This window comes from Rattus norvegicus, chromosome X, assembly GCF_021556685.1.
Source record: "Rattus norvegicus strain SHRSP/BbbUtx chromosome X, alternate assembly SHRSP_T2T, whole genome shotgun sequence".
NCBI lineage: Eukaryota > Metazoa > Chordata > Mammalia > Rodentia > Muridae > Rattus > Rattus norvegicus.
The window spans coordinates 87,141,882-87,213,970 of NC_141554.1; the positions used below are offsets into that span (position 1 = coordinate 87,141,882).

Sequence of the window (72,089 nt, forward strand, 5' to 3'; positions counted from 1 at the left end):
CATCTTGAATTTATGATATAATAGTCTTTTGATTACTTAGTCAACATATAAACCAAGCAGAAACATATTACAGGGCTAGAGCTAGCATCTTCTAAAGCTCTGTAGTTTGTGCATTAGTGTTAATCTTATGATCTTGTTTCTTCCGTAACAATATCATGGGTTTCAAAATTAAGAAACTAATAATAGTTATCATTATATAAATTCAACCACTAGCAAATATTTTCTTCATCATTCTTCAGATTCATACTTGGCTTAACTAGTCACCTTAAGAACAAAGAGAGGAAGTTGTCCATCAGGACACAACACACTACTGCATTGAACATGAAGTTAAATTTTTATTTAGCTACTTTGAATTAGTCTAACCTCTGTGCATGAGCATCAAACAAAGAAGAGAGTGATATTCTGACCAAGGTGTTTGATCCTTACAACAACATTGAAGTTGATTTACTACTTCAAAATGGAGAAGAAAAATATTATGCCTGTAATATAGAAAATTAGAAATAGACTTACCTAAGGACCCAGAAAGACCGCTCTTGAGAATATATCCCAAAGATGCCCCACCATGCCACAGGGTCATATGTTGAACAATGTTCATAGTGGCCTTATTTATGATAGCCAGAAGCTGGAAACAACCCAGATGTCCCATGACAGAAGAATGAATACAGAAAATGTAGTTCATTTACACAATGGAATACTACTCACCTATTAAGAACAAGAACATCCTGAGTTTTGCAGGCAAATGAATGGAACTAGAAAATGGCATCCTGAGAGAGATAACTCGGACACAAAAGGACATGCACTCACTAATAAGTGGTTATGAGCCAATGGAACAAAATACAGAATACCCAAGATACAGTCCACAGAACTCAAAAAGTTCAACAAGCTAAAGAGCCAAAATGAGGATGCCCCAGTTCCACTTGGGAGGGGGAAGAAAACAACCACAAGTGAGGAGGGAGGGACAGGGGAGGGAAAGAGGAAGGGGGTTAGGGAAGAGGGGAACATGATCTGGTATTGGGTAGGGGAAAAGGATTGAAGCCCTGTGGGCCAGCAGGAAGAAGGGAAACAGGTGACCTCAGGAGGAATGTTGGGAGGACCATATAGAATGTACCAGAGACCTGGGAAGTGAGAGACTCTTAGGACTCAAAGGGGGACCCTAGTTGATATGCTATATGGTGGGGAGAAGGAACTTATTGAACCTACCTCCAAGGGCATCAAGTGAGAGATGGGGTTGCTATCCCACAGTCAAAACTGTGACCCATAATTCTTCCTGTTTGAAAGAAATGCAGGGATGGAAATGGAGAAGAGGCTGAGGAAAAGATGTCCAGCAACAGGCGCAAAGTGGGGTCCAACTCAAAGGGACACCATTACTGAGACTAAGGGGCATTCACAAAAAGGGGCCTGTCATGACTGCCTTCCGAAAGACCCAAGAAGCAGCTGAAAGAGTCAAATATAAATATTTGCACCGAACCAATGAACAGAAGCTGCTGACCCCTCTGGTTGAATTAGGGAAAGCTGGAGGAAGATGAGGAATAGGGCAACCATGCAGGAGGACCAGCAGTCTCTATTAACCTGGACTCCCAAGATCTCTCAGACACTAGATCACCAACCAGGCAGCATTAACGAGCTGATATGAGGCCTCCAACACATATAAAGCAGAAGACTCCTGGGTCTGGGTTCAGTCAGAGAAGATGCACCTAACCCTCAAAAGACTGGAGGCCCCAGGAAGTTTAGAGGTCTGGTAGGGTGGGAACATTCTTGCAGAGATGGGGTGGGGAGTGTGGGGGGAAGCAGGGATAAGGTATTGGATGTGGAATTCTCAGGGTGTGGACCAGGAGGGGAATAAAATCTGGAGTGTAAAAACAAACAAACAAATAATAGAAAATACATTAGAACAACTCTTTTAAGATCAAGTCCTAAGATTAATGTAGATCAAAAACTATGACAAATCAAATCCTGTCTTAATCAGTGTTCCATTGGTGTGAAGAGACACCATGACCACTGAGTTGTGAATTTCCTGGGTGTTTTGGGTTAGGATATTTTTGCATTTTTCATTTTCTTTGACCATCGTGTCAATGTTTTCTATGTATCTTCTACACCTGAGATTACTTCTGTCTCTCATACTCTGTTGGTGATGCTTGCATCTATGACTCCTGATCTCTTCCCTAGGTTTTCTATCTCCAGGGTTGTCTCCCTGTGTGATTTCTTTATTGTGTGTATTTCAATTTTTTAGATCCTGGATGGTTTTTTTCAATTCCTTCACCTGTTTGGTTTTATTTTTCTGTAATTCATTAAGGGATTTTTGTCTTTCCTCTTTAAGGGCTTCTACTTGTTTACCTTTGTTGTCCTGTATTTCTTTAAGGCAGTTATTTCTGTCTTTCTTAAAGTCCTCTATCATTATGAGATGTGATTTTAAATCCAAATCTTGCTTTTCATGTGTGTTTGGGTCTCCATTACTTGCTTTGGTGGGAGAACTGGGCTCTGATGATGCCAAGTAGTCTTGGTTTCTGTTCTTTAAGTTCCTGTGCTTGCCTCTTGCCATAGGGTTCTCTGGTGTTAGCTTGTCTTGCTGTTTCTGTCAGTGGCTTGACTGTCCTGTAAGCCTGTGTGTCAGCACTCCTCTAGACTTGTTTGCTTTCAGCTGGATCTGGGAACAGAGAGCTGCTCCTGGGTTTGTGTGACCTGAAGCCTCCATATGTGTCTCTTGGAGCAGAAGAATTGGTCTTACCTCTGCTCTCAGGTGTGTCAGTGCTCCTCTCGACTGGCTTTCAGCTCTGAGCACAGGCAGAAACCAGAAGAGTCCTGCCGGGGTGTGCTCGTAGGTTCCTGTGTCCAGAGGACACTGAATAGGTTCCTCTCAGGCCAGGAATGTAAACAGAAGTGGTGGTCATCCCTCAGCTCTCAGAATTATCCACACTTCTGAGAGTCCAGTTCTCTCCCCAACAGGGATTTTGGTACAATGCTGTCTTCATTTTAAATTGTTGAATAGAACTCCATTCCGGAAACCACATTTTCTATATCCATTCTTCAGTTCAGGGACATCTGGTTTGCTTTCACTTTCTGACTATTATGAGTATGGCTATTATGGACATAGTGGAGCATGTGTCGTTTTGGTATGGTGAAGCATCTTTTGGGTATATGCCCAGAGAGTGGTAAAGCTGGGTATTCAGGTAAAACTATTTCCAGTTTTCTGAGCAACCACCAGATTGATTTCCAAAGAGGTTGTACAGTTTTGCAATCCAACCAGAAATGGAGGGTTAACATAATGAAATTGTCTATCTTACCAAAGGCAATCTACAGATTCAATGCAATTCCCATTCAGATTACAATTCTTCACAGGCATGGAAAGAGCAATTCTCAAACTCATATGGAAAAACAAGAAACCCAGGACAGCCAAAATAATTCTGAACAATAAAAGAACTTCTGGAGAATTATCATCCCTGACCTCAACGTATGTAACAGAGCAATAGTGATAAAACTGCATGGTATTGGTACAGAGAGAGGCAGGTTCAGCAATCAAATAGAATCAAAGGCCCAGAAATAGACCCACACACTTCGGAACATTTAAACTTTGACAAAGAAAGCAAAACCATACTGTGGGGGAAAAAAAGCATCTTCAATAAATGTTGCTGGTTTAACTGGTAGTGTGCATGTAGAAGAATGCAAATTGATCCATATTCATCACCCTTCAGAAAACCTCAACTTCAAGGAGATCAAGGACCTTAGCATAAAACTATATACATTAAATCTAATAGAAGAGCAAATGGGAAATAGCCCCAAACACATTGGCACAGGGGAAAATTTCCTGATCAGAATACCAATGACTCAGGCACTAAAATCAACAATTCATAAATGGGACATCTTTAAGGCAAAGGACACTATCAGTAGGACAAAATATCAACTTACAGACTGTGAAATGATCTTCATTAGCCCTACATCCTATAAAGGACTAATATCCAAAATATATAAAGAACTCAGGAAGTTAGACTCCAAAAGGCAAATAACCCAATTAACAAATGGGGTACTGAGCTAAAAAGAGAGTTCTCAACAGAGGAATCCAGGATAGCTGAGAAGCACTTAAAGAGATGTTCATCATCCTTAGTCATAAGGGAAATACAAATCAACGTATCCTGAGAATCCACCTAATACCAGTCAGAAGGGCTAAGATCAAAAATTCAAGCAGCAACACATGCTGGAGAGAATGTGGAGAAAGGGAAACACTCCTCCTTAGCTGGTGGGATTGGAGGTGCTGTAAAGAAATTCATGACTTAAACATATAAAATATTCAGGTTGTTATAGTTATTTTTTATGTCAACATGTTTGAACAATGAGATAATTAGATATCTATTTACTCATCTTCTCTGTGTGTTCTACTAGCCAAATATCTATCTTGGGACATTCATCTGCACCCCCTTGTAAAAGATCCTTGACTCTTGGTTTGTCAATTGTTTATACATCCTCATGGAGGACTGGAAAGTATCAGTTGACCCTAGCATGAACATTGAGTTGCTCTTTGTAACATTTTGTTACACTTAACTGTACTGGTGTGCTATAACTGTACTGGCCTCAGGGAGGAGATAAAATAATTTTTCCAGGAGAAGACTAGGGGAGAAACATTCTCTCTACATGGCTAGAGAGAAAGCCTTTAGTCTTTCTGCGTAAATTTTTAGGTGTATCCTTTTTGAGGGGGATTACATATACCCCTGGAAATTATCCCTGATGTATGATGTATAAGGGACTCTGTGGTTTCCCAGAGTGAACATTAGCAGAATCATGTCTAAGTTTGTCATTCATACCTTGGCTAAAGGGGAAAACATTGTACTTTCTACCCTTGTGATGGAACTTTAGCAGTACTTGGCATAATTAGGAGGATTTGATAAAACTGCAGATGAGTTGGAAAGAGCACTGATATACATGATGTGGGGAAGGAGATAAGCAAATGCAAAGAAGTTTGTTGAGATGGGGTGGTATTTTCACAAGAAATTTGACCTCATGTTTTGTTCTATTAAGGCTTATGTAGGGGCAGTGGCCGAGGCATGGACAGTCCAGACAGTAGTGTGACATGTAACTAAAATGTGGCCACTGAGATAGAAAATATTGGAGAATTCCCAGGTGGTATGGAGTATCATGCTTGATGCAGGGTCTGGTTCAGTAATATGTAGCTCCTTTGAGAACTACCAATGGCCTTCATCAGATATTACAGACAGTGGGAGTAACACATTAGGGATTTGGGCATCAGTAAGCATGTTCAGAGGCAGCCTGGTTGCTGCTGTGTGTCATAAGAAATCTCTCTGAGGATGATGAAAGAGTCCAGTGGGAATACATTTGCCTATGACTTGCCAGGTAAACTATATAAAAGTTTGAGAATAGACATGGTGGCCTGTCATGTTTTTTTTTTCTTAAATCTAGGGGGTCAAAAGGAGAAGAGGTCCCAGATTGTACCAGTAATACAGAGCCCTTCCCAGGACCCCCAAATCTGGAACCTTCTGTGGAGAATCAGAGAGGTAGGAGGAAGCATATAACGTAAAAGCTACTGCATACATCTTTCTTGTCTAACTGTAGTAAAGAGAAAGCCTATGATCCAGCATACTGGTGGGGGCCTCAATAATATTCTGGTTCAGAAAACCATGGTTGTAAGAGAATATTCAAATTGTAACTGTGGGCTAGTGTAGGAAACCATGGCAACTAAATAATGTTGAAAATCATAACTGTTAGAGCTAGGGAAGATGTTCAAACAAGCAACAAAGGAGTCCCTTGCTACCTGAATAGGGGGTTTATGAGACGTGGCAGCAGATGGAATAAGCCTCAATAAGACTTCTGCTGAAGGAGCAGAAAAAATGAGAATCCCTTCTTGAGACAAAGACTTTATAATATAAGGCAGAAAAAAAAATGATGGATTGGCTCATGTAAAGTTTGTTATCTCCAGCTGAAGTACCTCCGAATATTAAGGAATGGAAAACAATAGAAGGGTAGGTCCTTCTTAGGGAACTGAGGATGTGAGAAGCTATATTTAATGCTCAGTTCTCAGGTCCAGACTGCATTGTGATAACAGGAGAACTAAGAAAGAAACTGATTCAGTAAGAACCACAGGACTTAACACCCATTCAGAGGCTGCCCTACATGTGGCCAATGCATATATAGCCATCCAATTAGACAAGGTGGATGAAGCAAAGAAGAGCAGGCCGACAGGAGCCGGATGTAGATCTCTCCCGAGAGACACAGCCAGAATACAGTAAATACATAGGCGAATGCCAGCAGCAAACCACTGAATTGAGAATAGGACCCCCGCTGAAGGAATCAGAGAAAGAACTGGAAGAGCTTGAAGGGGCTTGAGACCCCATATGTACAACAATGCCAAGCAACTAGAGCTTCCAGGGACTAAGCCACTACTCAAAGACTATACATGGACTGATCCTGGACTCTGACCTCATAGGTAGCAATGAATATCCTAGTAAGAGCACCAGTGGAAGGGGAAGACCTGGGTCCTGCTAAGACTGAACCCCCAGTGAACTAGATTGTTGGGGGGAGGGCAGCAAGGGGGGGAGTATGGGGAGGGGAACACCCATAAAGAAGGGGAGGGGGAGGGGGATGTTTGCCCGGAAACCGGGAAAGGGAATAACACTCGAAATGTATATAAGAAATACTCAGCTCTCTGCTCCCAGACCCCGTGGGAAAGAGACCTCACCGCCTGGTCAGGTGGGCACTCCTGAGGCTGCAGAGCGTAAGAGAACACCAACACTGCCCACCCCTGCCCACATCCCTGGCCCAAGAGGAAACTGTATGAGGCCTCTGGGCTCCCGTGGGGGAGGGCCCAAGAGCGGCAGGACCCCTGCCTGAGACACCGCAGGAACCTGAAGGAAACAGACCAGAAAAACAGTTCTCTGCACCCAAATACCGTGGGAGGGAGAGCTAAACCTTCAGAGAGGCAGACAAGCCTGGGAAACCAGAAGAGACTGCTCTCTGCACACACATCTCGGACGCCAGAGGAAAACACCAAAGGCCATCTGGAACCCTGGTGCACTGAAGCTCCCGGAAGGGGCGGTGCCTATCTTCCTGTTTGCTGCCACTGCAGAGAGTCCGTGGGCAGCACCCCACAAGCGAACTTGAGCCTCGGGACCACAGGTAAGACCAACTTTTCTGCTGCAAGAAAGCTGCCTGGTGAACTCAAGACACAGGCCCACAGAAACAGCTGAAGACCTGTAGAGAAAAAAAACTACACGCCCGAAAGCAGAACACTCTTTCCCCATAACTGACTGAAAGAGAGGAAAACAGGTCTACAGCACTCCTGACACACAGGCTTATAGGACAGTCTAGCCACTGTCAGAAATAGCAGAACAAAGTAACACTAGAGATAATCTGATGGCGAGAGGCAAGCGCAGGAACCCAAGCAACAGAAAACAAGACTACATGGCATCATCGGAGCCCAATTCTCCCACCAAAACAAACATGGAATATCCAAACACACCAGAAAAACAAGATCTAGTTTCAAAATCATATTTGATCATGATGCTGGAGGACTTCAAGAAAGACGTGAAGAACTCCCTTAGGGAAACAAAGGAAAACATTAATAAACAAGTAGAAGCCTACAGAGAGGAATCGCAAAAATCCCTGAAAGAATCGCAAAAATACCTGAAAGAATTCCAGGAAAACACAATCAAACAGTTGAAGGAATTAAAAATGGAAATAGAAGCAATCAAGAAAGAACACATGGAAACAACCCTGGATATAGAAAAGCAAAAGAAGAGACAAGGAGCTGTAGATACAAGCTTCACCAACAGAATACAAGAGATGGAAGAGAGAATCTCAGGAGCAGAAGATTCCATAGAAATCATTGACTCAACTGTCAAAGATAATGTAAAGCAGAAAAAGCTACTGGTCCAAAACATACAGGAAATCCAGGACTCAATGAGAAAATCAAACCTAAGGATAATAGGTATAGAAGAGAGTGAAGACTCCCAGCTCAAAGGACCAGTAAATATCTTCAACAAAATCATAGAAGAAAACTTCCCTAACCTAAAAAAAGAGATACCCATAGGCATACAAGAAGCCTACAGAACTATAAATAGATTGGACCAGAAAAGAAACACCTCCCGTCACATAATTGTCAAAACACCAAACGCACAAAATAAAGAAAGAATATTAAAAGCAGTAAGGGAAAAAGGTCAAGTAACATATAAAGGCAGACCTATCAGAATCACACCAGATTTCTCGCCAGAAATTATGAAGGCTAGAAGATCCTGGACTGATGTCATACAGACCCTAAGAGAACACAAATGCCAGCCCAGGTTACTATATCCTGCAAAATTCTCAATTAACATAGATGGAGAAACCAAGATATTCCATGACAAAACCAAATTTACACAATATCTTTCTACAAATCCAGCACTACAAAGGATAATAAATGGTAAAGCCCAACATAAGGAGGCAAGCTATACCCTAGAAGAAGCAAGAAACTAATCGTCTTGGCAAAGAGAGTGAAAGCACACAAACATAACCTCACATCCAAATATGAATATAACGGGAAGCAATAATCACTATTCCTTAATATCTCTCAACATCAATGGCCTTAACTCCCCAATAAAAAGACATAAATTAACAAACTGGATACGCAACGGGGACCCTGCATTCTGCTGCCTACAGGAAACACACCTTAGAGACAAAGACAGACATTACCTCAGAGTGAAAGGCTGGAAAACAATTTTCCAAGCAAATGGTCAGAAGAAGCAAGCTGGAGTAGCCATTCTAATATCAAATAAAATCAATTTTCAATTAAAAGTCATCAAAAAAGATAAGGAAGGACACTTCATACTCATCAAAGGAAAAATCCGCAAAGATGAACTCTCAATCCTAAATATCTATGCCCCAAATACAAGGGCACCTACATATGTAAAAGAAACCTTACTAAAGCTCAAAACACACATTGCAGCTCACACAATAATAGTGGGAGATTTCAACACCCCACTCTCATCAATGGACAGATCATGGAAACAGAAATTAAACAGAGATGTAGACAGACTAAGAGAAGTCATGAGCCAAATGGACTTAACGGATATTTATAGAACATTCTATCCAAAAGCAAAAGGATATACCTTCTTCTCAGCTCCTCATGGTACTTTCTCCAAAATTGACCATATAATTGGTCAAAAAACGGGCCTCAACAGGTACAGAAAGATAGAAATAATCCCATGCGTGCTATCGGACCACCACGGCCTAAAACTGGTCTTCAATAACAGTCAATGAAGAATGCCCACATATACTTGGAAATTGAACAATGCTCTACTCAATGATAACCTGGTCAGGAAGAAATAAAGAAAGAAATTAAAAACTTTTTAGAATTTAATGAAAATGAAGGTACAACATACCCAAACTTATGGGACACAATGAAAGCTGTGCTAAGAGGAAAACTCATAGCGCTGAGTGCCTGCAGAAAGAAACAGGAGAGAGCATATGTCAGCAGCTTGACAGCACACCTAAAAGCTCTAGAACAAAAAGAAGCAAATACACCCAGGAGGAGTAGAAGGCAGGAAATAATCAAACTCAGAGCTGAAATTAACCAAGTAGAAACAAAAAGGACCATAGAAAGAATCAACAGAACCAAAAGTTGGTTCTTTGAGAAAATCAACAAGATAGATAAACCCTTAGCCAGACTAACGAGAGGACACAGAGAGTGTGTCCAAATTAACGAAATCAGAAATGAAAAGGGAGACCTAACAACAGATTCAGAGGAAATTCAAAAAATCATCAGATCTTACTATAAAAACCTATATTCAACAAAACTTGAAAATCTTCAGGAAATGGACAATTTCCTAGACAGATACCAGGTACCGAAGTTAAATCAGGAACAGATAAACCAGTTAAACAACCCCATAACTCCTAAGGAAATAGAAGCAGTCATTAAAGGTCTCCCAACAAAAAGAGCCCAGGTCCAGACGGGTTTAGTGCAGAATTCTATCAAACCTTCATAGAAGACCTCACACCAATATTATCCAAACTATTCCACAAAATTGAAACAGATGGAACACTACCGAATACCTTCTACGAAGCCACAATTACTCTTATACCTAAACCACACAAAGACACAACAAAGAAAGAGAACTTCAGACCAATTTCCCTTATGAATATCGACGCAAAAATACTCAACAAAATTCTGGCAAACCAAATCCAAGAGCACATCTAAACAATCATCCACCATGACCAAGTAGGCTTCATCCCAGGCATGCAGGGATGGTTTAATATACGGAAAAGCATCAACGTGATCCATTATATAAACAAACTGAAAGTACAAAACCACATGATCATTTCATTAGACGCCGAGAAAGCATTTGACAAAATTCAACACCCCTTCATGATAAAAGTCCTGGAAAGAATAGGAATTCAAGGCCCATACCTGAACATAGTAAAAGCCATATACAGCAAACCAGTTGCTAACATTAAACTAAATGGAGAGAAACTTGAAGCAATCCCACTAAAATCAGGGACTAGACAAGGCTGCCCACTCTCTCCCTACTTATTCAATATAGTTCTTGAAGTTCTAGCCAGAGCAATCAGACAACAAAAGGAGGACAAGGGGATACAGATCGGAAAAGAAGAAGTCAAAATATCCCTATTTGCAGATGATATGATAGTATATTTAAGTGATCCCAAAAGTTCCACCAGAGAACTACTAAAGCTGATAAACAACTTCAGCAAAGTGGCTGGGTATAAAATTAACTCAAATAAATCATTTGCCTTCGTCTATACAAAAGAGAAACAAGCCGAGAAAGAAATTAGGGAAACGACACCCTTCATAATAGACCCAAATAATATAAAGTACATCGGTGTGACTTTAACAAAGCAAGTAAAAGATCTGTACAATAAGAACTTCAAGACACTGAAGAAGGAAATTGAAGAAGACCTCAGAAGATGGAAAGATCTCCCATGCTCATGGATTGGCAGGATTAATATAGTAAAAATGGCCATTTTACCAAAAGCAATATACAGATTCAATGCAATCCCCATCAAAATACCAATCCAATTCTTCAAAGAGTTAGACAGAACAATTTGCAAATTCATCTGGAATAACAAAAAACCCAGGATAGCTAAAGCTATCCTCAACAATAAAAGGACTTCAGGGGGAATCACTATCCCTCAACTCAAGCAGTATTACAGAGCAATAGTGATAAAAACTGCATGGTATTGGTACAGAGACAGAGAGATAGACCAATGGAATAGAATTGAAGACCTAGAAATGAACCCACACACCTATGGTCACTTGATTTTTGACAAAGGAGCCAAAACCATCCAATGGAAAAAAGATAGCATTTTCAGCAAATGGTGCTGGTTCAACTGGAGGTCAACATGTAGAAGAATGCAGATCGATCCATGCTTTTCACCCTGTACAAAGCTTAAGTCCAAGTGGATCAAGGACCTCCACATCAAACCAGATACACTCAAACTAATAGAAGAAAAACTAGGGAAGCATCTGGAACACATGGGCATTGGAAACAATTTCCTGAACAAAGTACCAATGGCTTACGCTCTAAGATCAAGAATCGACAAATGGGATCTCATAAAACTGCAAAGCTTCTGTAAGGCAAAGGACACTGTGGTTAGGACAAGTCGGCAACCAACAGATTTGGAAAAGATCTTTACCAATCCTACAACAGATAGAGGCCTTATATCCAAAATATACAAAGAACTCAAGAAGTTAGACCGCAGGGAAACAAATAACCCTATTAAAAAATGGGGTTCAGACTAAACAAAGATTTCACAGCTGAGGAATGCCGAATGGTTGAGAAACACCTAAAGTAATGTTCAACATCTTTAGTCATAAGGGAAATGCAAATCAAAACAACCCTGAGATTTCACCTCACACCAGTGAGAATGGCTAAGATCAAAAACTCAGGGGACAGCAGATGCTGGCGAGGATGTGGAGAAAGAGGAACACTCCTCCATTGTTGGTGGGATTGCAAACTGGTACAACCATTCTGGAAATCAGTCTGGAGGTTCCTCAGAAAATTGGACATTGAACTGCCTGAGGATCCAGCTATACCTCTCTTGGGCATATACCCCAAGATATAATGCCCCAACATATAAAAAAGACACGTGCTCTACTATGTTCATTGCAGCCTTATTTATAATAGCCAGAAGCTGGAAAGAACCCAGATGCCCTTCAACAGAAGAATGGATACAGAAAATGTGGTACATCTACACAATGGAATATTACTCAGCTATCAAAAATAATGACTTTATGAAATTCGTAGGCAAATGGTTGGACCTGGAAAATATCATTCTGAGTGACCTAACCCAATCACAGAAAGACATACATGGTATGCACTCATTGATAAGTGGCTATTAGCCCAAATGCTTGAATTACCCTAGATGCCTAGAACAAATGAAACTCAAGACGGATGATCAAAATGTGAATGCTTCACTCATTCTTTAAAAGGGGAACAAGAATACTCTTGGCAGGGAAGAGAGAGGCAAAGATTAAAACAGAGACTGAAGGAACACCCATTCAGAGCCTGCCCCACATGTAGCCCATACATATACAGCCACCCAATTAGACAAGATGGATGAAGCAAAGAAGTGCAGACTGACAGGAGCCGGATGTAGATCACTCCTGAGAGACACAGCCAGAATACAGCAAATACAGAGGCGAATGCCAGCAGCAAACCACTGAACTGAGAATAGAACCCCCGTTGAAGGAATCAGAGAAAGAACTGGAAGAGCTTGAAGGGGCTCGAGACCCCATATGTACAACAATGCCAAGCAACCAGAGCTTCCAGGGACTAAGCCACTACCTAAAGACTATACATGGACTGACCCTGGACTCTGACCTCATAGGTAGCAATGAATATCCTAGTAAGAGCACCAGTGGAAGGGGAAGCCCTGGGTCCTGCTAAGACTGAACCCCCAGTGAACTAGACTGTTGGGGGGAGGGTGGCAATGGGGGGAGGCCTGGGAGGGGAACACCCATAAGGAAGGGGAGGGGGGAGGGGGATGTTTGCCCGGAAACCGGGAAATGGAATAACACTCGAAATGTATATAAGAAATACTCAAGTTAATAAGAAATACTCAAGTTAATAATAATAATAATAATAATAATAATAATAATAATAATAAAGAACCACAGGACTTGTACAGATCTTTGGAGACAGAACCTCGTGGCATGAAAAGACTTACATGAATTAGAGAAGGCTTTGATCAATCTAGACCAGCATGTAAGTTGTGTGTACAATGTACTAAGCCAAGATGGAATGAGGCGTAAGGGGTCAATCAAAAATGTCTTTCTGTATCAACCAAACATGTAGATATGGGTATAGTTATACTGCTCAGAAGTCTCTAGGGACAACGCTAATGGAGCACTCAATGTTCTGTTGGTTAGCCTGTGGGGAGCTTTAATCCATGAGAATAAGACAAACAAGAGAAATAGGTGATTTATAGTGCCAGGCCTGCAGTGGAGTAAGGCTTCACCAGTCCTTCCTTTGATAGATTAGCCAAGGTTGCCCACAGATGAGGTCCATACAAGGGGAAAGGGGGCATGCATTCTGCTCCTTTACCACTATGCAGAATGCTTGGGTTCTAGTGCATATATTGATACATGATGGCCACAAAACATTATTGGGCCAATGGATGGTAGTGGATGGGCATGAGGAAACACAGATAGGTGACTAGGTGATTACACACACACACACACACACACACAGAGAGAGAGAGAGAGAGAGAGAGAGAGAGAGAGAGAGAGAGAGAGAGAGAGAGGTATAATGTGTATCTTGCTTCTAAAAGAGAATATTATGAAGTCACATGTCCTACTATGACATACCCTAATGATTTCGTTTGGAGAAAAGTCAACTGAGAAGTGAAAAGTAAATGCAGCTATTAGGTGGATGGTAGGTTGACAGCCTAAAAAGTTACCCCCAATAGTGCAGTAAGTATCAAACAGAATAGGTTCCCTTGGGATCAAGATGCAATTACTAAAACCATTCAAGAACTCTAAAAAGTAGAAGTCATTCACCAAGCCCATGAAATTTCAACAGTTGGGTGTGGCAAATTACAAACCCAGATGGCACCTGTACAATAAGAGTTCATTACAGGAAGCTGAATAAGCTAGTGTCTTCAAATTTCACAGCTGTTGTCAAAATTGCCCTTCTAACTGAACAGTTGTTGCAGGTAGTGAGGTTTCAAAGGTTCATGTACCTATGGAATTTAATAAACAATGGTTTTCAGGATCCCCTTAACTACTGAGTTCCAAGACCAGTTGGCACTCACATGAAACAAAATGACAATAGAGCTTCAGAGTACTTCAACAAAGTTATCTGCATAGATTCACCATTTGTTGTGGGATGGTGCCCTGGGATCCCACCATATCACTCTGTGTAAAATTGTACTCTATAAAGAGCTTTCATTATATAAATGATATAATGCTAATGTCTTAGTATTCTGAAGGCTTTGGAAGCCCATCTAGAAGACTTACAAATGCATCTGATAGGGTATGGATGGGAAATCAATCCCCATAAGTACAAGCATTCAAGACAAAAGTATCAAGTTTTAGGAAGTGCTCTAGTCAGGTAGGACATTCATGACAAAGCTACCAAATCTTTTTGCAACAACCTGTGCATATGAGTACAAAACAGCTTTCAGGTGTTTTTGAGTCTTCTAGGATATTGGTTAGTTTTTTTTATAAACTACTATGTGCATGTCATCCAACCTCAGTATAAACTGATTAATAGAGTTGATATGTGGGATTGGGATGGGAAGACTCAAGAAGCCTTTTAGCAAAGCAAGATACTTGTTAAGAATCTGTTCCCCCATATTCACCAATGTTTTTTCCTACTAGAAGTCACTAGCAGCCCAGAGGGCTTTGTTTGTGACCCCTGACAACAATGATCAGAAAAAAGTCCCAAAGGGTTTTGTCTTGGTCATGGAAAGACGAAGAAGCTCAGAATACATACAGCCTTAGAAAAACAATTGTTGATGCTATATACGGTACAGCAACAGGACAAATCCATTATTGGCTCTGCCCCAATTATCATGAAAACTTCATATTCCATAGAGGTAGATCAAAGGCATTTATTGCTTCTGGAAAAGAAATACAATACAAGGTGATATGTGTATTTACAGCAACTAGAGGTGGTATTAAAAAACCCCAATTACTAATGTGTTATGAACCAGTATTTTGTCAAACCACCAAGCCTCCCCACCTGCCTCCTATTCTTGACCCTCCTATCAAGTTCTAGAAGGAGCATACATAATTTTCACTGATATCAGGTACCTGAATAATACCAGAAAGGACATCAAACATGAATGAGTAGTGGTAGAGACATGAATGAACATGAACACTATGGGTCTAGAAAGTAACCAGTGGGCTTAACTATGAGCTATATGGCTAGTAGTAACCCATGACCATCTATACAGACAATTGTGTGGTATTCAAATATTTTATCATGTGGATGGCCCAGTGGAACTGGGGAAAGCAGAAAGTAGTGGGAAGAACACTGTGGGAACAACAGAAATGGAAAGGAATATACAGAATGCTACAAAAGGAGCATGAGTCACAAGTGTTTTTTCAAGTGTCGGTCTGCCACTCTCTGAGTCCCTTCTGGAATCAGGAAAGTGATGACCTTAGAATATGAGGGTCACCTACTCCCAGGTAGACCTAGAAGCAGACTGCCAGGTTCATATATAGCCTAGGGTCAGCATGGATGGAAAATAGCCAAAGCTGCTGGTGTTACAGTAAATTACTCTATTCATGCATCATACTATCTGGTCCCATTAGGTTTATTCCAATTAGTAGAATTGCTTGATAAAAGCAATGATGGTCTGAATGAAAGTGGCCCACATACACTCATAGGGAGTTGTATTATTGGTAGTGTGGCCTTGTTGGAGTAGATGTGACTTTTTTGGAGGAAGTATATCACTGCCGGATAGACTTTGACATTTCAGTTTTATGTATGGGTACAACTGATAATGACAGAGGCATTAATTTCAAGAACGCTAATATGTAAGCCTAAGCTGAGGCCACTCGTAAAAAGGCACTTATTATCTTCCCTACAACCTTACTATGGCAGGATTAATTGAAAGACAGAATGTGTTGTTAAATCAACACTGCATGGGTAGAAGAAAGTCCTCCAATAAGTTATATGATTGCTAAATGAAAACCCCAGTGCCAGGACTGGGATGGTGTCATGGGTACTATGAATATCAGCCTTTATTGTTGTGTCTAAGAATTTCTGTTTACTGCTATAGATATTTAAGTCAGGGTCCTGAGGATATTTTTTTTGTTTCCTGTTTTCTCTCCTTTTGTGTTTTTGCAGGCAAAGAGACATCACCAAAATACAATATCTTCCACATTCTGGAAATGGAGCAATGTATCAAACAGCATGATGATGTGGTCCCTCACTGGAATGGCAGAAATATAGCTATTCTTCTATATCATCTTCTTTGGGACTGGGGGAACATTTTAGAAAAGAAAGGAAGAAAGAATCTAAGAATGAGAAGAAGCGGTAATATGTGTCATGGCTGTCCTCTGAACCAAGCAACTGACATCTTGAGGCATTAATCTGTGCTACATTGTAAAAGATCATTTCAGCAGTTCCCCAAATTCTGCACCCATATCTCTGTAAGTAACACCTTTCCTATGCTCATTAAGGAAGCTCATTGATTTACCAGAGCAAACTTTGGCAGAATTGTGCCTTTGTTTGTCATTGGGACCTTATTAGAGAAGGCAGACCTTGCATGTTTCCCCTAGGGAAGGAATTTTAGCAATATTGTATCAACTTATAATTTTATTTTCTGTATATTATGGTGTCACTTCACATTCTAAAACTCTTTTGGCTAGGTAATTACTCCCAAAGCACTTTGTATGCTCTGATGACATATAATGCTTAAAAATTCCAATTGTGACAATTTAAATTTTTGGCTTATTTTCACCTATTTTGGAAATGTTAATAAATCAAGATAATTTTACTGTCATATACTTGAAAAAATAAACATAATCTAAATAAACCATGTCTAAAAATACTATAAACAAGGAATGCAGTTATTGGGTACTTATTAGTTGGCAAATGTTCAAAAGTCAATTTTATATCTTTAGAAATTCAATGGCACTTGACAGTCAACAAATTACATCTGATATATTTTTAAAGTAGTAACACTAGAAATAATCATTGAAAGCATTATCAAAAAATTGCATATAAGGAACAGTAGATTTGTATATACTGAAAATATTCATTTTAAAAATAGATTTCTTGAGAGTTTTCAAGTGTATACGTAATTTATACATGAAAGCAAACTGTACAAAGTAATGTTATTCACAAAATGTGCTTTTCAAATTTAATATTTTTAAATATATTGTGTTATAAGATTTTGTGTTTAGGGTATCTGAATTAAAACATTAAATCCAAGGTAAAACACTTGGCTTCAATCATTATTCATACCAGATTTAGTCTGATGTAAAATATAGAATGCATGAAGTTTGCTTGTAGTTCCTATATCCTACCAGATAAACTGCTGACTAACTGGAATTTGAAGTAAATGGACAAGAAAATCTATCCTTTACTTCCAAATTGTGTACATTTTATTATGTAAATTGCCTTTTATATTTGATTAGTGAACATCAATAAGTTTTGTTTGCCTAGCCTTCCAAACTTACCTCTATAGACGGTAACTGATTTGTGATTTTTATGTACTTCATTTGTTCTCGTATGTCTAACTAGTAACTTTTATATACATTCCTTAAAGGTAGAAATTTTTGTCTCTTTAATTAGTTTCCAAGAAAATACTGTATATTAGAGTAGATTTATAGTAAGTATCATAATTTTAATTATAAATAGTTTAATTATAAATGTATAAATCATTTAATTATATATGTATCATAATTTACTCCATACTATGATAGTAATGAATTTTCTTTTTGTCTTGGAGTTTTAATAAACATAGTTGAAAAGGAAACTGCAAATAAATATATAAATAAACAGAGAGTGGGGTATTGCTCCTGACAGAATAGTGTTAATGCTTCATAACAGTAGTTTATATATTATGTTTATTGAGCCTTAAATTATTACTAACAGTTAATAATGTAAAGAAAATATTACTAGAGATTTCAGACAGACTGGAAGAAGGTATCTTGAGTGAAAACACAGAGAGAGGCAACAAATTTGTTTTTTTTTCCAGGTGAGATACAAATATGGAAAATTCCAGAAAAACACTAAACAAAGGGTAAACCTTAATTGTACTAAATATGACTTAAAATGCAATACCAAAAATGATTGAAGAATGCTGTCCTACATGAAATTCCTCTAAATTGATATAGACCATTCTTGAGAGAGGCTCCTGAGACACACGAAGTCAACAATAGGAACCTCCTGAATTTTATTAGCTTCAAAATGTTCTCACTGAGGTTTATATAAACAGTAATGCCTTCTAGGGAGAGGTGATTGACTGTCCAACCCGTAAATAATTTTTAGATGAAGTTTTGTAATTCAGCACCCATGCTGGGATGGATTTTTGGTGACATGTCCAATTTAATTACCCATGCACCTATAAATAACACCTTTCTCATAATTATAAAAAGAAATTCCAATAAATTCACTGACTGACCAGGTCAGGTCAATTTGGGTGGAGTTATTCTGTCATTAATTCCTTAGCTGGTGTGAGGAGAAAGAGAGAGAGAGAGAGAGAGAGAGAGAGAGAGAGAGAGAGAGAGAGAGAGAGAGAGAGATCAATAACACACAACACAAATGGCTAGTTTTGTTTGGTCTCCTCTTTCCTAACTTACTGTGCCCATTTTAATTTATGTTGACAGATATTTTAAAAGGTATACTTTCATTATTGAGAAATTCTATGGGCCTATGGATATGGTTGAGTTGCCAAATCATGATAATCTGAATTTGAGTCCCTAGCATCCACATGAAAAGATTGTCATTGTAACCTCAGCTCTAGGGATATGGAGTGCAGAGAGAGATTCTTAGAGCTCACTGCCTGGCACATTTAGTTGAACTGGTATCCTCAACCTTTTGAGACTCTGCCTCAAAAGTTAGGATAATGTACAATTAATAAAGGTATCAATGTCTAACACACACACACACACACACACACACACACACACACACTGGTTACAGGCTTTATTAAACACACAGAAAGGGTCTGGGGTATGTGTTTAAAATACAATGATCTTTATAACACTAATCAATTTTATAATGTGTAATTTTTCTATCTAGTGGGAGGAGGTGTGCATGCACATGATGCACGTGCACATGTGTGCACACACTCAAACATATTATGCGCATAGTCAGGCATATTCACATGTGTGTATGTGTGAAGAATGTTGGAATGGGAATTTTGTAATTGCTAAGGTTATTCAAGGACCATCATTATCTCCATTGAGTATTATCTCTCTGATCTAGGCTTAAAAACTGAATCCTGAAACCTTTTAAGTTATTAGACTTAACCTCTGATCTCCACATATAATTTTGGCATAAAGACATGCTTTTGAAAAAAAAGAGTAAACCATTATTGTAATGATTAAAGAGGACCATGAAATTATAAATAAAGCAAGTAAAGAAAAATTTGAATTTAAAGGATTTATTAATGTTGATGTATTTTTCAATTATAAATGTATTCTATGTTATACATTTCTATTTTAGTATCTGTGATAATTTTATGAGTGAATTTAACTACAAATATAATTCATGTTTTATTTAAACTCCTGCTTAGTTATTATTATGAAGATACCTATTTACGTGCAACTAAGCATTTAACTTGGTACACTTAGACAGTGGCCTTAAGAGAAAACATTGAAGTCTTCTGTAGAAGAAACTGCATCTTAATCTAACTTTTGAATAAAGACTACAGAATAAATCTTTTCTGGAATTGTTAACTAAAAAACAGACTCAGAAGGTCTAGGTCTTGAGTAGTTCTACATACATACTTATGAATGTATTAATTTCCTATTCAGGATGTTTGGAAAATCATGATTAATACACATACAAATTTTGGTACTGAGAATGGTTCTAGAGGAAGTGAAACAACAAGCACTTCCACTGTCTAACTTCCTGAGCAGCTTGGGCTATAAGTAAGTGCTGCTGCAGCTGAAGGAAGTTGATCTTAAAAATAACTTCTTTGATCTTAGACTGGCTGCTGTGTAAGTTCCACATTAAAGTGGGTCATGCTACTGCTGAATTGGAAAGCATAAATATAATGAATAATTACATATTAAGGAGGTAGGAGTCAAGTAATGACAAATGTAGAAGCATTGAAATGTAATGGACAGTATAGTCCAAATGAACATTAGCATAGATTCACAGGAGAGATGTATAGTAATAACTAGTTGAATATGGTATGCTTAACACTGAAACAGATGTGACAGTTAATTTCTTACTGTAAATTTATATTATGCATATCAAAATCAAATGACTAAAGGTTATAATTTAGGTGGAAATAGATTGCCACTGTTTTTCAAGTTAAGCAACATTAAAGACTCAGAATCCCTTGAATGGAAAAGATGAGTCCACTAGCAGCAGATAGATGCTGCTACAATGCCAAGAGTTATCCTTCCTTTAGACTGCTGAAAGGATTACACATGGCTTTGTGAGTGTATGGCTATAGATTGAGGGAAAGCAGAATATTAGAATATTCAGTAATGATTGAATGATGGTTCTGATTTGAGAACAAAATGTCAGTGTGACCTGCCAGCCAGAGCAGGAGTTTATATAGATTAGGCAAAACATAGACATCAAGTTCCATGATATATTACATAGTACACATAATGGAAAACTAAATCTGTCTTGTTACTGAAACCGTTCTGATATAACAGAGTAGACACACAAATACTGTCTTATTTACTGAATTTACATGAGTTACTAAGAGGCCCTTGGGTGCCAGGTGGACAAATGTAGATAAGTAAATTAAGGTCAATTTTAAGACATGTGAACTGTGACCTGGAGTTAAGGCTGTCCCACAGTAATCCATACACAAAACTTGCCCAGAGAAAGTTGGCTCCCAGGAGTGCTGTCACTCCTAAGAACACAGGTGAGACCACCACTTTTCTTCTACTAACTGGCAATGAGGGAGATGCCAGGAGTGCACAGGGCACAGGAAATGGGGAGCAGCCAGGGTCAAAAGCCTTCTGACCTCCATATATGTCCTAGAATTAACCCTTCGACACAGCACTCCACACTCAAATCGCACCTTGAGAGAACTGGTCTCACAGGAGTGCTGATATATCAAAGATCACAATCTCACAGACCCAGAGGAAGGATGAGCCCCACTCAGAGACAGCAAGATGAACTAACACTAGAGATAACCAGGTGACAAGAGAAGAACCTAAGCAACAGAAACCAAGTTTACTTGGCATCAACAGAACCCAGTTCTCCCACCACAGCAAGTCCGAGAAACATCAACAGACAAGAAAAGTAAGATTTGGATTTAAAATCACATCTCATTTTGGTAATAGAGGACTTTAAGAAGGACATAAATAACTCCCTTAAAGAAATACAGGAGAACACAGGTAAACAGGTAGAAGCCTTTAAATAAGAAGCATAGAAACCCCTTAAAGAACTACAGGAAAACACAACAAACAGGTGAAGGAATTGAACAAAACTAACAAAGATTTAAACATGGAAATAGAAACAATAAAGAAATCACAAGGGGAAGAACCCTGAAGATAGAAAATGTAGGAAAGATATCAGGTGATGCTAGCATCACCAACAGAATACAAGAGATAGAAGATAGAATTGCAGGTGTAGAAGATGCCATAGAAAACATTAACAAAACAGTCAAAACTGTTTGCATGCAAAATGCACAAAGCTCCTAGCCCATAACTTCCAGGAAGTCCAGGACACAATGAGAAGAACAAGCCCAAGGATAATAGGTATAGAAGAGAGCAAAGATTCCCAACGTAAAGGGTCAGTAAATATCTTCAACAAAATTATAAAAGAAAACTTCCCTAACCTAAAGAAAGAGATGCCCATGAACATACAAGAAGCCTGCAGAACCCAAAGTAGATTGAACCAGAAAAGAAATTCCTCCCCTCATAAAGCAATCAAAATACCAAATGTACAAAATAAAGAAAGAATATTAAAAAGCAGTAAGTGGAAAAGATCAAGTAACATATAAAGGCATACCTATCAGAGTTACACCAGGATCCTCAACAGAGAATAGGAAAGAAAGAAAACTTTGGGCAGATCCATACAGACCCTAAACGAACACAAATGCCAGCCCAGGCTACTATACCCACAAAACTCACAATTAACATGCAGGGAGAAACCAAGATATTCCAGGACAAAACAAAACTTATACAATATTTTTCTACAAATGCAACCCTCCAAATGAAATAGATGGAAAACTCCAACACAAGGATGGAAATTACACTTGAGAAAAAGCAAGAAAGTAATCTTCTTTAAACAAACCCAAAAGAAGACAGCCACACAAACATAATCCCATTGCTAACAATAAAATAACAGGAAGCAACTAGCACTTTTCCTTTCTATCTCTGATCATCAATGGACTCAATTCCCTAATAAAAAGACATAGACTAACTAACTGGATACATAAACAGGACCCACCATCCTGTTTTGTATCCTGGAAACACATCTTGGGGGCAAAGACAAACACTACTTTAGAGTAAAAGGCTGGAAAAAAATTTCCATTCGAATATCTAATAAAATCGAGTTTCAACCAACAGTTATCCAAAAACATAAGAAAGGACACTTAGTACTAATCAAAGGAAAGATCTATCAAGATGAACTCTTAATTCTGAACATATATGCTCCAAATTCAAGGGTACCCACCTTCATAAAGTAACTTTACTAAAGCTCAAGCACACATTCCACCTCACACAATAGTAGTGAGAAATTTCTAAACAACACTTTCATCAATGGACAGATCATGGAAAAAGAAACTAGTGAGAGACAAAATGAAACTAATAAAAGTTATGAACCAAATAGATTTAATGGATATGTACAGAACATTTCATCCTAAAACAAAATAATATAATTTCTTCTCAGTACCTCATGCTACCTTCTCCACAACTGACCATATAATAGGCTGTGAAAGCAGAAGATGATTGAAATAATCCCATGCATCTTATCAGATCACCATGGAATAAAACTGGTTTTAAATTATAAGAAAAAGTACAGAAAAAGGACATACACTTGGAAGCTGAACAATGCTCTACACAATGATTACTTGGTCAAGAAAGAACTAAAGAAAGGTATTAAAGACTTTTTAGAATGTAATGAAGATGTATACACAACATATGGAAATCTGTGGAAAACAATGAAAGCAGTGCTAAGAGGAAAACTCATAGTCCTGAGAGACACAAAAAGGAAACTGGAGAAACCATATACTAACAGCTTGACAGTACAATGGAAAGATCTAGAACATAAAGAAGCAAATACGGGAAAGAAGAGTAGACTACAGGAAATAATCAAACTCAACACTGAAATCAACTAGGTAGAAACAAAAAGAAGTATGCAAAGAATCAACAAAACCAGGAGCTGGTTCTTTGAGAAAATCAACAAGATAGATAAACTCTTAGCCAGAATAATCAGAGGGCACAAAGACAGTATCCAACTTAACAAAGTCACAAGTGAAAAGGGAAACATAACAACAGAAAACTAGGAAACAAAAGAAAATTAGATCTTACTACAAAAGGCTATACTCAAAAAAATGGAAAATCTGGATGAAATGAACAATTTTCTAGATTGATATCAGGAACCAAATTAAATCAGGATCAGATAAACCATCTAAATAGTCCCATAACACTTAAAGAAATTGAAGCAGTCATTAAACGTCTCCCAACCAAAAAAGTGCAGGACCAAATGGTTTTATTGAAGAATTGTATCAGACCTTCAGGGAAGACCTAATACCAATAATCTTCTATTCCACAAAATAGAAATAGAAGAAAGACTACCCAATTTGTTCTATGGAGCCACAAATATGCTTATTTTTAAACCATACAAATGCCCTACAAAGAAAATGAGCTTCCACCAATTTCCCTTATGAATATTGATACATAAATACCCAATAACATTCTCACAAACTGAATCTAAGAACACTTCAAAATGATCATTTACCATGATCAGGTAGGCTTTACCCAGGAGTGCAAGGATGTTTCAATATAAGGAAATCCATCAACGTAATCCCCTATATAAACAAACTCAAGGGAAAAAAAATACATGATCATTACATTAGATGCTGAGAAAGCATTTTACAAAATTCAAAACCCTTCATGATAAAAGTCCTGGAAAGATCAGGAATTCAAGGCTCATAACTATACATAGTAAAAGCAATATACAGCAAGCCAGTAGCTAACATTAAACTAAATGCAGAAAAACTTGAACCAATCCTACTAAAACCAGGTACTAGACAAGGCTGCCCACTCTCTCCCTATCTATTCAATATGGCAATAGATGTCCTAGACAAAGCAATCAAACAATGAAAAGAGGTCAAAGGGATACAAATTGGAACAGTAGAAGTCAAAATATCACTATTTGGAGATGATATGATAGTATATTTAAGGGACCCTAAAGGTTCCACCAGAGAACTACTAAACCTGATAAACAACTTCAGCAATGTAGCTGGATATAAAATTAATTCAAACAAATTGGTGGTCTTCCTCTACTCAAAAGATAAACAGTCTGAGAAAGAAATTAGGGAAATGGCACTCTTCACAATAGTCACAAATAACATAAAATACCTTGGTGTGATGCTAATCAAGCAAGTAAAAGATTTGTATGACAAGAACTTCAAGTTCCTGAAGAAAGAAATTGAAGAGCTCAGAAGATGGAAAGACCACCCATGCTCATGGACAGGCAGGATTAATATATTAAAATGGCCATTTTTCTGAGAGCACTCTGCAGATTCAAAGCAATCCCCATCACAATTCCAACTCAATTCTTCATAGAATTAGAAAGCACAATTTGCAAATTCATTTGCAACAATCAAAGATCAAAGATAGTGAAAACTATTCTCAACAATAAAAGAAATTCTGGGGGGAATCACTATCCCTCACTTCAAGCTATATTATACATTTATAGTGATTAAAACTGTATTTCATTGGAACAGAGATATGCAGGTAGATCAATAGAATAGAATTGCAGACCCAGGAATGAATCCATACACCTATGTTCACTTGATCTTTGACAAAGGAGCTAAAACCACCCATTGGGAAAAAAGATAGCCTTTTCAACAAATGGTGCTGGTTCAACTGGCTGTCAGCATGTAGAAGAATCCAAATTGATCCATTCTTATTGCCTTGTACAAAGCTCAAGTCCAAGAGGCTCAAGGACCACCTTATAAAACCAGATACACTGAAACTAATAAAAGAGAAAGTGGGGAAGGGACTGGAACACATGAGCTCAGGGGAAAATTTCCTCAACAGAACACCAATGGTTTATGCTCTAAGATCAAGAATCTACATATAGGATCTCATAAAATTGCAAAGTGTGTGTAAGGCAAAGGACACTGTCAATAGGACAAAACAGTAAGCAACAGATTGGAAAAAGATCTTGATCAATCCTACATCTGATAGAGGACTAATATCAAATATATACAAAGAACTCAAGAAACTAGACTCCAAAGAATCAAATAGCCCTTTTACAAAATGGGCTATAGTGCTAAACAAAGAATTCACAACTGAGGAATATCGAATGGCCCAGAAGTACCTAAAGAAATATTCAATGTGCTTAGTAATTAGGGAAATGAAAATCAAAACAACTCTGAGATTCCACCTCACAACAGTAAGAATGGCTAAGGTCAAAAATTCCAGTGATAGGACATAGCAAGGATATGTAGAAAGAGGAACACTCCTCTATTGTTGGTAGGATTGCAAGTTGGTACAACCACTCAGGAAATCATTCTTGTGGTTCCTCAGAAAATTGGACATAGTACTATCTGAAGACCAGATATACCACTCCTGGGCATATACCCAAGTAATGTTTCAACATATACCATGGACACATGCTCCACTATGTTCCTAACATCCTTATTTATAATAGTTAGAAGCTGGAAAGAACCCAGATGTCCTTCAACAAAGGAATAAAAACAGAAAACATTGTACACTTACACAATGGAGTACTACTCTGCTATTAAAAACAATGACTTCATGAAATTCTTAGGGAACTGGATGGAACTAGAAAATATCATCCTGAGTGAGGTAACCTAATCATAAAAGAACACACATGGTAAGCACTCACTGATAAGCAGATATTAGCCCAAAATCTTGGAATACACAAGATACAATTCACAAACCACAAGAAGCTGAAGAGGAAGATCAAAGTGTGCATGCTTTAGTCCTCTTAGAAGGCAGAACAAAATTACTCACAGGAGGAAATATGGAGACAGAGTGTAGAGCATAGACTGCCCCACCTGCGGGATCCATCCCAAATACAGACACCAAACCCAGACATTGCAGATGCCCAGAAGTGCATGCTGACAGGAGTCTGAAAAATCTATGTCCTGAGAGGCTCTGCTAGAGCCTAACAAATACACAGGTAGATGCTTGCAGCCAACCATTGAATTGAGAACAAGGTCCTCAATGGAGGAGTTAGAGAAAGGACTGAATTAGCTGAAGGGGTTTGCATTCCCATAAAAAGAACAATAATATCAACCAACCAGAACCCCCCAGAGCTCCCAGAGACTAAACCACCACCCCAAGAATACACAGGAATGGACCTATGGCTCCAGCTCCATATGTAGCAGAGAATGTCCTTGTTGGGCATCAATGGAAGGAGAATCCCTTGGTCCTGTGAAGGCTTGATTCCCCCTTATAGGGAAATGTCAGAGTGGGCAGGTGGGAGGAAGTAGGTAGTTGGTTGATGGAGCACCCTCATAGAAGCAGGAAGAGGGTGAATAGGATAGCAGGCTTCTGGGGGGAAAACTGTAAATAAAATATATCCAATTAAAGAAAAAAGAAAATAACACCCTGAGTGAGGTAACCTAGTCACAAACGATCATACATGGTATGCACTCACTGATAAGTGGATATTAGCTCAAAAGCTCAGAATATCCAAGAAACAATTCACAGACCATATGAAGCTCAACAAGAAGGAAGTCCAAAATAAGGATGCTTCAATAGTTCTTAGAAAGAGTAACAAATACTCGTGGGAGATAGAGGGTGGGAGGGACTTGGAAGGAAGAAAATAGGCGAAGAGGGTAATGGGGGGAATGAAGAGACAGGGATGATATACAGCAGGTCAGGAATTTGAACAGAGGTGTGTAGCAATGGGGGATGGGGAACAAGGGTAGCCACCAGCAAGTCTCAGATGCGAGGAAAGCAAGAAAATCTTCCAGGACACAACAGGGATGAAATTAGCTAAAATGCCCAACAAAGCAGAGGGAGAACCTGTAGAGATCATATCCAGAATTTAGGCAAGGTCCCAGTTTGGGGAATGTTTCCACCCACTTATCTTCAAAATTTTAACTCAGAGTTGCTCCTGTCTAAAAGTAACATGGGAACAAAATAAAGTAGAGACAGAAGGAAATGTCATCCAGCAACTGCCTTATCTGGAGATCCAGCCCATATAGAAACACCAAACCCAGACACCATTGCAGATGCCAAGAAGTGCTTGCTGACAGGAGCCTGATATAGCTCTGTCCCTGAGAGGCTCTACCAGAGCATGACAAACACAGAGTGGGATTTTGCTCATCAATCATTGGACTGAGCACAGGGACCCCATTGGAGGAGTTAGAGAAAGGACTGAAGCAGCTGAAGGGTGTTGCAACAATATCAACCAACTAGATACCCCAGAGCTCCTAGGGACTAATCCACCAACCAAAATGTACATATTGAGGGACTCATGGCTCCAGCTGCATATGTAGCAGTGGTTGGAATTTTCTGGCATCAATAGGAGGAAGGGCCTTTGGTCCTGTGAAGGCTTGATTCTCCAGTGTAGGGGAATGCATGGGTGGTAAGGAGGGAATAGGTTTGTGGGAGAGGTAGTACCCTCATAGAAGCAGGGGTTGGGGGATGGGACATTTGGGGTTCTTGAGGGGAAAGCAGGAAAGGGAGCTAACAATTGAAATATATATATATATATATATATATATATATATATATATATCCAATAATAAAAAAAGACATCTGGACTGATCGTAGAAGTAACAGATATTTGTTCAAATATTTTATTATTTAAGGTCTATACTTCGAAATTCCTTTGTGAATTTTATTTGTTTTTGCTTCTTTTTATTGAAAATTTTTTTCTCCTGATGATGTTTCCTCTTCCTTTACCCCCTCCCAGTTTCCTCTTACCTAACCTCCCATTGAGAGTTCTTTCTGTTACTCATTAGAAAACAACAGGATTCTAAGAGATAATGAAATAAAACATGGTAAAATAAAATATAAGACAAACTAAAAACTACATCATCAGAATTGGACAAACAAACAAACAGAAAAAGCCCAAGAGAAAGCACAAAAATCAGACATCCCATGCTTGGGAAAACTATAAAAACATTATATTGGAAGGTGTAATATAACAGAGATGAAATGGTGCAGAATCTTGCAGGCCATGTGAAGACTGCTTCGGTGTTAATGAATTTCTATAAAATTTGTATATGTTGTTTTAGAGGGCCTTGTTGTTTTGGTATCCTGCATCCCCTCTGGATTTTAAACATTTTTGCCTACTGTTCTAAGGTGTTCCCTGAGTTCTGAGGAGAGGGATTCAATGGAGATATGCCATTTAGGACTGAGAGTCCTAAAGTTGCTCACTCTCTATGCAGTGTCTGTGAATCTAAGTATTTGTTCCCATCTGATGCAAGAGGAAGGTTCTCTGATGATGGATGTACAAGGTTCTGATGCATTAGTATAATGAAATATCATTAGGAATCACCTTATCACTGCTTTTTTTAGACTAGAATTATTTGGTTTTACTCCAGGTCCATGGGCTATCTAATCTCAGGTTCTTGGTCACCCAAGCCATGTCAGGTATGAGCTACATGTCATGGTGTGGATCTTCAGTTAAATGAGATAATGGTTGGCTACTCTCACCAACTTTATGCCACCACTGCACCAGCATAAATTGCAGGCAGGACACCATTTTATATCAGAAGGTTTGTGGCTGGGTTGGTGTTAACATTGCATTTTTGGTAGCCTGCACAATACATTTCTTATATCAGAACACTAGAACATAAGGGTAATAGATCCATGGTAGGCCCGAGTTCAACTTTTCTTTGCTTAGTTAGTTACGTAGGTATTGCCCTCAGCAATGGGTCCTTGATTGTTTGCTTTTGGTGAGATTATCTTTGAACATGCAGGCCATGTTTGGGAGACAGAATCAACTTTATTCCATCCATTCTGGCGATTTAAAATGAAGATGTCAATTAACAAACTTACTTTTCTCTGAATAAGAACTAATTATTTCATGTTGGATTGTCTTCAAACTGGGATATTAGCTCTTCCTGAGTCTCAAGCCAATGGACTTCAGTTAGCAACTATTTTACTCTCCCCTTTTGTTCTCAGTCTTGAGATATCGACTAATATAAAATTTGTCAATTTCCCTACATTTCCCTTGTACTATATCTCACCCATTAGCTCTTGAAAAAGTTTCATACCTATAAAAATAAATGCCAATGCCTTACAATAAATCATGTGCATATATTTCATATACATCATCTTCTGTATCTAATAGATGGCTAACTCTGTGAGTAGTTCAAGACACTTAAATAATATTGAAAATGACTTCTTAGAATGGATTTCTTTACTCGACATGACTTGAATTATCCTATTGTTTTTTTTTTAATGAATCTAGTTTTTAGGTCACAGATGATATAGTCTTTTTATATCCCAAACCCCCTTCCAATCCTGCCCCCCCCCCAAGAGTCTCTTCCACATTCGCCCTTATGTATCCCCTTACCTTGCATGTCCACTTACCCTATAGAGTTCCTACTCCCTTCAGGACCCACAGTTCTTCTTATTCTTCCACAACTGTCCCCAAGATGGACCCACTGTTTGATTGTGGGTATCTATATCTGTCTGAGTCAACTGCTGGGTGGAGCCTCTCAAAGGACAACATGCTCCTGTCTGTAAGCATAACAGAGCATCATTAATAGTGTCAGGGATTGGTGTTTACAATGGAATAAGTCTCAAGATGGGCCGGTTATTGGATGGTCACTCCTCCATTCTCTGCTCTATCTTTGTCCCTGTATTTCTTTAGACAGGACAAAGTCTTGTGGTATGTGGGTTGCTGACCTTATCCCTCCACTGAGGGTCTTGCCTGGCTATAGGAGGTAGCCTCTTCTGGTTTCATGTCCCCACTTCTAGGCTTCTCCACTAAAGTCACCTGCATTGAGTCCTGGAATCCTCCTCATCCCATGTCTCTGGGGCATCTCGGAGATTCTTCCACCCCACCCCTACCCTGGAAGCTGCAGATTTCCATTCATTCTCCTGTCCCCCTGTCCCTTTCTCCTGTCTCTCCCTATACCTGGTCCTGATGCTCCCCTATTCCCATCCTCATCTCCTCTCCCACCCAATTCCCTTCTTCCTTCTACTTCCTATGACCCTGTTATTACCTCTTTCTAAGTAAAATTCAAGTATCCTTATTTGGGCCTTCCTTTTTGTTTAACTTCTTTGGGTCTGTGGGGTGTATCATGGGTATCCTGTACTTTATTGCTAATATCCACATATCAGTGAGTACATACCATCCATGTCCTTTTTTGTTATGGGTTATACTGTCATTTGGTATGGCTAAATTTATGTTATACATGGAATGGTTCACACAGTATTCTTTTATCATTGTATTCAATGAATTTGTATGTCTATTTGACTTTTTCTTTTCTGGTAAAGTGCTTGAAGTTCTTTGTCATTTTCACTTTGATTACTTAAAAAACATTGTTTTGTTTTATTTATTTTCTGTTCATGTCAGGGAAAGTACATTTGCCATGGCACATCAATGGAAGTCAAAGAATACCTAGTAGGAGTCAGCTCTCTTTTTACCCATATGGATACTGTGGAGTGTACTCAGATTGCTGGGATTACCTGATAAGCCATCTCATCTACTCCAAATTGGTTACATTTTATTGCTGAATTCTGACCATTCTTCTGCTTTGTCTTATTTGTAATTTATCATCATTCTTCCTTTCCTTCCTCTAAAACCTTGCATATAATCCTCCATACTCTCCTTCAAATTTATGGGTTTTTTTATTAATTGTTATTGCAAGCATACACATACAGAGAAACACATACTTGTTGAAGTTTATGTGAAGAATTGTTGAGTCAATATAATGTTACTTACATGTATGATTCCAGGGCTGATTGTTTGAAATCGGACAATCAGTTTGTACCTCTCCTGCTCCCAGCTTTGCTCAGTTGCCTGTAGTTCCACATGCAGGCTTGAGGACTCCTGTTTTTTCCGTCAAGTTTGGCATGTTGCTCTATTTAGTATAATGAAGTTTATATGTGTCTACTATTATTTTTATTAGTCTATTGCTATTATAAACACCATGATCAAGGAAACTTGTAAAGCAAAACATTCAATTAGGTGTTTGCTTACAGTTTCAGAGAGTGAGTCAATGATCATCATGGTGGAAAACATAATGACAGTCAGGCAGGAATGGCACTGAAGCAGTTGCAGAGGACAGCTGATCTGCATGCTTGCAAGCAAAAAGAGATACTAGGTTTTTGGAACCTCAAAGTCCACATACAGTGACACACCTACTCCAATAAGGCAATTCCGCTTATTTTTTCTTGAATAGTTCCACCAACTGGGCAACCAAGATACAAGTATAGAGCCTGTGAGGGCTATTCTCATTCAAACCATCAAATCATCTATCTTTTTATTTTATTTCCTATTAACCATATAGACATTTAAATTTCTTGTTTTAACTCTTTGTTGGCTTTGAATTTCACATCATGCACCTCAATCTCACTCATCTTCCCCTCCTCTTGTACCTACCCTGTACCCTTGCAATATCCCCCACAACAGAGAAAAAAGATCTCATTGTAGAAGCTGTAGTGTGTTACAGTATGAACCATAGAATACATTTTTGTTCATACTTCTTTGTTGGCAAAATGTTCATGGTAACGACTTGTTGGTCTGTCAAGAAGCCTCTGACTTCTCACACTCTATTGATACTGGAACCTCATTGAGATTCTTTTGAATACTCTGTTGTTGTTCTTTGTCATGGAGATCTACACTTTTGGATCTATAGGACTGGCTCCTTCCTGCATTCTAGCAGTTCATCCATGGGGTAAATATTGGGATGGACAAATTAAAAGCCCTGGATCTGGGCATGAGAGCTATCTGAACTAATCAGCCCACCAACTGTCCTATTCTCATGCCCTTGAGACTAGCTCATCAGCAACCCCCACTTCCAGGGTTAGTTCTATCCTGCTGCTCAGATGAGAGGTAGGGCCTGCTCTCCCAAATTTGGGGAGTGCTGAGGGACATGGCTAGCTTTCTTGATCTGAGCCAGCTCTCCTGCCTGGCTTTGGTGACAAGTGGCAATAGCAAAGGGACATCTCTCCCTTTCCCACATCACCACATGACTGACAAATAGTGGAGCCATTTATCCCATGCTCACACTCTTAGTGCTGGCTCACCTGTACCCTCACCATCAGGGGCAGCTCTACTTTATTGCCCAGGGTCTGCTCTCCTGAGAGCTGCAACACATGATGGCTAGAACCAACTCTCTTGCAATCTTGACCCCATCAAGGACAACTCTCGTGCCAGGTATTGGTGTTGAGGGCCAAATGGAGGAAATTTCATCTTCTCTGATGCCACCACATAGCAGAAAATAGATAGGGCTGGCTTTCCCACAAACTTGCCCTAGGGGGTTGGTTACCCACAATGCCCACATCACCTGCTCTACTATGCTCTCCTGGTGAGGTGTAGGGTCCATTCTCCTTAGTGCTGCAGCTGATGAAGGACAAGGACAGCTCTCCTGCCCCTATGACCCCAGAGCCAGTTCTATCTGACACAGGTAGTAAGAGGCTATGGGAAGGAGGACACCTCTCCCTTGTCAATTCTACTGCCTGTGAAACATGTGGGCTAGGTCTTCCAGGTTTATAATCTGGACAGGGTCAGCAACAGGAAGCAGAGAACAGGGGGTAACTCACCTACAATATGCTGCGCTATTCTTCAAAGTACTGTAGCTAGTTAGGGATAGGGTCAGTTCTGCTCTCATGCCTCCAGGACCAGCTTTCTTATTATGTCCAGGTGAGGGGTGGGTCCAGTTCTACATAGCTCTCAGATATCAACACATCCCAGGGTAAAAGCCGAGAATAAGGACATCAGCTTGGCCTTTGGTGGCAACAAACCCTTGGTGCTTTATGGCCACATACTGAGACATTGCCCCCGTAGCAGCATCAGCCAGGACCCTACCATGTTCACAGATAATATCATCAACTACTCACATCAGGCTGTTCCTCACTACTCATGATTCTCTAGTTCTGCCCCTCTTCATCGTATCCATATCCTATCCCTTTCTCTTTCACTTCTCCACCACTTACTCCTCTGAGAGGCCTCTGGGGTCTCTAAGTGTCTGGGTTCTTCATCTCAGGAGTGGTCTTAGGAACACTGTGCCCCACTCATACATTATGGAACCAGGCAGTGGTCATCTCTGCATGGTCTGGCCCCCTACACACACACACACACACACACACACACACACCTGTACCAACCTGGTTGTTGTCTCAGGCTATCTCTCTGTCTAGGCTAGAGCTGGTCTAGTAGTCATCTGAGACTTATTACCTGCTGGAAACAACCAAATGGCCTCATGTTAGGATCATCTCTCTTGTGCTCACTCTTGCCCAAAGCCTTCAGTCCCACACATGATTCTAGTCTCTTGTTTGTTCTTGGTCCTGGGAGCTGTTCTAGCCTATATAGCACTAGACTGGTGGTCCAGTCCAGGTTTGTTTTTTCTTTCAGGAAATGATAAGTTACTAATCATTCAGATGTTCATTGGTCAGGACACTAAACTAAACATAAATTCTTCCCTGTCTGGCACCTAATGAAGTGACATAGCTGACACACCTGGAATACTTCTAGAACATTTAAATTTCATTAAAATAGAAGCATTTGTTGAGAAGTGAAATCCTTACTATTTAGAACAGTGACTGGCAGGCTTTATTATTTGTTTGCTTTGTTGAGAAAGAATCTTGACATGATGATTTCCAAATACAAAAATTGACATATTTCCTTTTTGGATTTAAAGTTATTTGATATGAAATCTATCCTTAAGTAGGATAATTTAGTTTTTATGCAGATTAACTTTAAGAGGCAGTGACTTCTGTTTACTTTGTATTTCATCTAAAAATTAAATTAAAAAGAAGTTTCTATTTTGCACAGTTCTTAATATAAATAGAATATTTTCTTTTTCTTAGCTTGTATTAACTCTGAAGAAAAACCTTATTTGTAGTACATATAAGCAATGGAATTTGGTGTAACTGAACTTTCAAGCCACAGAAGCATATGAGATAAATGCATATCTGTATTGAATAGTGAAAGAATATAGTTGAAGAATCTATGAGTTTAACCATATGCCTTAGTAGAAAAAATCAAATTGGATAAATAGTAAACAGGTCAATGGCTGTTAGAGTTCAAGAGAAAATGAAGGGTAAATAAATAGAACCCCTAAAATTTTAAGGTAATGAAACTATTTTCTTGATATATAATATTTTAAACATTTGATTCAGGTCATTTTTTATTTATTCAATCTCCCATACAGTGAGAGATACATATAACAAGAGGTAAGGATATGTAAGAACAAGAATTACAGAGCATTTGTCCTTTCTGTCAATTTTTCTTTGAATATTAAGCTATTCTAAAAATAATAAAACTAAAAATAGTTTAAAATAATAAAGATGCTTAAATGCAAGCAACAGGAAACATATTCTATGTTTTTTTTAAGTGCTACTTTCTTAAGAACCAGGAATGTGGATTGGAGAGATGGCTCAGTGGTTAAGAGTACTGACTACTCTTTCAGAGGGCCTGAGTTTATTTCCCAGAAAAAATATGGTGGCTCACAACCATCTATAATGAGATATGATGCCCGGTTATAATGTGGCTGAAGATAGGGACAGTGTACTCATTACTGGGGACTCTACTGGATAAATAGGAGAAAGGACTTGCAGGACCCGAAGGGGATAGGAACTCCACAAGAAGACCAGTAGAGTCAACTAACCTGACCCTTTGAGGCTCTCAATTCTAAGCCACCAACCAGAGCATACACAAGCTGGACCTAGGCCTCTCTGCACATATGTACCAGATGTTCACCTTCGTCTTCAAGTGGGTCCAGAACAACTGGAACAGGTACTACCCCAAAAGCTGTTACCTGACTTTGGGATATGTTCTAGCTGGGGTGCCTTGTCTGGACTCAGTGAGAAAGGAAGCACCTAGCCCCTCAGACTTGAAGTGACAGCTTAAGGGAATGCTGGGGTGCACCTAATCAGAGGAGAAGGAGATTGGGGGATGGGGAAAGTATTGTGGGAGGGGAGTGGTAAGGGGGGCCAGAAAGAAGGATGTAAACAATGAGTAAAAAAATTAATTAAAAAGGAATGCAATAAGAAATAAAGACATAATATATCAGTCCTTTTTAAAATTACTACAAGGAATATGAACAATTTTGAATTTTATTCTCATTGAAAATATTTTATGAGTTATCAAACTATAATATAATGAAATCATAGTAACTACTAGGTCAGTGTAAATTGTACAGCATGGGAAGATTTTTGAGTAACAATAACAAAGTTATTTCTATCAATGTTTTTTCTTCAGCAATGTTTATGTGTACTTGCATGTATATATGTGTACCTAATGCATTCCTGCTACCCATGGAGACAAGAGGAATATGTTGCCTCTTCTGAAACTAAAGTTACAATCATTTGTAGTTAGGAAAACACTCCAAGAACAAGTGCTCTTAACTGCTGAGCCATCATTCCAGTTCCCTAATGATGTTTAAAATATTTCCCTGGCATGGATAATTGCTGATATTTTAAATATTATTCTTCTATTAACTGAATTACAAACTGTACTAAGAAAAGCAAGCATATATATTGGCTGTCTGGACATTCATGATGGTGATTGAATGGATATTTAAAAAGGGAAACAAAGCACCACACCCTTCTACTCAGTTCACATTAGAAAATCTTTGTATAATGAGAACTCCGGTTAACCTCTAAATAACTTCATAATTTACTCAAGGTTCAAGAAAAGAAAGAAAATAATCATTCTTAACTAACTGGAGCACAACTTCTCTAGTTCTCTAACAGAATGTTATTAGCTGTTATGGTTCAAAAACTAATGATAATTCTATTTTATCTATAATAGTGCTGAGCTACTAAAATTTACACTCATGTGGGAAACATGAGCATAAGATTTTATTCCTTCTGAAAATCACTTTACATTTTTTCTAACAATTTATATTAAAATGATATGAGAATCTGGGCATGGTGAGGCACACTTGGAATTCCAGCACTATGGAATCAGAGACAAGAGATCTGTTAGTTTGCTGTTGTCATGGGCTGCATAGTAAGTTCAAAATTATCCTGTGCTTTGTGAGCAAACCATATCTAAAAATAATAATAATAATAATCATCATCATCATCATCATCATCATCATCAACAACAACAGCAACAACAAAACAAAGACATATGAAATGCCTTTCTAAAATTATTTATATAGCATTCAGATGCATTTCTTATCTGCCTGCTTTTTTAATTGTTAATAATGTTTCCCTTACTATTGCGTAGTACAAACAGGAAGAACCACCCCTCTGGCATTGGTAGACCACTATTACGTATCAGTAGTCTAAGAATGATGTTTTGCAGATCAACTACAATGTAAAATGATATAAATATAATAAACTTCCAGTATGATATACATACAGTAATAGAAAATGAAGTAAATAAGTTGATACACAGTATGGAAGTTTCACTATTTTAGAAAATAAATTCTTTTATTTAAAAAAATCCTAATCATTTGAAATGTAAATAAAAAATACCCAATAAAAAAGAAAGAAAGAAAAAACCCTTTCAAGAGTTCTTCAGAAAGACCCTCCAGAGACTGTCCCACTTGCGAATCCATCCCATATAGAGACACCAAACCCAGATACTATTCCTGATGCCAATTGATTATAATAACCTGATATACCTGTCTCCATAGAGGCTCTGTCAGAGCAGGACCAATACAGTTGCAGATGCTTGCAACCAACCATCAGACTGAGCATGAGGACACCAATGGAATTGTTAGGGGAAGGACTGAAGGAGCTGAAGATGGGTGCAATCCCATAAGAAGAACAACAATATTAACCAACTAGACCCCTCAGAGCTCCTAGGGTCCAAACAACCAACCAAAGAATAAACATGGAGGGACCCATGGCTTCAGCCATATATGTAGCAGATGTTGGCATTGTCTGTTATCAATGGGAGGAGAGGTCCTTGGTCTTGGCAAGGGCAGACCTCCCATGTAGGGAAATGCTAGGGCAGTGAGGTGGGAGTGGGGGGATGGTGGAGGAGCACCATCATAGAAGCAGGGGAGGGGGATGTAATAGGGAGTTTTGGAGGGAAAACGGGGGATACTATTTGAAATGTAAATAAATAAACAATAAATATTTAAAAATAGTCCTTTTAATGGTTGCATATTTAAATAAACTTTTCTTTGTTTTTCACGTGGCACATTTTGAATGAACAAACAGTGCAAAATACATTACTGGTCTGTTTTCTTAATACCATTTAGGTAAAGTTTGAATTTCTTTTTATTTCTGAACTCCTCTACTTCTCTCTGTCCATTTAGGTAGAGGGAAGCAAATTAGAGTGTACAGAAAGAAAAGGGAGAACCTTTTGCCACTTAAAAATAATAGTTATGGAACAAGAAAAAAAACTTTTCTGAGAGAATTGTCCCAGAACTAAAAAGAAAAATATGGTATGTATTTGTTTATATGTGGCTATTAGTGGTTAAATTAATGTAAACCCAGCTTCAATCAGTAGAAGTATAGAGGGTAGGTATAGGTAAGACACTAGAGCATACAGATAGTTCTTGTTAGGAAAAATAAATAGAATAAATAATTATAGATAGATAGAGGATACTGAACTAGAAGCATCAGGGATGAATGGGAGAAGAAATTGAGGGAGGGAACACAGGGAGAAAGAACTAAAATAAAGAGCCATTTGAAAATTAGTATGTAAACCTAATACAGCAGAAAATTTAAATGTATACATACATGAAAATGATCTAAGTGAAATTCCCCAAAAATGATAGTTTCATCTGTCCATATCTTGTCACCAAACAAAGTGTCCAGTGCTGGGATTGGGTTACATCTAACTGAGTACTTTGCCAAAAGAGTCCCACAGAAATTCCTAATCAAGTCATCAAGTTGACAAGTTGACAAGACTGTAGGTTGTTCTCCACAAACTGACATGAAAGTCACATTGCTGAAGACAATACATATACAACTCATTGAATGTGGAAAAGTTGAGCTTGTGCCCAAATATATCCTTCACCTCTACACCCTAATGTCTTTGGTACTCTACAAGCTACCAAAAAAGAAACTTAATCTTCAAGTCAGCCACATTTGATAAGTAATAGCATCTTGCCTGCAAGTATGCTAGGGAAATGGTGACACAAAGCTTGTGGGAATAATGAACCAATAACTGAATTGACTTAAGGTCCACTCCATGAGATGGAACCTATTCCTGACAGAGCATGGATAAGCAAGAACCTGAGGCTACATAGCCCAGAGACCTAGAATAAAGCTCATTGGCACAGGAGGAATTTTCCTAATCAGAAATCCAATGGCCCAGGCTCTAAGACCAAGAATTGATAAATGGCACCTCATGAAACTGGAAAGGTTTGAAAGACAATAGTCAATAGGAAAAACCAGCAACCTACAAACTGGGATAAAATTCTCCACTAACCCCACATCTGGAAGAGGGCTAATGTCCAAAGTATATAGAAAATTCAAGAAGTTAACCACAAAAAAAAAAAAACCAAAAAACAAAACAAAACAAAAAAAACAAAAAACAAACAAACAAACAAAAAAAACCAGCACAACACAATCAAACAATGGGGTATAGAACTAAACAGAGAATTCACAACAGAGGAATCTCTACTGGGCTGGCTAAGAAGTACTAAAAGAAATGTTCGACATCCTAAGATATCAGAAAACTTCCAATTAAAACAACTCTGAGATTCTATCTTACAGGAATCAGAATGGCTAAGATCAAAAATTCAGGTGACAGCACATGCTGGCAGGGATGTGAAGAAAGAGGAGCACTACTCCATTGCTAGTGGGATTACAAACTGGTACAATCACTCTGGAAATCAGTATGGATTCTTCAGTAAATTGGAAATAGATCTACCTAAAGACCCAGCTATACCACTCTTGGGCATATACCCAAAAGATGTCACTCCATGCCACTGAGGCATGTATTCTATTATATTCACAGCGGCCTTATGAACAAGCTAGATGTTCCACAACAGAAGAATAGATACATAAAATGTTGTTCATGTACATAATGGAATACTACTCAGCTATTAAGAATGAGGACATCCTGAGTTTTGCAGGCAAATGGGTAGAACTAAAAATATCATCCTAAGTGAGGTAACTCAGACCCAAAAGGACATACATTGTCTGTACTCACTAATAAGTGGATATTAGCCAAAAATAAAAAAAAACCCAAAATCAAAAAACATAAAACAAAAACCAAAAACCAAAAAAAAAAAAAAAACACAAAAAAGTGTACAGAATACCCGGACACAATCCACAAAACTCAAGAAGGATAGCAAGCAGAAGGGCCCAAGAGAGGATGCCTCAATCCCAATTGGGAAGGAGAAGAAAGCAGTCCCAGGGTGAGTAGAGAAAGGGATGGGGGTACCTGAGTGGGAGAAAGTACAGGGAGTTGATGGGGGAAACATGATCAGGTATTGGGATAGGGGGAACAGGACTGAAGCCTTGAGAGTCAGCAGAAAGAATGGAAATAGGAATGAAGGTAGGTGGGGGAACCTGCTAGATTGTACTGGAGACCTGGAAGGTGATATCAGGACTCAAAGGGAGGGACCTTGGATGAAGTGCTCTACAGTGGGGAGGGGTAAGTTGTATAGTACACCTCCACTGCAGGGACAGGGCATCAAATAAAGGGATGGGGTTGCCATCCTACAGTGAAAAGCTGTGACCCAGAATTGGTCCTGCCTGAAGGAACTCCAGGGACAAAAATAGAGAAGAGCATGAGAGAAAGGAGGTCCAGTGACAGGCCCAAATTTGGATCAGCTCAAGAGGAGGCCCCAGGACCTGACATCGTTACTGATGCTGTCGTGTACTTACAGACAGGAGCCTGGCATGGCTGCCCTCTGAGAGGCCCTACAAGCAGCTGAAAGAGTCAGAAGCAGAAACAAGCACCTGACCAATGGATAGAAGCTGGGGATCCCTGTGGTTGAATTGGAGTAAGCTGTAAGAAGATGAGGAGTAGGGTAGCCCTGAGGGAAGCACAGCAATCTCAACTGACCTGTATCCCTGACATTTCTCAGACACTGAACCACCAACAAGGCAGCATACACCAGCTGATACAAGGCTCCTGATACATATACAGCAGAGGACTGCCTAGTCTGACCTCAGTGAGAGAAGATGCATTAACTCTGGAGAGACTTGTGGCCATAGGTAGTAGAGAGGTCTGGTTAGATAGGAGTGGTGGGTGGGGACATCCTCTGGGGATAGGGAAGGAGGCATTGGATGGGGAATGGTCATGGGTGTTGGGACAGACAGGGAGGAGGATGAAGATTAGACTATAAAAAAGATTAAAGAACAAAAAATAAATAAATAATGCTGGTCCACAAAAAACAAAATGAAAAATGACTCCTAACAACATTCTGCTATACTCAGCACCTTCTTCATCCATCATCAGAGAAGTTTCCTCCTGCCTCAGATAGGAAAAAATATAGAGAAATATGGACAGACATCATACAGAGTGCATAACCTTGGAACACATAGGCCTAAATGGGATATCTCCTCAGAATTCAGGGAACACCTTGGAAGAGGTGACAGAAATAGTTTAGAGCCAGAGGGGATGCAGAACATCAAAACAAGGCCCTCCAAATCAACATATGCACACTCAAGGAAATTCACAAGAAACTGAAGCAGCATAGGGCCTACATGAGTTTGTACCAGGTCCATTCCATATATATTTTGGCTTCCAGTTTAACATTTTTATGGGATTCTTGAGAGTGGATCTCTGATTCTTGTGCCTCCTCTTGGGCTCTTTTCTTCCTGTTGGTTTGTCTTATGCACATTCTTTGATATGATAGTTTTATTTTATTTTATTATTATATTTTATTACTATCTCTTAGAATCCTGTTCTTTTCCAAAAAGACACACACAGACACACAGTCACAGACACAGACACACACACACACACACACACACACACACACACACACACACATCATTTAAATCATCTCAAATTATTATTCCAAAAGGAAAAATTAATTGTAAATATCTAAAGGACAATTAAGGTTTGGTTGTGCTGGGTAATGCAAACTTTTATATCTTTGTTTCAGTTAACTGCCTCATTAGTGATTTATAGATGTGTATATTGCTGTGGGGGAAAGCATTACCTAATGCACTCAGAGAATAATTACATATAAAAGAACTATGTCGCTCAAGGGGAAAATCTCTTAAATTACTTACTGCCTTAACTTCAACCATATTAAATTGTAAAATATTTAGAAATAGAGTCATCATAGTTTGAGTTCATAATGTTGTCAACTTTTAGAAGAAAACATTGGCTTCTCAGTCATATTCTTGTGTGGAAAGCCGCGATAACATTCGCCATTACAAGATGGCACTGGCTTCCGCTGCGCCAGCCTGACTTCCTTTCAGGAAACTAGCTGTGTGCGCATGTGTAAGAGTGTGTGCGCGCCAAGTCTTTGCCCACCCTGGGGCGTGCCAGTGAGATCATGGGTAAGCGACCAATCAGGCGTGGACGCGCCGTGCTAGGGTTTTATAAGCAGCGCCTTTCTGGGCCCCAGGTCTCTCCTCTTCAAGATGCAATAAACGCTTTGCTGCAGAAGGATCCTGGTGTCCTTGCGTCGTTCTTGCTGGCGAGAAGTTGGGCACGTGACATTCTTGCATGTGTATCCAGTGTGCAACATTCAGAAATATCATGGCTCATCAAATAAGATCAGAAACATTTTTTTTATTTTATAACTCAAATCACAAAATCATTTTTCTTGCTGTGTATCTTTCATGTGTGAAGACAAATATTTGCATAGTAAGAAAACATAAGAAATGTACATTATATTATCATTATTGATATTACATTAGGACATGAACAATATTAAGATAAAATTTATACTTAATACCAATTTTCCCAAGTTTATATATATTTCCATAAACAATTATTATAACCTCATGATATATTTTATATTTATATATTTTCCTCCAGAAATAATTTTCAAGTATGTTTTGACGTTATTTGTTCTAATTCTTTATCCACTTTTTTCTTATTCTTTTTCACTCTAAGAGGACTGATTTTCCTTCTCTCTTCAGACATTAATTACACATAGTTCTTTATCTGGTTGGAAAGTTCTGTGAGATTTTCCTTGTCAATATTGTCATATAAACTGGATATTTTTGCTTTGCTGATCTTGTTTAAGTTATTATGTTGGTGAAATTTCATAAGTTTAACTTCCCTGTTGTGATTATTTGAATCAAAATGTCCCACGTGGGCTCATATGTTTGAATATGTACTTGATTCTCAGTTGATAGAACTGTTGAACGGCATTGTTACTCCATATAGTAATATATATATATATATATATATATATATATATATATATATATATATATATTTCTTCTATAAGTGAGTATTAGAATCCAACATCAATTGCCTTTGCAGTTGATTTTGGTCTAATTCCAATGTAGTTAACCCCTGAGTTAACTCTCTAGTCCCTCAAATATTTTCTTGATGTTAGTCGTTATTACTAGAATAAGATTGTCCTAGTTAAGGTTTTACTGCTGTGGATGCCATGACCAAGACAAGTCTAATAAAGGAAAGCATTTAATTGGGCTGGCTTACAGGTTCAGAGGTTCACTCCCTTAGTGTCAAGTAGGAACATGGCAGTATCCAGGCAGGCATGGTACAAGCAGAGCTGAAAGTTCTACATCTTCATCTGAAAGCTATTAGTAGAAGACTGACTTCTAGGCAGTTAGGATAGGGACTTAAAGCCCACACCTACAGTGACACACCTATTCTAACAGGACCATACCTCTAAATAGTGCCACTCCCTTGGAAGCATATTCAAACCATGACAAATATAAAATCTCAAAGTAGTTTTAATTTATGTTTCCCTAATTGATAAGTATGTTAAACAATTTTAAGATGTTTCTTAGCTATTTTTATTTCTTCCTTTGAGAATTCTGTTCAGATCTGAAGATTAGTTTTTAATTGGGTCATTTGTTTTCTTGAATCTTTGATTTTTGTTTTAGTTCTTTGTTACACTTATTATTTATATTTATTATTATTATGGTTATTAATTCTCCATCAGATGTCCATCTAGTAAAGTTTTGTCATACTATGTGAGCATCCTCTTCACTTGGTTGATTTTGACATTATTAAGAGACAAGAAGCACCTTTGAAAAATAACTGAATCATGAGATTGATGCTTACGTAAATGTGACATTGATTTTTATAGGCTGGAGTGATCCACTTTCTTTTTCTGTTTTTGCCATTTGGGGATGTAGCCAAAAGATTCCTTCTTGAGAGCAGTAACATGTTCTCCACAGAACTCAAAAGATAAAATACAAATGACTTAAAAAAACTTTAAACATGCTCAATTAACTTATCCATCATGGAAACGCAAATTAATTTCATTTTCCTGTTCCATATCACCCTAATCAGAATGGTTAGGGAAAAAATGACTAGAAACATTGATGTGAATGTTAGAGTAAAAGGGGAAAATTACTCATGCTAGAATACAAACTTGGACAGTCATTATGAAAATCAGTGTAGAGATTCCTCAAATCTTTTTGCATGTGACTGCCTTAACATGAAGTGAACAAAGACAATAGATGTCAGACCCTCCTGGGCCCTGTCAGTGTTTATTCCCTGCTGAGCCTTGTTGATGCATGTGGAAGCCTTTTGTTCATAACAAAGGAACGTCCTGACCTTTCTGTTTACCTGGAGTGGTATACCTGGGCAGTAACACTGTTGAATCAGTTCCTGTCTTTTGTTCCTGTTTCCTTGATCCTGAGGGCATGAGCCTGTTTTTCCACTGTGCTTCCTGGATTTCTCCATCCAGTGAACTTGGGATATATATTCTGTGAATCTCAGTAAAAGATTTGGTATTCACATAACAGGAATGACCCAAGTAGGTGTTTTTTTTCTTAAACCTTGCAGGCCTACGCCTGGTTCTCAGTACTGTGTCAGTTTGGGTGCCAACAAATAGACATGTCAAATTGGATGGAAACTAAGGATTGCTCAGAAAGGGAGAAATTGTCTTCTCAAAGAAAGAATATACCAATTGGTTATCCAATACCAAATATTCAGCCCTGAAAACATACATTCAAGTAACATTATACAAACTGAGCAGGTTATATTTAACTAAGTATAACCTATACATATAATATATACATGTATACGTATAGCAACAATGATTGAAATAAGAGGTTATGACTTTTCTTTTTAGACTGTTAATTTCATTTTATTTAATTTTCATTTTAAAAATTAAATAATGATTTGTTAAGTATTAATAACCTATTATGCTCTTCCCTTCACATGCCAAAACTTTTTCTTTTCTTCTCCTTATTTATTAGTATTATGATTTTTTCCTTATTCACTTTACATACTTTTTTTTCATCTTTATTAACTTGGGTATTTCTTATTTACATTTCAATTGTTATTCCCTTTCCCGGTTTCCTGGCCAACATCCCCCAACCCCTCTCCCTCCCCTTCTCTAAGGGTTTTTCCCTCCCCATCCTTCCCCCATTACTGCCCTCCCCTCAACAATCATGTTCACTGGGAGTTCAGTCTTGGCAGGAGTTCATGATTTTTAAAGAAAGCAAAAAGGGATATATGGGAGAATTTGGAGGAAGGAAGGGGAAGGAGACGATGACATAATTATATTATCATCCAAAGAATAAAATAAGTAAATCAAATGAATAAAAATTATGTTTGTCATAGAATCCATATAATTCTTATGTAAATACTCCAAGTGAGATCCCATAGTTCCCCAAATATGACAGGTCGTCACCTTTGCACTTGGTTACCCTTCAGAACTTGATAAGACTCTATTACTGAGTCACAGAACATGGAAAAAATTAAACTTTTACATATCTGTAAATTTCATTGTTACTGACTGTTAGATTTCATAATGCTAGACATGCAAAATACTATAGGAGGAAAGTGATCATGAATCATATACCATAGAGTGAACTTTGTAATATTCAGCAATGATTGTTCTGCCAAGACTACTCTAGTAATACTGGCCTGAACATAATGTGGGTAACTGACCACTTTCTAATTGCAGTTAAGTCCTGCTCCATAAGACAAAACCAATACCTGCTTAATTATTGGGCTGTAACCCATAACTAGGAAGATCTTAGACCATAGAGGAGAACCTATCATTACACTGTTAGGTGGACATAGTATTAAACTAACTTCTAATGACTTCTCATAATATCCAAAGATCAATGAACCACTCAGTCCTCATATTAGAATCTTCTGTTTGGAAAACAAAAGGAGGTCAAGGGGATACAGATCGGAAAAAGAAGAAGTCAAAATATCACTATTTGCAGATGATATGATAGTTTATTTAAGTGATCCCAAAAGTTCCACCAGAGAACTACTAAAGCTGATAAACAACTTCAGCAAAGTGGCTGGGTATAAAATTAACTCAAATAAATCAGTAGCCTTCCTTTACACAAAAGAGAAACAAGCCGAGAAAGAAATTAGGGAAACGACACCCTTCATAATAGACCCAAATAATATAAAGTACCTCGGTGTGACTTTAACCAAGCAAGTAAAAGATCTGTACAATAAGAACTTCAAGACACTGAAGAAAGAAATTGAAGAAGACCTCAGAAGATGGAAAGATCTCCCATGCTCATGGATTGGCAGGATTAATATAGTAAAAATAGCCATTTTACCAAAAGCAATATACAGATTCAATGCAATCCCCATCAAAATACTGATCCCATTCTTCAAAGAGTTAGACAGAACAATTTGCAAATTCATCTGGAATAACAAAAAACCCAGGATAGCTAAAACTATCCTCAACAATAAAAGGACTTCAGGGGGAATCACTATCCCTGAACTCAAGCAGTATTACAGAGCAATAGTGATAAAAACTGCATGGTATTGGTACAGAGACAGACAGATAGACCAATGGAATAGAATTGAAGACCCAGAAATGAACCCACACACCTATGGTCACTTGATTTTTGACAAAGGAGCCAAAACCATCCAATGGAAAAAAGATAGCATTTTCAGCAAATGGTGCTGGTTCAACTGGAGGTCAACATGTAGAAGAATGCAGATTGTTCCATGCTTATCACCCTGTACAAAGCTTAAGTCCAAGTGGATCAAGGACCTCCACATCAAACCAGACACACTCAAACTAATAGAAGAAAAACTAGGGAAGCATCTGGAACACATGGGCACTGGAAAAAATTTCCTGAACAAAACACAAATGGCTTATGCTCTAAGATCAAGATTCGACAAATGGGATCTCATAAAACTGCAAAGCATCTGTAAGGCAAAGGACACTGTGGTTAGGACAAGTCGGCAACCAACAGATTGGGAAAAGATCTTTACCAATCCTACAACAGATTGAGGCCTTATATCCAAAATATACAAAGAACTCAAGAAGTTAGACTGCAGGGAGACAAATAACCCTATCAAAAATGGGGTTCAGAGCTAAACAAAGAATTCACAGCTGAGGAATACCGAATGGCTGAGAAACTCCTAAAGAAATGTTCAACATCTTTAGTCATAAGGGAAATGCAAATCAAAACAACCCTGAGATTTCACCTCACACCAGTGAGAATGGCTAAGATCAAAAACTCAGGTGACAGCAGATGCTGGCGAGGATGTTGTTGGTGGGATTGCAGACTGGTACAACCATTCTGGAAATCAGTCTGGAGGTTCCTCAGAAAATTGAACATTGAACTGCCTGAGGATCCAGCTATACCTCTCTTGGGCATATACCCAAAAGATGCCCCAACATATAAAAGAGACACGTGCTCCACTATGTTCATTGCAGCCTTATTTATAATAGCCAGAAGCTGGAAAGAACCCAGATGCCCTTCAACAGAGGAATGGATACAGAAAATGTGGTACATCTACACAATGGAATATTACTCAGCTATCAAAAACAACGAATTTATGAAATTCGTAGGCAAATGGTTGGAACTGGAAAATATTCTGAGTGAGCTAACCCAATCACAGAAAGACATACATGGTATGCACTCACTGATAAGTGGCTATTAGCCCAAATGCTTGAATTACCCTAGATGCCTAGAAGAAATGGAACTCAAAACGGATGATCAAAATGTGAATGCTTCACTCCTTCTCTAAAAGGGGAACAAGAATACCCTTGGCAGGGAAGAGAGAGGCAAAGATTAAAACAGAGACTGAAGGAACACCCATTCAAAGCCTGCCCCACATGTGGCCCATACATATACAGCCACCCAATTAGACAAGATGGATGAAGCAAAGAAGGGCAGGCCGACAGGAGCCGGATGTAGATCGCTCCTGAGAGACTCAGCCAGAATACAGCAAATACAGAGGCGAATGCCAGCAGCAAACCACTGAACTGAGAATAGGACCCCCGTTGAAGGAATCAGAGAAAGAACTGGAAGAGCTTGAAGGGGCTTGAGACCCCATATGTACAACAATGCTAAGCAACCAGAGCTTCCAGGGACTAAGCCACTACCTAAAGACTATACATGGACTGACCCTGAACTCTGACCTCATAGGTAGCAATGAATATCCTAGTAAGAGCACCAGTGGAAGGGGAAGCTTTGGGTCCTGCTAAAACTGAACCCCCAGTGAACTAGACTGTTGGGGGGAGGGCGGCAATGGGGGGAGGGTGGGGAGGGGAACACCCATAAGAAAGGGGAGGGGGGAGGGGGATGTTTGCCCGGAAACCAAAGAATTATTATTAAGTATTAAATAAATTTAAAAAAGAGTTAAAAAATAAATAAAAAAAGAAGGAAATGAAAAAAAAAGTAAAAAAAAAGAATCTTCTCTTTGCAATAGGTGGTAATTAACATATTGACATTTACTAGCTAAGAGGTAGAGAATAAATGATTGCAGAATTTTCAGTACTTAAGGGAACACGTATTCTATATCCTCTCTCAAGGCTAATGGAGCATTGCGAAATATGGTAAGGAAAGATCTTAACAGCCAGGCAATAGATGGGTATAAGGAAATATTATCTCCTAGATACATCAAGGCAGCAGCACACCTGAACTTACTCAGTGTTGCAACAAAATTCTCACAAACCTTATGCAAGCACAAGCCAGGTCAAATCCACAATAGAAAAGAAATTTTGACACACAGTCCCATATCTGACTATGGACCTATTGTCAGGGAAAGAGACTGTTTCTTCTAAGATTGTAGCCTGAGGGAGGTCAAGCATGTTCCGATCAAAGGCCATACATCCAAAAGCATTTAGATAATACCAATTGGTCTTGAAGTATTTAAAGAGTGATTACAAAAATGTTTGGTAGGGAAGGGGCGGCACAGGTCTTCCTGGTTGCTGCCGCCGCAGAGAGCCCTTGGGCAGCACCCCGCCTGGTGAACTCAAGACACAGGCCCACAGGAACAGCTGAAGACCCGTAGAGAGGAAAAACTACACACCCGAAAGCAAAACACTCTGTCCCCATAAATGACTGAAAGAGAGGAAAACAGGTCTACAGCACTCCTGACACACAGGCTTATAGGACAGTCTAGCCACTGTCATAAATAGCAGAACAAAGTAACACTAGAGATAATCTGATGTCGAGAGGCAAGCGCAGGAACCCAAGCAACAGAAACCAAGACTACATGGCATCATCGGAGCCCAATTCTCCCACCAAAACAAACATGGAATGTCCAAACACACCAGAAAAGCAAGATCTAGTTTCAAAATCCTATTTGATCATGATGCTGGAGGACTTCAAGAAACACATGAAGAACTCCCTTAGAGAACAAGTAGAAGCCTACAGAGAGGAATCACAAAAATCCCTGAAAGAATTCCAGGAAAACACAATCAAACAGTTGAAGGAATTAAAAATGGAAATAGAAGCAATCAACTAAGAACACATGGAAACAACCCTGGATATAGAAAACCAAAGGAAGAGACAAGGAGCCGTAGATACAAGCATCACCAACAGAATACAAGAGATGGAAGAGAGAATCTCAGGAGCAGAAGATTCCATAGAAATCATTGATTCAACTGTCAAAGATAATGTAAAGCAGAAAAAGCTACTGGTCCAAAACATACAGGAAATCCAGGACTCAATGAGAAGATCAAACCTAAGGATAATAGGTATAGAAGAGAGTGAAGACTCCCAGCTCAAAGGACCAGTAAATATCTTCAACAAAATCATAGAAGAAAACTTCCCTAACCTAAAAAAAGAGATACCCATAGGCATACAAGAAGCCTACAGAACTCCAAATAGATTGGACCAGAAAAGAAACACCTCCCGTCACATAATAGTCAAAACACCAAACGCACAAAATAAAGAATATTAAAAGCAATAAGGGAAAAAGGTCAAGTAACATATAAAGGCAGACCTATCAGAATCACACCAGACTTCTCGCACCAGAAACTATGAAGGCCAGAAGATCGTGGACTGATGTCATACAGACCCTAAGAGAACACAAATGCCAGCCCAGGTTACTGTATCCTGCAAAACTCTCAATTAACATAGATGGAGAAACCAAGATATTCCATGACAAAACCAAATTTACACAATATCTTTCTACAAATCCAGCACTACAAAGGATAATAAATGGTAAAGCCCAACATAAGGAGGCAAGCTATACCCTAGAAGAAGCAAGAAACTAATCGTCTTGGCAACAAAACAAAGAGAGTGAAAGCACACAAACATAACCTCACATCCAAATATGAATATAATGGGAAGCAATAATCACTATTCCTTAATATCTCTCAACATCAATGGCCTTAACTCCCCAATAAAAAGAGATAGATTAACAAACTGGATACGCAACGAGGACCCTGCATTCTGCTGCCTACAGGAAACACACCTCAGAGACAAAGACAGACATTACCTCAGAGTGATAGGCTGGAAAACAATTTTCCAAGCAAATGGTCAGAAGAAGCAAGCTGGAGTAGCCATTCTAATATCAAATAAAATCAATTTTCAACTAAAATCATCAAAAAAGATAAGGAAGGACACTTCATATTCATCAAAGGAAAAATCCACCAAGATGAACTCTCAATCTTAAATATCTATGCCACAAATACAAGGGCACCTACATATGTAAAAGAAACCTTACTAAACTCAAAACACACATTAAACCTCACACAAAAATAGTGGGAGATTTCAACACCCCACTCTCATCAATGGACAGATCATGGAAACAGAAATTAAACAGAGATGTAGACAGACTAAGAGAAGTCATGAGCCAAATGGACTTAACAGATATTTATAGAACATTCTATCCTAAAGCAAAAGGATATACCTTCTTCTCAGCTCCTCATGGTACTTTCTCCAAAATTGACCATATAATTGGTCAAAAAACGGGCCTCAACCGGTATAGAAAGATAGAAATAATCCCATGCGTGCTATCGGACCACCACGGCCTAAAACTGGTCTTCAATAACAATCAAGGAAGAATGTCCACATATACTTGGAAATTGAACAATGCTCTACTCAATGATAACCTGGTCAAGGAAGAAATAAAGAAAGAAATTAAAAACTTTTTAGAATTTAATGAAAATGAAGGTACAACATACCCAAACTTATGGGACACAATGAAAGCTGTGCTAAGAGGAAAACTCATAGCACTGAGTGCCTGCAGAAAGAAACAGGAGAGAGCATATTTCAGCAGCTTGACAGCACACCTAAAAGCTCTAGAACAAAAAGAAGCAAATACACCCAGGAGGAGTAGAAGGCAGGAAATAATCAAACTCAGAGCTGAAATCAACCAAGTAGAAACAAAAAGGACCATAGAAAGAATCAACAGAACCAAAAGTTGGTTCTTTGAGAAAATCAACAAGATAGATAAACCCTTAGCCAGACTAACGAGAGGACACAGAGAGTGTGTCCAAATTAGCAAAATCAGAAATGAAAAGGGAGACATAACAACAGATTCAGAGGAAATTCAAAAAATCATCAGATCTTACTATAAAAAACTATATTCAACAAAACTTGAAAATCTTCAGGAAATGGACAATTTCCTAGACAGATACAAGGTACCGAAGTTAAGTCAGGAACAGATAAACCAGTTAAACAACCCCATAACTCCTAAGGAAATAGAAGCAGTCATTAAAGGTCTCCCAACCAAAAAGAGCCCAGGTCCAGACTGGTTTAGTGCAGAATTCTATCAAACCTTCATAGAAGACTTAATACCAATATTATCCAAACTATTCCACAAAATTGAAACAGATGGATCACTACCGAATACCTTCTACGAAGCCACAATTACTCTTATACCTAAACCACCCAAAGACACAACAAAGAAAGAGAACTTCAGACCAATTTCCCTTATGAATATCGACGCAAAAATACTCAACAAAATTCTGGCAAACCGAAACCAAGAGCACAACAAAAAAATCATCCACCATGACCAAGTAGGCTTCATCCCAGGCATGCAGGGATGGTTTAATATACTGAAAAGCATCAACGTGATCCATTATATAAACAAACTGAAAGAACAAAACCACATGATCATTTCATTAGACTCTGAGAAAGCATTTGACAAAATTCAACACCCCTTCATGATAAAAGTCCTGGAAAGAATAGGAATTCAAGGCCCATACCTGAACATAGTAAAAGCCATATACAGCAAACCAGTTGCTAACATTAAACTAAATGGAGAGAAACTTGAAGCAATCCCACTAAAATCAGGGACTAGACAAGGCTGCCCACTCTCTCCCTACTTATTCAATATAGTTCTTGCAGTTCTAGCCAGAGCAATCAGACAACAAAAGGAGGTCAAGGGGATATAGATCGGAAAAGAAGAAGTCAAAATATCACTATTTGCAGATGATATGATAGTATATTTAAGTGATCCCAAACGTTCCACCAGAGAACTACTAAAGCTGATAGACACTTCAGCAAAGTGGCTGGGTATAAAATTAACTCAAATAAATCAGTTGCCTTCCTCTATACAAAAAAGAAACAAGCCGAGAAAGAAATTAGGGAAACGACACCCTTCATAATAGACCCAAAATAATATAAAATACCTCGGTGTGACTTTAAAAAAGCAAGTAAAAGATCTGTACAATAAGAACTTCAAGACACTGAAGAAGGAAATTGAAGAAGACCTCAGAAGATGGAAAGATCTCCCATGCTCATGGATTGGCAGGATTAATATAGTAAAAATGGCCATTTTACCAAAAGCAATATACAGATTCAATGCAATCCCCATCAAAATACCAATCCAATTCTTCAAAGAGTTAGACAGAACAATTTGCAAATTCATCTGGAATAACAAAAAACCCAGGATAGCTAAAGCTATCCTCAACAATAAAAGGACTTCAGGGGGAATCACTATCCCTGAACTCAAGCAGTATTACAGAGCAATAGTGATAAAAACTGCATGGTATTGGTACAGAGACAGACAGATAGACCAATGGAATAGAATTGAAGACCCAGAAATGAACCCACACACCTATGGTCACTTGATTTTTGACAAAGGAGCCAAAACCATCCAATGGAAAAAAGATAGCATTTTCAGCAAATGGTGCTGATTCAACTGGAGGTCAACATGTAGAAGAATGCAGATCGATCCATGCTTAGCACCCTGTACAAAACTTAAATCCAAGTGGATCAAGGACCTCCTCATCAAACCAGACACATTCAAACTAATAGAAGAAAACTAGGGAAGCATCTGGAACACATGGGCACTGGAAAAAATTTCCTAAACAAAACACCAATGGCTTATGCTCTAAGATCAAGAATTGACAAATGGGATCTCATAAAACTGCAAAGCTTCTGTAAGGCAAAGGACACTGTGGTTAGGACAAAACGGCAACCAACAGATTGGGAAATGATCTTTACCAATCCTACAACAGATAGAGGCCTTATATGCAAAATATACAAAGAACTCAAGAAGTTAGACCGCAGGGAGACAAATAACCCTATCAAAAAATGGGGTTCAGAGCTAAAGAAAGAATTCACAGCTGAGGAATGCCGAATGGCTGAGAAACACCTAAAGAAATGTTCAACATCTTTAGTCATAAGGGAAATGCAAATCAAAACAACCCTGAGATTTCACCTCACACCAGTGAGAATGGCTAAGATCAAAAACTCAGGTGACAGCAGATGCTGGCGAGGATGTGGAGAAAGAGGAACACTCCTCCATTGTTGGTGGGATTGCAAACTGGTACAACCATTCTGGAAATCAGTCTGGAGGTTCCTCAGAAAATTGGACATTGAACTGCCTGAGGATCCAGCTATACCTCTCTTGGGCATATACCCAAAAGATGTCCCAACATATAAAAAAGACACGTGCTCCACTATGTTCATTGCAGCCTTATTTATAATAGCCAGAAGCTGGAAAAAACCCAGATGCCCTTCAACAGAGGAATGGATACAGAAAATGTGGTACATCTACACAATGGAATATTACTCAGCTATCAAAAACAACGACTTTATGAAATTCGTAGGCAAATGTTTGGAACTGGAAAATATCATCCTGAGTGAGCTAACCCAATCACAGAAAGACATACATGGTATGCACTCATTGATAAGTGGCTATTAGCCCAAATGCTTGAATTACCCTAGATACCTAGAACAAATGAAACTGAAGACGGATGATCAAAATGTGAATGCTTCACTCCTTCTTTAAAAGGGGAACAAGAATACCCTTGGCAGGGAAGAGAGAGGCAAAGATTAAAACAGAGACTGAAGGAACACCCATTCAGAGCCTGCCCCACATGTGGCCCATACATATACAGCCACCCAATTAGACAAGATGGATGAAGCAAAGAAGTGAAGACCGACAGGAGCCGGATGTAGATCGCTCCTGAGAGACACAGCCAGAATTCAGCAAATACAGAGGTGAATGCCAGCAGCAAACCACTGAACTGAGAATAGGACCCCCGTTGAAGGAATCAGAGAAAGAACTGGAAGAGCTTGAAGGGGCTCGAGACCCCAAAAGTACAACAATGTCAAGCAACCAGAGCTTCCAGGGACTAAGCCACTACCTAAAGACTATACATGGACTCACCCTGGACTCTGACCTCATAGGTAGCAATGAATATCCTAGTAAGAGCACCAGTGGAAGGAGAAGCCCTGGGTCCTGCTAAGACTGAACCCCCAGTGAACTAGACTGGTGGGGGGAGGGTGGCATTGGGGGGAGGGTTGGGAGGGGAACACCCATAAGGAAGGGAAGGGGGGAGGGGGATGTTTGCCCGGAAACCGGGAAAGGGAATAACACTCGAAATGTATATAAGAAATACTCAAGTTAATAAAAAAAAAAGAAAAAGAAAAGAAGCTACAAATCCAAAAAAAAAATGTTTGGTAGGAAGGGAAGAGAAGTGGATACGGGAAACAATGATTTATGGGAAAATATGACCCAGACAGATTATATGAAATTCTCAAAGAAATATATATGTATATATTGCATATTACCTATAATGTCTAATAGAATATATATTTTCCAGCATTATTTACTAAATTTACTATCCATTATTCACTGGTCTTTGTGATTTTGTTGGCAGCATGTTAGCTGTACTTACATCTATATATTTCTTCTCATTTTTGTATTTGCCTATTTTATGTCAGTATCACGATGTTTTGTTTTCTCTAGCAGTATAACATATTTTGAAGTAAAATTATGAAATTTAAATATTGCTCCATTTGCTCAGGATTGTTTTGGTTATTAAGATTTTCTTATGAGTTTTATTCATGTATTTAATAAGTGTTATTTAATATTTAGAACAATTGTGCATATTTTTACCATGCATACTGAATGCTTTCCTACCCCACTTCTTTACTACTTCCCTTGTTCATACTCCAAATTCCCCACAAATCTCACTCTCATGTTCATTCCTATGCATTTTGCTTTGGGTTCTACTAAGATTAAATACAGATTCTATGTGAGTATTGGTTTGGAGGTATCTATACATTGGAACTTGGTGGGCTCAATATTCGCTACAGGACTAAGATTGGATTTGCCATCCTAAGACAATTAATAGATATTAATTTAGGGACAAAGACTAGGGCTCTGTGAACTATTCTTTCTTCCTCAAATCAATTTCACTTGGGTATTCTGTATTTTTTTGAAACAGAAATTTATTTGGTGAAGAATATTTTTAGTCTTTCAATACACACACACACATATACATACATATGTATATATATATATATATATATATATATATATATATATATATATATATATATATAAAGAAAGCAGGGCCAGAATATAATTTTCTTTCAATTTAAAAATAGAAGACATCTCTTAGTTTGCGAATCAGTAAATGTTACAAGGATATGTGCCTGCCCATGGGATGGGTCTCAAAATGGGCCCATTGGTCAGTTATTCCTCTGTTCCATTTTTGTCCATGCATTTCTTTTAGACAGGACCAATTTTGGGTCAAAAGTATTTTTAGGTGGGTTGGGGTCCCCATACCACCACTGGAGTTCCTGTCTGACTATTGGAAGTAACATTCTTATGCGTATTGAATTTTATGAAATGCCTTCTCTGTCCCTTCTGATATAATCTCATGACATAAGATGTACATCTTCTGACATAATCTTCTAATCTTATGAATCTTGTAATATTATTTTCCAGCTTATATATTCAATTTTAGATACTGAGTAGTATATGTATCTATACCTTATATTGTAAATGATTAATAAATCTCCAATAGTCACTTGTCCCTACAGAATACTAATAGTCAACATCAATTACAAACCTATTTTTACATGAAAAATATATGTTTAGATTAGAGGACTCATGAGCCATTCACACCAGAATTCCTAAATTTGATGTAATGGATATTTTCAAATTGTAATGCAATGTCTAAGAAACACTGTTTGTTTGTTTTTTTATTTTAGCTCCACCATTATTTCTTAGCAGAATTGTTTGAAGGTTTACTTCAGATGATTTTCTTATAGTGTTAAAAGAGATAACACAGTAGTTTACCAGTATAAAGGCATAAATGACTAGTCTGTATCCATAGCATGGGCCACATATAGATAAAAACCAATGAATTCTTCATAGGAACTACATCATTTCCACTTAATTTCTTTTTCATTTCATATTCTACATTTTTTCCTTTAGCAAATGATGCAACACCTTTAATTGAACAGTAAAGGATCAGGGCATGGACCTTTACCAATATGTCATTTAATTCACTCTCAATATATAAACCTTGATTATAAGAAAGTTCAGTTTTGTCAGAACATTGTAAGTTTGATTCTTATATTTTGACCTGTATATCACAATATTTTAAGGGTTATAAAATATAGGGCAACATGGTTTTGAATTTAAGTAAGTCATTGTAAAAATGAACAGAGATTGGTTAAATAGATAATCTATCAAATCTGGTTTAAACCCTAATATTAAATAAAATCCTTACTTGACTTGGTAAATTGTTGTTCAAATATAGTTCTTACTTTTAAATATAAATTTCATACATGAACATTAGTCACTTCTATTATTAATTTTTTCTTTCCTTTTATTGAATATTTTTATTTACATTTTAAATGTTATTTTGTTTCCTTTTACATGTGATCTATAAATTGTATCTTAGATAATATCCTCTTATCAGTGAAGATATATCATGTATATTATTTTGTGACTGGGTTACCTCACTCAGGATGATATTTTCTAGTTCCATCAATTTGCCTAAGACTTTTATGAAGTCATTGATTTTTTTTGTTTGTTTAAAAATATTTTTATTGGATATATTTCTTTATTTACATTTCAAATGTTATGCCCTTTCCCGGTGTCCTGTGTCCATAAGCCCCCTATCCCCTCCTCCTGCCCCATAAAGGTGTTCCCCCAGCCACGCCCCTTACCACCCTCCCATGACATTCCTCTGCACTGGGAGTCCAACCTTGGAATGATCCAGGGCTTCTCCTTCCACTGGTGCCCAACAAGGCTATCCTCTGCTATATATGCAGTTGGAGTCATGGGTCAGTCCGTATACAGTCTTTGGATAGTGGTTTAGTCTGTAGAAGCTCTGGTTGGTTGGCATTGTTGTTCTTATGGGATTGAAAGCTCCTTCAGCTCTTTCAATCCTTTCTCTAAATCCACCAACGGGGGTCCAGTTCTCAGTTCAGGGGTTTGCTGCTAGCATTTCACTTTGTATTTGGCGTGGTCTTGTTGTTTCTCTCAGGATATTATATATATATATATATATATATATATATATATATACATACATATATATATATGTGTGTGTGTGTGTGTGTGTGTGTGTGTGTGTGTGTGTGTGATTCCTGTCAGCATGCACTTCTTAACTTCATCAATCTTACCTAGTTTTGGTGACTGTATATATATGTGCCACATGTGGGGCAGGAACTGAAAGGCTGTTCCTTCAGTCTCTGCTCTGAACTTTGCTTCCATATACCCTCCTAGGAATATTTTTGTTCCCCATTTTAAGAAGGACTGAAGCATGCACATTTTGGTCATCCTTCTTCTTGAGCTTCATGTTATATCTTGGGTAATTCCAGCTTTTGGGCTAATTTCCACTTATCAGTAAGTGCATACCATGTGTGTTTTTCTGTGATTGGGTTACCTCATTCAGGATGATATTATGTAGTTCAATCCATTTGCCTATGAATTTCATGAAGTCATTGTTTTTGATGGCTGAAACCATTGTGTAGATGTACCACATTTACTGAATCCTTTCCTGTGTTGAAGGGTATCTGGGTTTTTATCCAGCTGCTGCCTATTATAAATAAGGCTGCTATGAACATAGTGGAGCATGTGTCTTTGTTGTATGTTGGAGCATCTTTTGGGTATATGTCAAGGAGATGTATAGCTGGGTCCTCAGGTAGTACAATGTCCAATTTTCTGAGGAACCTCCAGACTGATTTCCAGAGCGGTTGTACCAGTTTAAAATCCCACTAAAAATGGAGGAGTGTTCTTCTTTCTTCACATCCTTGCCAGCATCTGTTGTTGCCTGAGTTTTTTATATTAGCCTTTCTCACTGGTGTAAGGCAGAATCTCAGGGTTGTTTTGGGTTGCATTTTCCTGATGACTAAGGATGTTGCATTTCTTTAGGTGTTCTCAGCTTCTCATTTGATATTCCTCAGCTGAGAATTCTTCATTTACCTCTGTACCCCATTTTTAATAGGGTTATTTGGCTCTCTGTAGTCTAACTTCTTGAGTTCTTTGCATTTTTTGTATATTAGCTCTCTATCGGATGTATGACTGGTAAAGATCTTTTCCCAATCTATGGGATACCATTTTTTTTCCTAATGACAGTGTCCTTCGCCTTACAGAAGCTTTGCAGTTTTATGAGGTCCCATTTGTAGATTCTTGATCTTAGAGCATAAGCCATTGGTGTTTTGTTCAGGAAATTTTCCCCAGTGTCCATGTGTTCGAGACTCTTCCCCACTTTTTCTTCTATTAGTTTGAGTGTATCTGGTTTGATGTAGAGGTCCTTGATCCACTTGGACTTAAGCTTTGTACAGGGTGATCAGAATGTATCGATTTCCACTCTTCTACACGCTGACCTCCAATTAAACCAACACCATTTGTTGAAAATGCTATCTTTATTCCATTGGATGGTTTCAGATCCTTTGTCAAAGATCAAGTGACCATAGGTGTGTGGGTTCATTTCTGGGTCTTCAATTCTTCTTTTTTTTTTTTTTATTAACTGGAGTATTTCTTATTTACATTTCAAGTGTTATTCCCTTTCCCGGTTTCCGGGCAAACAGCCCACTAATCCCTCCCCCTCCCCTTCCTTATGGGTGTTCCCCTCCCCATCCTCCCCTCATTGCCGTCCTCCCCCCAACAGTCTAGTTCACTGGGGGTTCAGTCTTAGCAGGACCCAGGGCTTCCCCTTACACTGGTGATCTTACTAGGATATTCATTGATTACTATGAGGTCAGAGACCAGGGTCAGTCCATGTATAGACATTAGGTAGTGGCTTAGTCCCTGGAAGCTGTGTTGTTTGGCATTGTTGTTCATAAGGGGTCATGAGCCCCTTCAAGCTCTTCAAGTTCTTTCTCTGATTACTTCAACGGTGGTCCTATTCTCAGTTCAGTGGTTTGCTGCTGGCATTCGCCTCTGTATTGCTGTATTCTGGCTGTGTCCCTCAGGAGAGATATACATCCGGCTCCTGTCGGTCTGCACTTCTTTGCTTCATCCATCTTATCTAATTGGGTGGCTGTATATCTATGGGCCACATTTGGGGCAGGCTCTGAATGGGTGTTCCTTCTGTCTCTGTTTTAATCTTTGCCTCTCTATTCCCTGCCAAGGGTATTCTTGTTCCCCCTTTGAAAGAAGGAGTGAAGCATTCACATTTTGGGCATCTGTCTTGAGTCTCATGTGTTCTATGCATCTAGGGTAATTCAAGCATTTGGGCTAATAGTCACTTATCAATGAGTGCATACCATGTGTGTTTTTCTGTGATTGGGTTACTTCACTCAGGATGATATTTTCCAGTTCCAGCCATTTGCCTACGAATTTCATAAAGTCATTGTTTTTGATAGCTGAGTAATATTCCATTGTGTAGATGTACCACATTTTCTGTATCCATTCCTCTATTTAAGGGCATCTGGGTTTTTTCCAGCTTCTGGCTATTATAAATAAGGCTGCGATGAACATAGTGGAGCACATGTCTTTTTTATATGTTAGGGTATTTTTGGGTATATGCCCAAGAGACGTATAGCTAGACCCTCAGGCAGTTCAATGTCCAATTTTCTGAGGATTCTCCAGACTGATTTCCAGAATGGTTGTACCAGTCTGCAATCCCACCAACAATGGAGGTCTGTTCCTCTTTCTTCACATCCTCGCCAGCATCTGCTGTCCCCTGAGTTTTTGATCTTAGCCATTCTCACTGGTGTGAGGTGAAATCTCAGGGTTGTTTTGATTTGCATCTCCCTTATGACTAAAGATGTTGAACATTTCTTTAGATGTTTCTCAGCCATTCGGCATTCCTCAGTTGTGAATTCTTTGTTTAGCTCTGAACCCCGTTTTTAAATAGGGTTATTTGTCTCCCTGGGTCTAACTTCTTGAGTTCTTTGTATATTTTGGAAATAAGGCCTCTATCTTGGAGCAGAAAAGTTGGTCTTACTTGTGGTCCCGAGGCTCAAGGTTGCTTGTGGGGTGTTGCTTATGAACTCTCCGTCGGGGCAGCAACCAGGAAGATCTATGCCACCCTTTACCGGAGCTTCCGTGCACCAGGGTTCCAGATGGCGTTTGGTGTTTTCCTCTGGAATCAGTAATGTGTGCAGAGTTCCGTCTCTTCTGGTTTCCCAGGCGTGTCTGACTCTCTGAAGATTTAGCTCTCCCTCCCACGAGATTTGGGTGCAGAGAACTGTTTATCTGCTCGGACCCTTCAGGTTCCGGAGGTTTCTCAGACGCAGGGGACCCGCTGCTGCTGTGCCTGGGTCTTCAATTCTATTCCACAGATCTATCAGCCTGTCTCTGTACCAATGCCATACAGTTTCTATCACTATTGCTCTTTAATACTGCTTGAGTTCAGGGATCATGATTTCCCCAGAAGGTCTTTTATTGTTGAGGTTAGTTTTTGCTCTCCTTGTTTTTTTGTTATTCCAGATGAGTTTGCAAATTGTTCTGTCTAACTCTATGAAGAATTGGATTGGAATTTTGATGGGGATTGCATTGAATCTGTAGATTGCTTTTGATAAAATGGCCATTTTTACTGTATTAATCCTTCCAATCCATGGACATGGAAGATCTTTCCATCTTCTGAGATCTTCAATTTCTTTCTTCAGAGACTTAAAGTTCTTGTCATACAGATCTTTCATTTACTTGCTTGGTTAAAGTCACACTGAGGTATTTTATATTATTTGGGACTATTGTGAAGGGTATCATTTCCCTTATTTCTTTCTCAGCTTGTATATCCTATGAGTAGAGAAAGGCTATTGATTTGTTTGAGTTAATTTTATACCCAGCCACTTTTCTAAAGTTGTTTATCAGGCTTAGGAGTTCTCTGATGGAACTTTTGAGGTCACTTAAGTATACTATCATGTAATCTGAACATATTGATATTTTTATTTCTATCTTTCCAATTTGTATCCCTTTCACCTCCTTTTGTTTTCTGATTGCTTTGGCTAGGCCTTCAAGTACTGTATAGAATAGGTCGCGAGAAAGTGGGCAGCCTTCTCTAGTCTTTGATTTTTGTGGGATTGCTTTGTTTGTCTCCATTTACTTTGATGTTGGCTACTGGTTTGCTGTATATTGCTTTTACTAGGTTTAAATATGAGCCTTGAATACATGATCTTTCCAATCCTTTTAACATGAAGGGCTGTTGAATTTTGTCACAATGCTTTCCCAGCATTTAATGAGAAGATCATTTTTTTAATTTGTTTACATAGTGGATTACATTGGTGGATTTCCTCATACTGAAGCATCCCTGGATTCCCTGGAATGAAGCCTACTTTATCATGTTGGATGACTGCTTTGATGTCTTCTTGCATTAGGTTTGCAAGAATTTTATTGAGTATTTTTTGCCAATATTCATAAGGGAAGTTGGTCTGAATTTCTCTATCTTTTTGGGGTCTTTCTGTAGTTTATGGATAAGGGTGATTGTGGCTTCATAGAAGAAATTTGCTAGTGCTCCATCTATTTCTATTTTGTAGACTAGTTTAGAAAGTATTGCTATGAGGTATTCTATGAAGCTCTGATAGAAGTCAGTACTAAACCAGTCTGGTCCTGGGCTTTTTTTGGTTGGGAGACTTTTAATAAATGCTTCTGTTTCTTTTGGATTTATGAGACTGTTTTTATGATTTATCTGATCCTTATTTAACATTGGTACCTTGTATATGACTAGATAAAATATCAATTTCATCCAGATTTTACAGGTTTGTTGAATAAAGGCTTTTGTAGTAGGATCTCATTTTTTTTTCAATTTCCCATGTTTCTTTCTTTATGTATCCCTTTCAATTTCTGACATTAATTTGGATGCTTCCTCTGTGCCATTTTGGTACTCTACCTACTTTCTATCTATCTTGTTGATTTTCTTGAAGAACTAGCTCTTAGTTTTGTTGATTCTTTGTATAGTTCCTTTTGTTTCTACTTGGTTGATTTCAGCCCTGTGTTTGATTATTTCCTGCCACCTCCTCTTGTGTGTATGTGCTTCTGATTTTTTAGCCTTTTTAGGTGTGTTGTCAAGCTGTTTGTTTATGCTGTTTCCAGTTTCTTTTTGGAAGCATTCACAGCTTTGAGTATTCCTTTTAGCACTGCTTTTATTGTGTCCCATATGTATGGGTATGCCATGCCTTCATTTTCATTAAATTCTACAACGCCTTTAATTTCTTTCCTTATTTCTTCCTTGATTAAATTATCACTGAGTAGAGCATTGTTCAACTTCTATGTATATGTGGCCTTTCTGTCATTTTTGTTGTTATTGTAGACCAGCGTTTGTCTGTGGTGATCTATGAAGAAGCATGAAATTCTTTTTTTTTTTTTTTTTTTTCGTATCTGCTGAGACCTGATTTGTGACTAAATATATGGTCAATTTCGGAGAAGGTACTATGAAGTGCTGAGAAGAAGGTATATTCTTTTGTTTTAAGATGAAATGTTCTATAGATATCTGTTAAATCCATTTGGTTCATAACTTCTTTTAGTTTCTGTTTCCATGACCTGTTCATTGCAGAAAGTTGGGCGTTGAAATCTCCCACTATTATTATGTGAGGTGTAATTTGTGCTTGGCGCTTTAGTAAGGTTTCTTTTATGAATGTAGGTGCCCTTGCATTTGGAACATAGATGTTGAAGATTGAAGAGTTCACCTTGGTAGATTTTTCATTTGATGAATATGAAGTGTCCTTCCTATCTTTTTTTTTTATATCTTTTGGATGGAGTCAATTTTATTGGATATTTGAATGGCTACTCCAGCTTGTTTCTTGAGACCATTTGCTTGGAAAGTTGTTTTCTACCATTTCACTCTTAGGTAGTGTCTGCTTTTGTCACTGAAGTGTGTTTCCTGTATGCAGCAGATGTTGGGTCCTCTTTACATATCCAGTCTGTTAGCCTATGTCTTTTTATTAGGGAATTGAGTCCGTTGATATTAAGAGATATTAAGGAACAAAGATTGTTGTTTCCTGTTACTTTTGTTGTTAAAGGTGGAATTATACTTGTCTGTCTCTCTTCTTTTGGGTTTGTTGCAAGAAGATTAAAATTTTTTGCTTTTCCAGGGTGTAGTTTCCCTCCTTGTGTTGGAGTTTTTCATCTATTATCCTTTGTAGGCCCAGATTTGTGGAAAAATATTGTGTAAATTTGGGTTTGTCCTGGAATATCTTGGTTCCTCCATCTATGTTAATTGAGAATTTTGTTGAATATACTAGTCTGGGCTGGCCTTGGTGTTCTCTTATGGTATGTATAATATCTGCTCAGTATTTTCTAGCTTTCATAGTCGCTGATGAGAAATCTGGTATAATTCTAATAGGTCTGCCTTTAAATGTTACTTGATCTTTTTCCTTTACTGCTTTTAATATTCTTTCTTTGTCTTGTTCATTTGGTGTTTTGACGGGAGACATTTCTTTTCTGGTCCAATCTATTTAGAGTTCTGTAGGCTTCTTGTATGTTTTTGGGCATATCTTTCTTTAGGTTAGGGAAGTTTTCTTCTATAGTTTTGTTGAAGATATTTATTGGCCCTTTAAATTGAGACTCTTTGCTCTCTTCTTTATCTATTATTGTTAGATTTCATCTTCTCCTTATGTCTGGATTTTCTGGATATTTTGAGTTAGGAGCTTTTTGTATTTTACATTTTCTTTGACAGTTGTGTCAATGTTTTTTTTTTTTGTGATATTTTCTCCCCCTGAGATTCTCTTTTCTGTCTCTTTTATTCTGTAACTGATGCTTGCATCTGTGACTCTTGATCTCTTCCCTAGGTTTTCTATCTCCAGGTTCGTCTCCCTTTGTGACTTTTTTATTGTTTCTATTTCCAGTTTTAGATCCTGGATGGTTTTGTTCAATTCCTTCACCTGTTTTGTTGTGTTTTGCTGTAATTTTTTAATGGATTTTGTGTTTCCTCTTATAAGGGCTTCTACTTGTTGATCTATATTGTTCTGTATGTCTTTAAGGGAGTTATTTATGTCCATATTAAAGTACTCTATCATCATCATGAGATGTAATTTTAAATCCAAATCTTGCTTTTTAGATGTGTTTGGATAGACAGTATTTGCTTTGTTGGGAGAACTGGGTTTTAATGATTCCAAGTAGTCTTGGTTTCTGTTGCATCAGTTCCTGTGCTTGCCTCTGGCAATCTGTTTGTCTCTGGTATTATCTAGTCTTGCTCTCTCTGACAGTGGCTTTCCTCTCCTGTAAGCTTATTTGTCAGTACTTCTGGAGACTGGCTTTTTTCTCAGCAGGATCTAGGTACAGAGAGTTGTGTCACAGAGTCTTCTCAGGGCTCAGGTGAAAACAGGAAGGATCCTGTCTCAGACTGCTCCTGGGTTCCTGTGTCCTGAGGGCTCCAAGCAGGTCCCTCAAATCAGAAGTGGTGGTCTTACCTCTGTTCTCATGTGTGTCAGTATTCCTGGAAACTGGCTTTAGGTTCTGGGAAGAAACAGAGACAAGAAGGCTGCACTCTGCTCTTCTAGGCCTGTAGTCATGCCTGTCCCCTCTTGTGTTGTCTGGCTATACAAAAAGCCTTCCTCTGCCTCTGGATCAACTCTTTAGACAGTACTTTAAGCAAATAAATCTATGGAAATTCATTATATTCCAACTGAGTATAAAAAGTATTTATCTTTAAAAGCATACTGTCATTTTTTTTCATGAATCTCACCATGAATCAATGGACAATGTGTTACACTCAAATAATATTGTACTGAAGGATTATTTTGGTAGCTAGACTTGATGGAAAACTTTCAGCATTGGTTTTAGGGCCCAAAAGACAGAGAAAAATTTGGGTCACAGAAAAGAAGCACATTAAAGCTATCTTCAGTTATTTACTGAAACCAGCCTTTCGGCTTAGTTGAAAAGGGAATGCAGTCTGCTAACTTCTTAAAATGAATTAACAAGCCTTCCCTGAAATTGTTATTAACCTCATGACAGGTAGTTAATTAGCTCCATACCAAGGGGGGGTGATAATAACTGATGTAGCAGAATTTCTTGAAGGGATGTTTACCAGAAGAGAAACAAAAATACAGTAATTATTTGCTTGTTAGCAATTATCATAATGTAACCTCAAGTTGCAAGATGAAAGAAGGTAGATTTTCAACAAAGCTCTTTTCTCCCACCAGAATACATTGACAGTAATTGGGAGTCTGTTTAGAAAAAGGGCTTGGCCCAAGAGCCTCCAAAGCAATTTCCAATTTCCGTGGCAAGTTTAAACAAAAGGAAAAATGTTTTGAATGTGAGAGTTGGGAGTTAAAATAAAAACATAGAACTATCTACTTCTCTGCTTGTGTTGTTAAAAAATATTTATATGTAAGACATTTGAATTAAGTTCATAAAAGAAAACTTATACAATTGTCTCATTAAAAATATTTACTATATATGTGATAAAGGAAATCTTATTTTATTAGTCCAAATAATATAACCAAAAGAAAAAGGAATTCTAGATTATCTGTAATTTGTAAAATATATTTTCTTTATCAGGCTCAATATGTTCACTGAGATTTTCTTAAATTAAAAGATATATTAGACTTTGACAAATGATTTTTCTTGAGTGTTCATCTAGTCCTTGACCTCAATTTTATTTTTCAAAATTATGTTTACAAATATTTTATGTTAAACCAGACTTTATATTCCTGATATAATACTCAATGTATCACAACATAATTGTTTTTCTGTACATGCTATATATAGTTTTTTTATGTGGGAGCAAGGACATTTACATATATCTTCATCAATGCTATTGATCTGTGGTATTATTTTTATGACTTATTAATTTTTTTGAAATTAAAGTGTAATAATACCATTTTCCATTTCCCTTTCATTTCTCTAATCCCTAACATATATACCCTTTGCTATATCTCAAATTCATGACCTCCTTTTCTTTAATTGTTGTTATAATATACAAAAACAGTTAAGTACAATGTTATTTGTATTTATATGATTTCACATCTGACTCTCTTGCATAATCATATATGTATGCAAAGATATGTACAATAACATATATGTATACATATATTTATATATTTGCACATACATAGATATGTACATATGTATAAAATATATATTAATATATTTATAAAATATCCTGTCTCTATTATTGTGTGTATATATTTTTAGGGCTGACAACTTGACTATATTGGTAAACCAATAAGGTGTTCATTCCTGTGAGAAAATATTTCTTCTTTTCCCAGTAGGCTTTTTAATTGCCTATAACTTTTTGTTTAGAGTGTGATTCTGTGAAATTTTCTCCCATATTATCATGTACATTGATATTACTATTTTTCTTGTTTTGTTTATACAACCATTCTTTAGGAGATCATTTCAACATGTACTTCCTGATATTCTTCCTCTTACAAACTTTCTACACTCTCTTCTGACAGAATTCCCTGAGTCATACATTAGATCTATCCTTTCAAGATAAGCTATACAAAATCTCTTGATATCTGGATTGTGTTTATTTGTGAGTTTCTAAGTTGTTTCCTATTTTCTGTAAAGAGAGGTTTCTTTGATAAGAAGTGGTAGCTACACTTTATTTATGGGTATAAAGATAAGCTTTTGAATGTAGTAATGAATTATTCTAGTTTAGCAAAAATGGCATTGTAGATTCTTTACCAAGGTCCATGACCTAATAAGCTCTGGGAAGCTGCCTAGATTTCAAATGCCAGGTATTCTTTATCTCCTTTTGAGTAGGACTTAAATCAAATTAGACAGCTGTTGGTTACCAAAAACATGAGTGCCAGTTTCTGCATCTTTACAATTATCTTGCCATGCTGATAATTTTCATGGATCATAGATGTTACAGCTGTGTAGGTCACTTTAATTGCTTCTATACATTGGCAGGGAACATAGCAATTTATGGTACCATAGAAGCTACTGAATAAGAATGGGATTTTCAAGTAAGACCCGCCATGAATCCTTGAGTTCTGATTGACAAATTCATAATTCAGTAATGAGCTACTTAATCTCCATGAGTTCCTACACTTACTAGAGATTTGCTTGCTGTCAATTTTAAGTTGTCTTGCATTATGATCAGATAGGATAGTTATTTAAATTTTCTGAATTAGTTAATATTTGACTATGGTTCAGAATGTGATCTATTTTAGAGAAGCTTCGGTGGCCTAATTATTTAATATATATTTTTTGATGATTGAGGACAGTGTTCTATAAATATCCCTTGTCTGCTTTATGTATGATATTTTTGGGGGGTATTTTCTGATTCTTTTTGTCTAGATGATCTATTGGGAAAAGCAAGATATGAGTTACCATAGAGTATATAGGTATGTGTACACACACACACACACACACACACACACACACACACACACGAATGATAGTAATATTGTCTTGGTTAATTTTCCCTGGATTGCAGTGAGATATCCTTGTTCATTTCTTTTGGTTATGTATAGTTTTAGGTCTACTTTCTTAGACATTAGGAGAGTAAAGTCTCCTTGGCTCCTGGTACCACACTGGACTAAAGTATTTTTGTCTGTCTTCATTCTAAGGTAGTGTCTACCTTTCAAGATATCATCATTACTTGTCAATTCAGGTGATAAGACATCATGACCAAGAGAAGTTACATAAGAAAGAGTTACAGAGGGGCTTATATTTTTGAAATGTTGGAGTCCATGACCTTTATGGTGAGGAACATGGTAAGAGGCAGGCAGTCATGAATCCGGAGCAGTATCTGAAAGTTTATATCTTAGTATATAAGCATTAGGCAGAGAGCTAATTGGGAGTGTCATGGGCTTTTAAAATCTCAAATCCCATCCCCAGTGACACACCTCTGTTAACAAGGCCACACTTCTAATCCTTTCCAATCAGTTCCAACAACTGATAGTCAAGTATTCAAATATATAGGCCTATGATTCCATTATCATTCAAACCTTGACACTGTTTCCTGAATTCTGAAATTAAAAGCATGTTCCAGTAAATATGTAATATTTTATTAGTCTTAACTCCATGGTCAATACGGGTTTCAGGTCTGCTACCTCTCATTTCTTGCTATTTTTCCAGTTCTCTGGAATTCATGATATTTTTCTTTTTATAGATTTAACGTAAAAATAAAGACAGCAAGGGCAACTATGATAATGTTTTAATCTGGTTATTGTATAGAATGGTAAGTTGTTAAGATAAGAAAGTCACATAGAAATTTCCAGAGTCAAGAGACATATACAAATGATGGTCCAATATTAAGTGAGGGAGTAAAAAGGTTCTTGCCAAGAGATAATATAAAATGATAATATAAAATAAAATATAGCTCCTAAATTTATTTCCCAGAATAGTGTTGGGAGGTTTTGTTTTAGATGAGACATTTTCTCAAGCAAAGGAAATTATCATTATACTGGCAATGATGGTTAATACATACAAAAATTATCTGCATATTTTATGTACAAGTAACCTGATCATAATAAATATTCAATTCTTTAATCTACATAACTCTATTCATTAAACATTTACTATTTCATTGCATTATTGACGAAGATGGCATAGGAACTAAGAAGTTGTAGGATATGTGTTTGGATATAAGTTTCTGAATCTGATTTGGCAAAAATAAATGTAATAGCGTAAAAATCTCCCATCAAAGAGGGAGGAAACTAGTAAAAATGCTAGATGTTTCAAAATAACAAGTTTTAAAATAGCTAGCTATCTTAGTGAGAATAAATGATTAATGGAGACATGAGATGAATATGACATGAATTTGTTTGCTTTATTAAAAGACTATATGAAGGATATGATCATGAATTTAAAATACATCCAATCTGTTATGCGATGTTTAACATTACATGAGTGATAAAATTGGTTGAAGTTATCAAATGGTCTCTAGATTTTACAAAATTCAAGCAAATGAATTTTCTAAGCAAAGTTTGAGGATTAAAATATTGATAAATGTACACAATTCTGAGCTGCCATGAGCAACAACCATTAGCAACAGCTGTACACAGTTGCATTATAAAACATAAAAAAGAGAAAGTGGTAGAGTATCTTCATCTGTTTTTCTCACAAAATGTTAGCATTCTAAATTGTTATAGACAGTGTTTTCTCTGAGAAAGAAGCTTAACAAAAGACCTATTTCTGTGGAAATTGTTTGAGTGATTAACTTCAATGAGAAGTATTGCTCCCAGTTAGGCTGTTGCATTGTAAACATTAGTTTAACTCAAAACATGAAAAATACTGTATTTCAGTGATGAAAACTGTGAAAGAATAATCAATGTATTAATATACTAGTGTTGAAGATATGAATTGAAAATTAAAAAAATATTTTTTGCAAATATTTAAATTAAATACAAATAGAAATCATGATGATAATCTAAGTATGTCTAATAAATATATAAATTAAAAATAATAAATTAAGGCTAAATATAAGGTGGTTACAAAAGTAAGATGTGATTTTAATTCAATAATGTCTTTTACATAGACTAATTAAAAGTGAATATTTAAGTAATAAGATGTATGATAAAACCTAAATAGAAAAGACCTATTATAAATAAAGTAAAATAATACATTTATGGTATCAGAGTACTAAATAATGGAAAGTTTAATATAATGGAATGTTGAATCATTAATACATTTGTGTAGTAACTCTTGAGCTTTCAAGATAATAAAAAGCAAAACCTTCCAAATGAATGTTGAATAGAAGACAGAAAATAATATTAGCAAATGAAATATTTTTGTTAATGCTTAACATAGAAATCAAAGAAAGGAGTAGTAATCAATGAACTGAAGAAGAGTATGGAGGATAATAGAAATGAATACCAAGTTTGTTTGCCTGGTAAAATCACAGTAATACTACAAATTTAGCAAGGTATTTAACAAGCTTCCACAATTCTATAATATCTTCTAAAGTTAGAAATGTCAACTTCTCACCCAAGTATTAATGAACTGTTATAACTTCATATTAAGTAAATACAATTTAGAAAAGTTTGAATAATTTGGGTGAAATAAAAAAAACATAATACAATAATTCATCAAGCCAATGCCTCATGTGAAAAATTATAATCATGCAGAAGGAAACATTATTTGATATATATTTTCTTTTGATTTTGTTTTACTTTTTAGATTCATTCATTGGTACAAGTGTGCAATGTATGCATGTGACTATATCTGTGCTTGGTATCTACAGAGGTCAGAAGGGGGTATTTGATCCCTTGTAAGTAAAGCTCTGGACTGTTTAAAGCTGCCATGTGAATGTTGAAAAACAAACAGAAGATCATGGGCTTTTAACATCTGAACATTCCACAGCCCTATATTTATTTATTTATTTATTTATTTATTTATTTTTTTATTTATTTATGAAGTTTTGTTAAATTATGATAAATAATAAAAATAATAAAGTATTTTATGATAAATTGCTTCTTCAGTAGCTGTTATATTTTAAGACAAAGCATCGTGATTTATATCATATTTGTAGTAATTTGAATGGGAATGTCTCCTATGGGCTCTTATCTTTAAGAGCTTGGTCCTCAGTTGAAGTTTTAGTTTGGGTAGGTTCAGGAGTTGTGGCTGTGCTGAAGGCAGTATATCATTAGGGACAGTCTTTGAGGTTTCAAAAGCTATGAACAACTTTCAGTCTTTCTGATTTTTGCTTATGGTTCAAGATGTGACCCCCTCAAATTCTTGCTCTTGTTGTCTGCTTTGCTCCACCTCATGGACTCTAAGTTCTTAAACTGCAAGCCCAAATAAACTCTCCATCTATAAGCTGTCATGGTCATTGAGTGTTATCACAGACATAGAATAGTAAGTAATCCAATAAGTAAAATAAAATATTCTTCTGGAAGTTGAGTCTAATGATATAATAATAAGTATGCAGCAAGCATATTTTTACAGCATATTAATTCTGCATTTTATATTGGCAAAATTATTTTGAAATCTCAAATATTTGGAGACTATAATGGTGTTCTAATATAAACTCACCTATGGTGAATGTTCTCTTTTGTTGAGGTTATTCTTGTTTCCATTCCTTCGCTGCTATAATTACAAAATACCAAAGACTAGGAAGTTCAAATTTCAAAAGCCTCATTTAGTGAGGGAATTCTTCTTGCATTATAGGGTTATGAAAGCCATAATTTGGTTATATCATATATGGAAAGAATAGAGGTCAACATCTCTTCTTTAATATCTAACTCACTTCTATGATAATCATATCAATTTAAGATATTTGGGCTAATCATTTCCTATAAGCCTACAGATTTCTACTGCTGTGAAGAGACACTATGACCATGGCGATTCTTATAAAAGAAAACATTTAATTGGTCTTCTGTACAATAAGCGAGGTTTAGTCCATTAACATCATGGCAGAAATTACAAAGGAGCACAGGTAGTCATGGTGATGGAGAAGGAGCTGTGAATTCTATATCTTGATATACAGGCATCAGAAGGTGACTATATGCTACACTGTCAGTATCTTGAACATAGAAGACTTCAAGGCCTGAATCATAGTAAGAAACATCCTCCAATGAGGCCACACCTACTCTAACAAGGACACATCTCCTACTAATGAAACGCCACACAGGCTAAAGATTTAAGCACATGAGTGTATGTGACCATATCTATTCAAACCACCACAATGTCCTACATCAAATTCTCAAAAATATATAAAATTAACTGCAATGAGCATTTTGGAAGAGAAATTCAGACAGACCATGGCATTATATTTATAGAAAATTATTTTATTATTTTTTGAGAATTTCATACATTAGTATTATATTTACATCATTTCCACTACTAAATTTCCCACCTCAA

General features: G+C 37.6%; 1 pseudogene; it reads right to left on the reverse strand.

Annotated features, from left to right (window-relative positions):
* Positions 1-33,841: 33,841 nt before the first annotated feature.
* LOC120099511 (small nucleolar RNA SNORA17) lies at positions 33,842-33,965 on the reverse strand (annotated as a pseudogene).
* Positions 33,966-72,089: the final 38,124 nt, after the last annotated feature.